The 69,602-nt window shown below is 46.2% G+C and overlaps 1 long non-coding RNA gene across 2 annotated transcripts; it reads left to right on the forward strand.

Annotated features, from left to right (window-relative positions):
- Positions 1-14,592: 14,592 nt before the first annotated feature.
- LOC117039029 lies at positions 14,593-45,526 on the forward strand. 2 transcript variants are annotated; one of them, XR_004425729.1, is made up of 3 exons: positions 14,593-14,927; positions 17,427-17,531; positions 45,215-45,526. It is a non-coding gene; the product is annotated as an uncharacterized LOC117039029 (long non-coding RNA). The 2 variants fall into 2 exon arrangements; XR_004425730.1 differs by having other exon boundaries at positions 17,430-17,531.
- Positions 45,527-69,602: the final 24,076 nt, after the last annotated feature.

The following is a 69,602-nucleotide window of genomic DNA, read 5'->3' on the forward strand; positions in this document are numbered from 1 at the left end:
CCTGTCTTAGGTAGGATTAAAGCAAAGCATCTACGCACCACAGCAAATTTGTGCAGTACAGAGTCTGAAGAACTGGAGCAATGGAAAAGGTATTAGCGGGTGTGCAATAATAATGTATAGAATGTATACCAGCTAATATGTAACTAGCTGGCAATCCAACCAAAGTCCAGCACTTGGGGATTCTGTTTATTTCACTGAAAGAGATTTGCATCACAAACCTTTCTTAAGGTTCAGAGGGGCTCAAGATGGGAACTCCCCATACATGGCTGTTCTTCACTGTCTCCACACAACATTGTTGTCATCACAATGCCAGCCGGCATTCCCGCCCCACATTTAATCCAAATTTACGGTGTCCATTCAGTCTACTGGGCCCACGTCTGTGCGACGTCCTCCTGACCGAGACTAGAGAACCTCCTTTCCAAATTTCAAGTGCTTGACTAAAACTTCCTTGTTTCAGCAGGCATTCTAAGGTAGTGTTTGATGATAATTTTTGTACTGTCCTATTTTCTATGGGTTGTTTTTTTCACACACAGCTTAGAAATGCAAATAATTAGTCAGTGTAAGAATGCCATGTAAATAAAATAATAAAACAGCTATCCTTTCCATGGAAAATACAGTGTTTTAAAAATACCTCTTGCCAAAGAACTATTTGCAATATTAAGTCTCTATCGGGGAAGCACCATTGCTCACTCGTAAATGTGCATAGCATTGTAGCCATTGAAACTAGGTGCCTATGCATGATCTTGCCCAACAATGTAATGTAACATAAATACTTATATATTTTTATATTTTCAATGTCAACCTGTGTGTGTGTGTGTGTGTGTGTGTGTGTGTGTGTGTACACACGCACACTGCTTGATTATAACACCCCACAAAGCAGTTAACAAAGAATATATGTATATGCACATATCTTTGCTGATAATGTTTGGAGCTTATTACATCAACACAAGTTGAGCTGGTTCCTATCGCTGTCTGTCTTCGTGCAAACCCCATCAGCCTTAATGCAAGCTGAGTTGCACTTAAGTTGCACTTCCGATACATACCCACACACACACACACAACCACCACACTATATGATAATGCATTTACATATGAACCACAATATACTCTATACTGCAAATCACCCACATGCCAAGGCAACCGAGAGAGGTCTCTTCACCCCTGCCCCTATTTGGACATCCTTAGAAACAGCATGCACAGAAACACACAACCTCCACCTCATCTGAATGTGGTGCCTTATGGCTGTAACCCTAAACTCACTTTCTCCATTGCACCCAGCGAGTTGCATCGAGTGTCCTATGTCTTTAAAACCGATGGGCTTCTGTTTAGTTGTGGCAAACAGGACCTGAGTGCAGCATCTCACTCCAACTCATGACCTGCAGCAGGGATGCCTCCTCCAGTGAGGTCACAGAGCCAGGATGAGCAGGAGCCATGGACAGCCTTATTTACGAATTTGTCTGATCGGTTTTGAAGTCGCTCACTTTGGCTGCCATTGCGAATGCCCAGGTCCACCCATGTGCAGTGTGAACAAATCCTTCCCTTTGTCTGCCCCGAATCTTCCACCCTGCAGCTTCACACCCATCCACCAGGGCTGAACAAAGGAAGCTGCCTTATACTGAGTCAGACCATAGGCGCATCTTGCTCAGAACTGTCAACACTGACTGGCAGAGGCTCTCCGGCCGGGTTCTCTCTCAGCTCTAGCTGGAAATGCTACTGGGACATGCGAGGCGACTGCACTACCACTGAGCCACGGCTCTTCCCCATATGCCATGACAGCGAGGGAGGAAGCTTCTCTCTGCCATTTCCCCACTCTATGGGAAGGTGAGGTGCACATCTCAGAAAGAAATTCCATGGTGTTTCAGTGGGGCTGGGGGCCAAATTTCTTGGGCCATGATTGCAGCCTTAATGCTTAATAACAGGAAAGCCCATGTTCGCAGCTCGCAGGCCACCATTGTGAAATTCAGGCATTGGGGGCAAACCAGAGGGAAATCACAGAATCATAGAATTGTAGGGTCGGGAGGAGACCCAAAAGTAATCTAGTCCAACCCCCCTGTAATGCTTCTTTGGCTTCTCAGCTGGCTGCTCTATGTTGAAACATAATGCTTCATGAAAAGCAGGCCGGGCCTGATGCATAGGTGCCAATTCTCTGGGGCCCTGGCCTGGATGCCCAAGCACCCACAAAATTCCCTATGAAGGGGCCAGGCACCCACAAATTTTGGCATCAGGGCCATGTACGGTCATGGGGCCAAGTTGGCACTCCTGGCTTATGGGAGCTGTAGTCCACAACATCTGGAGGGCACCAGATTGGAGAAGACAGGGGGCTTAAGGCATTTGATGGTAGGCTGTGGTCCACAAAAGCATCTACCAGCATAATTTTTTGTTGGTCTTTAAGCCCCCCCACCCCAATTATTTCTGTTGCAGCAAACTAGCAAGGCTGCTACCCCTCTGAAATTAGGTTCAGCTGGTTTCACTCCTCTCCGTGGAACGGCAGATTTACTGAGAAATGACTTCAGTCGATGATGAGGGGCTGGTTCCCAATTCATGTATTTTTAACATGTCTATCCAAACGTCTTGAGAATCAGGAAATGCACAGCTTCAAGCTGAAAGAGTTTTTGCTTAATGCAAGCTTTCATGGACTAGACGCAGGGGCCAGCAAACTTTTTTAGCAGGGGGCTGGTTCATTGTCCCTCAGACCTTGTGGGGGGCTGGACTATATTTTGGGGGGGAAATAATGAATGAATTCCTATGCCCCACAAATAACCCAGAGTTGCATTTTAAATAAAAGCACACATTCTACTCATGTAAAAACACCAGGCAGCCCCCCCCCCCCCGAAAATAACCCAGAGATGCATTTTAAATAAAAGCACACATTCTACTCATGTAAAAACACACTGATTCCCGGACCGGCTGGATCCGGCCCCTGGACTTTAATTTGCCTACCCATGGACTAGAGCCCACATCTTCAGTATTCTGCTCATTTGGGGAGCAGGTAGGCTAGGATACACACACACACACACACACACACACACTTGGGGGAAGGATGCAGATGTTGTGGCCAAATGGCCATGACATCCAAGATGTTCAGTCTCAGATACATCTCCTTGAAGCCTCAGGTGTATCCAAGGTGAGCCCAGCATCCATTCACAACAGCACTGAATGGATGACAATACAGTCTTCCTAGCTTAGCTATGCTAATTCAACACCTGTGTTTATAAGTAATATGAATTATATGTGTGTTGGAGGAGGGATGGTGTCGATAGGCAGGCAGATATCTATAACAGAGGAAAGGGTGCAGCAATCTGAGAAATCCTGGCGAAGGTGGACCCATTCTGTGTGGTCCCCTCCTCCTCCTCCATCACGTCCTCAGAAGGGGCTGGGCGAGAGGAGCCAGCTCGGTTGTTTTCCAGCAAAAGAAACAAGCTCGTTACAAGGAGATCTCTTCAGAGACAAAGTCATTAACACTGTACATTTTATGGACTTGTTTATATGGAGAAGGCACTAAATAAAATCCTCTAGTCAGCCTCTGCCAGCCTCCAGGAGGTGGGCCAAAGGATAGCAGGAAAAGGCTCCTATTATATTCCCTGATTTCTCTCGCACTGTTGAAGATGGATATTTCTGGGGCTTTTGCCAGCTTCATTTTTCCCCCTTTGTTTTTTGTAAAGTGTGTTGGCAAGGATGCCAAGTGGAAATGAGAAAGAAAGGCTATTTAGAATGGAGAGCTCAAACAGGAACAGAGAAATTATTCGGAGGCTACAATCCTGCATTGGGGAGGAAGCCCTATTGAATTCAGGGGGACTTACTTCCAAGTAAAAAATTATGCAATCAGGAGACACAGTGATGCAATTCAATGTTGGGTAGATTTTAGCATATAGGCAGACGTCAATGGCTGGACTAGGAGGAGAATTTTTTCAATGCACACTTGGCAATGATTGGGGGGGGCTGCAGGTAAGCAAGGGTGGGGTGTGATAAGATTTTCACTTAGCAATTCCAAAACCCCCCTTCTTGGTAGATTCAAGATTATCATTTTTTTTAAAAAAAAAGTGTCTAAAACAAAAAAGGCCACCCTGCATATTAACATTTTTTTCAGTGCCAGGTGAAGATATTCCATGTGTCCAGGCATTTTGCAGTTGAGATAATTTTTTGAAATTTTGCCCTATTTCGCTTTGCATTTACCTTTAATCTAATTTGTTTACTTGCTGTTTTTAAACTGGATTTATAGGTTGCATGAATTCACATGAGTCATACTTCTGGCATATTTTGATGAGGGGCTATTGAAGAACATTTTAAATCAATAAAATGAAATGTATGCTTTGCGATAGCTCTAGCATGTTATTATCAACACATAATTTTCACACACACCCTCTCTCTCTCTCTCACACACACACACTTTTAAAGGAATATGTGCCTTTGACTCACACTCCTCCTACAGAGGCTCCTTAAGGTTGGGTTGATGTAGCCTGTCATGGTAAGCGAGCCAACATTGGATGTGGAGAGCCATCAAATGAGGAACCACCTATAGGCGAACAGTCCCCAGGTCCAGGCCTGTTGAAGCGGGGATTTGGCCAGCCAAGTTCAGCCCCACAACGACATCTTCCTGCATTGCAGGGGGTTGGACTAGATGACCCTCACGGTCCCTTCCAGGTCTACTATTCTATCTTGAAGCAACTCTTTCTGTTTTTCAGTCCAAGGCAGGCAGGAAAATACAAGGTCTGTATCCCCACCCTCCCACCTTACAGACTGCAGCCAGGACTGGTGTAGCATGTACAGCAGGCTGTGCAAACTGGTCAGCTTTGATGATGCCCTCTCTCTGCTATTATTTAGAGAAAACTACTAGGTGGTTACGGCAGGATGGGTAAACTTTTATTTAGACTCCCGGTTGCCACCTTCTTAGCTCTGAAAGGTGCTCCAGTTCTCCAGTTCCATGGGGGTGTAGATTTAGTAGGGTTGCCATATTTCCTAAAGTAAAAACCAGGACACCCAAAAGTTTTTTGTTTGTTTTTTAAGGAAGACACCAAAATGTGATTTTTTTTCCTATTACACACTCTCTATATCACAAACTACTTCATGATTGTGAGATGCAACCCTAGAATCATGGAATCTTAAGAGTTGGAAGGGACTCCAAGGGTCATCTAGTCCAACCCTCTGCAATGCAGGAATCTCAGCTGAAACATCCATGACAGATGGCCATCCAACATCCCTAAATAGTTAGTGTGTGCATCTAACCAGATGGGGAGTTCTTTGCATCCTGGCTTTGTTAAACACCCACAAGCACGCACCCACTCTGAGTCCACCAGAAGCCTACAAATAATGCAAGCCCATCAAGATACCATTCTGAGCAGTAACATGTGGAAAAGGCATACCTGTGTGTAGAGGGTGGATGAAGGGTGGTATACAAATGTAATTATTATTAATAAGATAGTTAGGTGTTTCCATGTGGTGGGAGCAGAGTTGTGGAAGGCTCTTCGCAGCCAGGAGTTTCATTCAGCGCTTGATGGCTTTTGCTGGCACCTGAACCCTTGAATTGCCTTCCCTGGAAAACAGCGTATGAGGTCATACGAAGGTGCTGGTGTGTGTTTGTGTGTGATCTGTGAACATCACCCTCACTGCTGCCATCTGGTGCTGCTGCCACAGCCATTAAATGGTGAGCATGCATTTCCGCTAAAAGGATGCATGCAGCTCGAGTGTCAGGGCTGATTGGCGCATGCCTTGCACATGGGGACGTTGTATTGTTGGATACGTAATTCAGGCTGAACATGTGAACTGTCTTCTTTAGAAGGTCGCTCTTGAGGGTGTAGGAAATATGTGGGGAGAATCATGCAAAGCACCTTAAGAGCTCCTTGGAGAAAAAAACTGGGAAATAATAATATAAATAATAATACCAGCTGCTGGTGTCAGGTTGAGGACTCCAGCTCCTGTATGCCTAGCAAACAAAGAACGAGCTAACAGAGGAAGAAAGTTACTAGTCTAGAATTTTCCTCCTAGATGTGCTAGTTTTTATTATTATTTTCCTTTCTTTTAACATGGGGAAGCTTAAAAAAGTGGTATTCCCCCCCCCCAACTGTGGTCCATCACCTCAACACCATCATATGTGCAGAACCAGTCTATGTTGCAGTAGAGGCTGAACATGCATTATAGGGCCATTATAGTCATTCAAGCTGAATTGGTCCTTCCAGCAATCCAAATTATGGTTGGTGTTTGAGGGATGGGAAAAGGGGAGGAGAGAAACACTTGTAAGTCCAATTGAAATAAACAGGGCTTAAAAGTGTTTCACGTCTGTCTGGAATGTGCTCGAGATGTTTTAACGTGTTGCTAAGTTAAGATGACTGCCTTAAATTCACCAATCTAGACCTTAAAAAAAAAAAAAACGTTTCCAAATATTAGTACCAGTGATCCGCTTGCTTTTAATACATTGCATTGGGGTTGTGGAGGGGAAACAACAGCTTTGAATATTTCAGCAAAAGTGTCCCCCTTTAATAAACAAAAACAACCTAACGCCCACAAGTGAAGACTGTTGATTTGAAAGTGGAGTATGCAGGCAGTATCCAGTTCGGATCCCTATGAGTTTCAATAGAAGGCATAGGCACTTGCTAAAATCTCTCCCACTGAAATAAACGGGACTCCCAGTATTCCATGCTGGCAGGATTGTACCGCCGTGGGTCTTACTGTTATTTTTTTAAAAAAACTTTATTTGAGAATACATATAGAGAGAGATTTGGCATTTTTTATATTTTGCAAATAATAGTGAAGAATAACCATTAATAAATGTAATCATTAATTTTAAAAAAGCACAAGTAAACGGGGAGTAAGTTCGAGTAAACATAAGGTGGTGTAAGAAATGTAAGCTTCATCTCTCTACATTCCAAATTGTGAGAGATAAATGCTTTTGGAGAAGGAATCAAAATTCGGATTGTGCAGAATTCATTTTTGGCTCTGAAATAGACACGGGAGTGCTGCTCAGCTCGAAATACGTCCCGAGTGAATTGAAGGAACGCGCCACAATTCCGGCCCTCGGAATTGTAACTCCTTCGGGCAGAGATATCTGGCACCGTCAGATTAAATCCGAGCACGTTATGCTTACTAGAACCGCGGATCGGGTCCATTGAAAAAAGCCCAATTCCATTTGTATCATCGCATGTGGCGGGAGAAGTGATCACAAACCTTCCCCAATTTACTGAAAGCAAGGAGGTCTTGCGTTTTAAGCTCCTAGCGGTTTATTTTTTTTAATACACTGTTCTTCTTTAGACCTCAGATGTGAATAAAAGCGAGGGGGAAATGCAGACTTCACGGTATTACATTGCAAGGGGCTTTTGTCCCCCGCAATGAATCCATCGCGTTGCGTTTCTTGATTCATCGGAAACGCGTTTTGAAAATAAATTTGTTAGTTTTTTAAGGTGGGCTCCGGGGCTCTCTGTTGATGCAACAGACAGACTAGCGCGGCTGGGAATCTTGAGATCTGTTTTCATCCGGTCCCACGCAGGATGTGTGGCTGTTCGCGTTGCTTGCGGAGCAATTCTCTGTTCACAAGCGAATTAAACAGAGAGCACTTGGGCTGTAGCCGGTATAAACCGGTTCAAACCGCAAAGCAGACAGTCCGGATTAAAAGAGAATTGGATTGCAACTTCAGCAGAGTTTCATTTTTATTATTAAAATCTATGGAAGGAAGAGGTCTCTTGGATTAAAATTCCGGCCCGGCCCGAATGCGGGTCGGAGTTGCAGTCAAATACCTGCTCGCTCGAAAGGCTGACCACAGTGGGATTTGCTTCCGAGTAAACAGCCATAGAATCGGTCTGCGAGGCTGCAGTTCTATACGCCTCCGAATAGGCTGAACCTTTGCATGTTTGCAGGGAAGTGAACCACACATACGTCAGTAGGGCTTACTCGCAGGTAAAAAAATGTCCTGTACTTGGCAAAAAAGATTGCAATCCAATACTATACATACTTACCTAAGGGTAAATCCCATTGAACTTACTGGGACTGACTTCTGCGTAACAGAACTACGCTGTTAAATCCCTTTGGACCCAGTGGATCTTTTCTCCTGGGTCACAACTGCAGAGGATTAGTTGTAAATTGGAAATGAATTCGTCCTGATTTGAATTAAATTTCCCTTCATAATTCATCAGTTCATAATTCATTAGGTTTGGGATGTAAGGGCTAGTGGGGAAACCAGAAGCAGATCTAAAGTTGTTTGTGTGTTTTAAAACAGGACTTTGAAATATTCATATATATATATATATATATATATATATATATATATATATATATATATATATATATATATATATATATATATGCGCATGCATGTGTGATGGTGTTATAAATATTAGCATAAAATGGCAGATATTCAGGATCCGTTTCCCCTTCGTTTTCAGCTCCCTTGCTCCTTTGGCCTGGGCAGGGAAGCGGCGATCCTCGGATGCAAACGCCCCGGCCGCCGGTTGCGCGGAACTGTAGGAGACACCTGAGGATGCGGGATAGAATTCCGCAAGGGAGGGCTGGAACTGGGCGCGCCAAGGTGCTCGCCAGCAAAGCCCTTCTCAGTTCAGAGGGAAACGACCCTCAAGTTGTGCAATTTTTAAAAGTGGATAGGATTGCGGGGAGGGCCAAATCCTCTTCCCTCGTGGGCGTCTTTTGAGAGAGAAGTTCTCCCGGGCTGGGGGCTGAAGGTAGATCTCTAAGCAGGTTATGCACAGCTGTTAGGATCACAGATTTACACGGGGTGGGTGGGGTCAAGAGAGTTTAGGTGGAAGCAAATTTAAGACGGGTTTGAAAGGAGGGATTTTGCAAATCCTGCTCCAGAGAAATGATCGGGAGGCGGGGATATTCTTCCCAACACAAACCGTGAGATTTGTTCTGCGTGGGTATGTAGACCGGGAATGAAAGGCCACCGTGAAGCGGAACTTCCTTCCAAGTAGCACATCTATCTATCTATCTCTATCGGAGGTTGGAAGAAGCCTCTCGGTGTGTGGGTAAAGAGGCCTTGCATCTTAAACCCAGGCCAAACATTTAGGGACCCAATCCACCGGCGAGAGAGGCTTCTGCTGACACCGGTGGATGAGCCCCTACCCCCGGCGGATCGTGCCCTTGGAGAGGTGTACAAGATCTCCCTCCCTTTTCCTTAGACGCAGCCTCCCCGCACCCACTTCCTTATCACATAAACTGCAACTTTCAAAAGCCAGGCTGGGAAGCGCGCGAGGGGCGAGGACTCCGGTGAGACCCAGAAAGCAGCGCGAGTCCTGGGCAACGCATCCCCTTTGGGATGGAGGTGTGCATGTTAGCTATGGGGCCAGGAGGCCATGGCTTTTAAGAAGCGAGTCTCTCCACCGCCCACCCCTCCTCCCAGTTTTTGCGCGGTTCCTTACACTAATGACGCACGAGGGCTGCGGCCTGTGTCCGCCGGACTCCATTAGGCTCCTCGCTGTTGCCTCGCCGGAGCAGACTCAAGGCATTTACTCAAGAGTATTTACTGGAATTAAAAGGGAAGGGGGTGGCTTGTGTTCGCGCCTGCGCAGCTTTGCATGCTTTCCTGGCTGAATTCAGTGAGTTTTCTCCCAGGTAAAGCTCTCCTCCTCCTTTCTCTTCGCTGTGATTTTCGACAGGGAACAACAGGAAGCAGAGACTGCCCTGCACCAGGGGGTGATGATGTACCCACCCCCGTTTTCTGTATCCTTGTTAAGGAAGTAGGAAGGGCAGCAGCTCGGTGGCCCAACCTGCGATTTGCCTGCAAAAGTCCCAGGTTCAATTCCCGCATTTATGGTGGAGCAGCTGAGTCGGTAGGAGTATGAAACTTTTAATCTCAGAGTCGTGGGTTCGAGCCCCACGTTGGGCAAAAAGATTCCTGCATTGCATGGGATTGAACTAGATGACCCTCGTGGTCCCGTCCAACTGTACAGTTCTGTGATTTGCTTACGTATATATTTGTTAAATTTATATGCCACCTTAGGCAGAGCAGAGCTTTTATTTATTACTTACATTTATACCCCACCTTTTGTCCCAAGGAGTGGAGTACATGGTTCCCCCGCTCTCTTTAATTAATCCCCACAGCACCCCTGTGAGGTAGGCTAGGCTAAGAGACAGGGGCTAGCCAAAGGTCAAACCTAGGGAGCTTCATGGCCGTGTGGGGATTTGAACCCTGGTCTGCTAGGTCCTAGCAACCCGGCATTACACCACGCTGGCTCTCATCACGAGGAATGTCGTCAGGTGGTCCAAAAGTCTGACGCAGAATAGGGCAGATTCCTATTTAAATTTGCCTTTTGGTCAGAAACATGTGGACTGGGTCGCCTGTTTTGCCCGGAAAAATTCCCAGGTCCGACATCCAATTCAAAGTAATTCATTGAATTTGTACCCCGCCTTTTTTCCGCAAGGAGCCCAGGGCGGCAGAAAGCAACAAAAATATATTCCAAACAATGTCCAGTGCTGGTTGAGAAAGCTCTAGATTTAAACGGCTTGTTGAAAGAGGAAGGTTTTCAGGAGGCGCTGGAAATACAACGGAGATGGCGCCTGTCTAATATAGTTTCAAAGGTCCTTCCAGCAGCACCTTAGAGACCAACTAAGTTTGTTCTTGGTATGAGCTTTAGTGTGCATGCACACTTCTTCAGATACACTGAAACAGAAGTCACCAGACCCTTATATATAGTGACCCTCCTCACTCTCTATTTGTGACTTCTATTTGTGTATCTGAAGAAGCGTGCATGTACACGAAAGCTCATACCAAAACCAAACTTAGTTGGTCTCTAAGGTGCTACTGGAAGGATTTTTATTATTTTTTATTTTGTTTTGACTATGACAGACCAACACCGCTACCTACCTGTACATAGTTTCAAAGGGTTAGGAAGCCACCATCACCAAGGCCCGGTTCCTACCTCATACAGAGAGCAGACCTCCAGGTGAGATTGATTCTGCAAGAGCCTCGAGGCCCTCACCGGCGGAGAGCAGTGATAAGGAGAGTATATATAAGGGGTGAGGCGATCTCTCGGGCATCCTGGGGTCCCAAACCGTATATGGTGTTATGCGCTCAAACTAGCACATTGAACCTAGCCAATCGGCAGCCAGTGATGGCAAAGGGTTTTTTCTGAATGCTGCTTGTGGCATAGTGTTTAGGATTAGTGTTAGTACCTGGGAGACTAGGGTTCTTCCAACCCTCGCTCCTTAGGCCAATCACTCCCTCTCAGCCTAACCTACCTCTCTCAAGGTTGTTGTGGGGATTAAATGAGGAGGTGGGGCAGAATCATGTGTGCTACCTTGAGCTCGTTGGAGAAAACGGCGAGATACAGAAATGCAATGAGCAAACGAAAGCCTTGCTGTGCTGTCTAGTACACACATTCCCGAGCCGAGGTGTCGCCGTGGTCTGACGCAATATATAAGAATGGACTCCTATTTTCCTAGACGCTCGACAATGCGCTTCCTTTCGGATGCTGCGCTCTACTCTAATATTTACGGCCCCCGCTCGCTCCATTGAGGAACTGGCGGGGCAGCTGCGGAGGGAGAGAGAGCGAGAGATTGCGGAGCGGGCGGGCGGGGGGGGGGGAGAGGCGAGAGAATCAGGACGGGTGACGTCAGCCGCAGGGAGCCAATCGGCAGCGGGCGAGTGGGGCGCGAGTGTGAAAGAATGAATGGGTCGTTCGCTCCTCCGCCTCCTGCTTTTTTCTCTCAACGGAGGAACTGCGGGCAGCAGGGAAAGTGCTTGCCAGAGGCCAGAGCTGCGCGGGTCCCTCCGCATGGCGCGCAGAATTCGCGCTCTCGCTCGGCCGCAGCCTTGCTCTTCGAGGGATCGTGCCTTTCTGGGCGGAGGAGGAGAAAGGAAAAGGAGGGCGGAGGTCTGGGTGGGGGTCGTGGTGCCTGGGACCCCCAGGCGCAGCGGGATCCGACGCCCATCTTTATCGGAGCGAAGGCTGTGCGCGGCTTTCCCTCCGTCCGCGTAAGTTCAAGAAGCGGAGTTTCTTGCTGGGACCTGGGCGGCGGCGGAGGGTTTCGTTTCATTTCATTTCATTTCATTTCATTGAGGTGGCGGATCTGCGAATTTTGTAGCTAATCCTGCCTCCGTTTGGGCCGCGAAAGTGATCCTATATAGCCCCGTCGAATTTGATACGATTTCCTTCGGGAGCAGGCATGGCTAGGATCGCGCTGCAGCGCCAGGAAGAGGGAGCTTCCCTCCTGCCCAGATCTTCACACCCTGCTGCAACGTTTTGATAGTTCAGTCTGTTAGAGGCTCTATTAATTGTTTGGAAATATATTTTTGCACGATTTTAAAAAACAAAACAATTTCTTTTTGCTATGGTTCATGCCTCCCCCTCCCCACCGCCCTGGGTTCCGTAAAGGATGGAGAGCGGCTTGAGAATATATGGAACAAATATAAATATAAATTAGATTGCACTCTCACTGGCGAAAAGAGGGCCGCCCTTCGCTCTCGGGAAAAGGCTTCTCCTGCCTTCATCCCGCTCCTCCCAAGAGTAGCCTGAATCCTGCGCAAGGTTCACGATTTAACCGATGGGTTCCTCTGGTCCCGGTTCTGGTGGTCCTTGGTTCAAAAGAGCTGGCAGAGCTTTTCCGTACCTGGATAGGCAGCGCTGAGAAAGGAGCCTTTTGCGAGGATCAAGGCTGCTCGGTCTGCGATTTTAGCTTCTAGAAACCTCAGGAAGTAGGTAACGACTAGCTGGTTGAAGACATGCACCCTGAGATAGGGACCCCAGGAGACGGGGACTGTCTCCTACAGAGGGATAGCGAAGCTTAAGAAAGATAGGAAGCTGCAGCCTCATACCGTTGACCCAGCCATTTCAGCGCTCTCTTCAGTGACTGGCAGCGGCTCTCAGGGGTTTCAGGCGGGGGGGGGGGGTGGTGGTCTTTCCCCAGACCTACTACCTGGAGATGCGGGGGGGGGGGGCTGGGGGCTGGGCTGAACCTCACACCATCTGCATGCAAGCAGATGCTCTTCGCCTGAGCTTCGGCCCTTCCGTGTGGAACAAGCAAGTATACAACAATGTTATTTAAGTTCCCCCCATCATCCTTCCTTCTAAAAGTAAACGCAAGTGGTTCGTGCCTCTGAGAAACCCGGGAAGTAGCAGCACGGCTTAGCAGAAGTGTTTTTAAATTTTTAAGAGAGGGGAATCTCCCACTTTAAAAAAAAGCACCCCGATAAAGACTGAGCTTGTTCGGTAGCTGCAGGGTGTAAAATGACGGGGGGGGGGGGGGAGAAATAAAATGGAATATTGGCAAGGAGACAACCTTCCTCTTGGGCGCGACCCTTTTCTGTGGGGCTTCATAGATGGAGGTTTCTATCTGAGAGGGGGGATTTGTGGCTGAAGCCCTGGCAACATTTTGAAAAGATGAGATTTGGGTGGTATATACATCTGTAGGGAGGAGTAGTTCTAGGTTTGTTTGTTTTTTAACCTAACCGTTTTCCTGAGTGGTGTGACCAGCCACAGAATTGTTTTGCAAAAGCAGCTAGCGAATTGAACAAAAAACAACCCTCGACCTTTTTATTTTATTTTATTTTATTTTATTTTTTTGCTGGGCTCTTTCCCCCCTCTGTGCAGTGGCAGAGTCAAAGATGGGGCGTGATCTTTGGGTTCGTAAATGTAGCCGTAGGGATGTGTTGATGGATCTTGCAAAGCTCAAACAGTTAGACTAGATAACCTCTGGATTCTGTCGGCGTGTTTGATGCTGCACGTTTGCAGCTACGCGCTTCACAAGCAGAATCGACAAGCCTCCGATTCTCATTTTGGCTAAATAGGCTGCAATCCTATGCACACTGACCTAGGTGCAAATCCCATTTGGCCTCCTTGGGACTTCATTTATGTAGAATATTTGGTACTCTTTGCCATAACGTTCTAGGGTACATTGCAGCATACAGATGTAAAAACAGGCAAAACCATTAGTTTTAAAGTAAATACTGTATACTCATGAGTAGACATGTGTAGGATGATGCCTTCAGACTGCAGTCCTGTCACCACTTATCTAGGAGCACATTCAATAGGATTTCCCTCTGCATTGACATGGTTAGGTTTGCGCTGTTAATTTTATTTCCTTTGGCACTTCTTTCCTTATGTGTTCTTATGTGTGATGCACATTTTAATGGGGGAAAGGAGGCCAAACCATGATGTTTATAATACAACCTGCATGAAAAAATATAAAAGTTTAAATGAGATCCTAAATTTAAATTTTCCTGGAAGAGGGGTGCGCATTAATGTGCTGAAGTTTTTATTTTATTTAAACTGTGTATATATATATATATATATATAACATTTCATTTCCCCCTACTTCACTTTTTATATGCCCTCTCCCAACTATGTAGGTATATGCTTGCATATAACCCATGAGAATCCCTTCTTGTGTCTAACAGTGGACAGTATTTTGCAAAGGCTTTGCCGTAATAAATGTGTTCATCTTTACGGGGCCACAGGAATTTAGCTAAAAAAGAAAGGAAGAAAAGAAACCCTCAGCCTTGTAGACAAAATCCAGCACACACCATCACAATAGTTTATAATTTCTGGGGCGCTGTCCTTTGGGGTTGAGAATAATGAAATGGTGGCAAATGGATGGGTTTATGAGTTAATACATTTATTCCCTTCCTTTTTTTCCCCCAACCAAGAGACCCGAAAAAGAAAGACCTGGAGGAGAAAGAGAGGTCTGTTCCTCCTCCTGGCGATGCTGCCCTTGCTGGCGAAGTAGATAGCCGGGGTTGGTTGTTATCTTTGGTTATCTAGCTGTATGAGTGGGGTCAAGTCTTCATAAAGCTAGATAACCGAAAGTAAAAATAACCCCATTACACGCCTGAGGAGGAGAAGAGAGAAGACTTTTAGAAAAGGAAAAGGAAAGATCTCTAAGAAAACAGAGACAGAAACAAAAGCCCTCTTGATGCTCATGCAGTGAATAGAAGATGTGGAAACGGAGAGAGAGAAAAAAATCTCATTTCTGGATGCTAGAAGCTGAAGGTAAGCATTTTGAATTCCCAAACCCATTTCATTTTCATCCTTGGAGTAGCTGTGCTTAGATGCAGCTGTGGAGTAACGGCCACAAGAGGCCTGATGTTTGATGATGTTGTGTGGATAGATCTTGCTTTGCCGTTGTTATTCAGACTGCTGTGGCCAGTGGGGAGGGAGGGAGGGAGGGAGGGAGGGAGCTCCCTGGCCCTGGCTTCCTCCCCCACTGACAGGCCCCCTTTGCTGACTTTTCATGTTCCATGGAAGCAATATTGCAAAGGTGTAAAGGGTGGCACATCTGTAGGGAGCACAGGATAGCAATTACTCAGATACCACGTATTGTGGAGAATTCCAAAGGGGTTCATGGAATAAAATCCACAAAATGCTAATAAAACACCGTAACACGTTGATTTGAATGAGCAATGAGAGAGGCATCATGGAAAGCCTGTGTGAACCAAGTCTTAAGTAAGTGCCAAAAACTTTGCAGTGCACATGCTTGTCTAATACCATTATAGACATGTGTGAGATTCTTTAGATGTGATTTCTGCATTGCAGGGGGTTAGACTAGACTCTACAATTCTATGAGGTTGCACTGTAAGTAAATGCTAAAACATAAAATATGATGGGTTTAAGTATATATTTGCTTCTGGGGCTCTTCTCCTTGGCTACCACAACAACGAGTACATTTCTGGTAACAGGCCTGTTAGTGATCATTGCCACAGTGGCACAATTCTCTCCCGTAGGTTTCGGAGTTGAGAAATGAGCTGGCTTGATTTGCCTCCATTAGTCGGCTTTGACCAGAGACCCCACTGGGGAAAGTGCTTCTGCCATAGGCAGCTTTGCCCCGTATACCTGAAGGAGCATCTCCACCCCATTGTTCAGCCCAGACACTGAGGTCCAGCTCCGAAGGCCTCCTGGTGGTTCCCTCCCTGCGAGAAGTGTAGTTACAGGTAACCAGGGCCTTCTCAGTAGTGGCGCCTGCCCTGTGGAATGCCCTCCTGTCAGATGTCAAGGAGATAGATAATTGTACAACTTTTAGAAGACATCCGAAGGCAGCCCTGTATTGGGAAGTTTTTAAAAAATAAATAAATGATTTAAAAAATAAATAAATACATAAAATACAATAAGAAACTATTCTACAGAACAAGAATATAAAAAAAAACTGAGGAAAAAAGTAAGGGGAGAAAAGGGGGGAAATACAGTACCTATAAGTCACTTTACCATACAATCGTACCTTGGATCCTGAACACCTTGCGAGTCAAATGTTTTGGCTCCCAAATGACGCAAACCCGAAAGTGAGTGTTCCGGTTTGTGAACGTTCTTTGGAACCTGACCATTCGGTGAGGCTTCCGTGGCTTCTGATTGGCTGAAGGAGCTTCCTGCAGCCAATGGAAAGCCACGCCTTGGTTTTCAAATGTTTTGGAAGTCGAACGGACTTCTGGAATGGATTCTGTTCGGCATCCAAGGTACCATTGTATTTATATCATATATATCCTGTCATTTATCCACATGCAGAGAGGAAGAGCCTCCCATCTGCCAGCTTTTAGAAGACATCGGAAGGCAGCCCTGTCTAGGAAAGTTTTTAATGTTTGATGCTTTATTGTGCTTTAATATTTTGCTGGAAGCCTCCCAGTGGCTGGCGCAACCCAGTCAGATGGGTGGTTAATATTGGTGGTGGTAATGGTGGTGATGCTTTTTAGATAAATGGTCCATTGCTCCATTTAGCTTGGTTTATGATCCCAGCCTAATACCCAGTGGCATAGGGAGGGGGGGCGAAGGGGGCAGGGAGCCCCAGGTACCCCCCTGGAGAGGGTGACACTCTGGGCACCCCTCCCTGGCTCGCCTCTGCCCAGCACGTAGGCGCAGTGTGCGTCCGACGCATGCGTCATATGCACGCTGCGCATGCGTGCTGGGAGCGAAACCACGCCCCCGGGTACTTCCAGGTTTGCAGCCCTGGGTAGCTGGGCGGCTTCCTCTGCCCCTGCTAATACCTGCTTGGAGGTGGCATCTGGAACCATCACCGCGGGAAGAAGTTACCCTCAGCCTTCCTTTCTGCCAGCTTTTCATCAGCCTGAAGGAAGGAGCCTCTGCTTTTCAGGGACCGTTGAAGTATGTCAGGAAGAGAAGACAAGGAGATCCTGGAGGAATCAGTTAGCAAGGGGAAGGCATGCCATCAGAGCTGGCATCAGATGAAGTCAATGTTGGGCACCTGCCAACAGAGTGGGTGCCCACTCTGGCAGGGGCACAACTGCTGACCCCCAAACATCCTTGGGCTCTCTTGATTTTCTGCCTTGCTTGCTGTCACTGCCTCAGAGGAAGGGCCATAGCTCAGTGTTTTGTATGCAAAAGGCAGGTGCTGAGATTGTATGCAAAAGGCAGGTGCTGAGATCTAGCAGGTGCTAGATGGTCAGACCTATGTATAAGGCAGTTTCTTATGTCCCTAAAATTTTTATGAGGTTCTTCTAATTCTCACTTGGTTTTTTCTTTCTCGCCGACCTGGATTATCCCAAGAAGCTGCTCCTGTGGGGAACCTCGTATCGCCTCTGCATTCTTCTGACTCTCTTCTAGAAGGAAATTTTGGACTTCCAGCTGTCATCTGAATTCCCTGGCATTACGGTCAGTGTGGTTTCCCCAGTCATTTGGAAAGATATTGTAGAGCTTTGGTGTAGCAGAATTGGGAAAGAATAATAAGTATTACTGGTGCACTTTTACAGTGAATCTTGCCAGCCTTATACAACAGAGGAGTGAGTTTTCTTAATTTTAAAAGAAGTATTAAATTGAGTAGCAGTTAATACAAAATAGGCAGAAGAGGGAATAATTCTCCATCGTGTACAAGTGTGTGTGTGTGTGTGTGTGTGTGTGTGTGTGTGTGTGTGTAAAAATACGTATGTGGAATTAATTATTTAATCTTAGAATTACTGTTCGTTCTTCCTTACAGTAATGAACACATTAAAAACTAAGAAATCCTAGAATATTTTGTAGTGCAAGGATTTGAAAGCTGTCCCTCCTGTCCCTTAATTTAGATTCCAAATTCCGAAATCCCTCCCCATTATATGCCCATTCAACTGCTTCAGTCTGCAGAACTGGCAGCATTACAGATGATACATAATACCAAATTGTCCACATTTGTACAAACAGTTTTGTTTACACAAGCCCATCCAGATAATATAGTATGTTTTGATCTGTTTTTAGTTTATCACTGTTTTTAATTTTTTAGACATTTTAAATAGTTGCCTTTAACTGTTTTTACCGTTAATTTTATTGTCTTATTCTTTTTGTAAACTGCTTTGAGGTGCCACCAAAATCTGTTTGGATCAGCTTTCCCCCCCTCCAGAGATTTTGGACCACAACTCCCATCAACCCCCAGCCCACGTGTTTGTGCTGTCTGAAACCATGGGGAAACATGGCTGCGCTGCAAGAGGCTGATGGGAGTTGCAGTCCAAAACATCTGGAGGGCACAGGGTATGGGGAGGAGGCTGAGCTAGTGGATGTAGGCACATAGAAGTGAAATTTTAGATGGTAAACATCCTCAGGACTTGGGGGGGGGGCGCAATCATGCCTGGATCAGAGGCTGCAACAAGCGGTCTTTCCTCTCCCGCCTCCTGCGAAAAGGCCTTGTGTTTCTTTCTAAAGCTGTTGTCCCAAGCATGTTTTAGGGAGGGGGAAAACACTACTGAAAACAGTGGGGTGCTTGCAGTGGACATTTGGCTAGGATTGAAGTGGGTAGCGGTGGTGGGTGTAATAATTCCAACGCAGGAGCTGTTCTGGGGTTGCACATCAGAGGCTGTTGCATGATTCGTAGTGGAGAGGGTGGCTGTATGCAAGTTTTTGGGTGTTACTATCGAGCAGGGTATGACCTGGAGCGCTAATACCATTGCTCTGGTAAAGAAGGCCCAGCAGAGACTTTATTCCCTCAGACTTTTAAAGAAGAACAATATGAGTGAGAGACTGCTGGTGTCCTTCTATCGAGGCAGCATAGAGAGCATTCTTATATGCTGTATCTGTGCTTGGTTTGCCAGTTGCACAGTCACCGACAGGAAAATACTCCAGAAGGTCATAACCACAGCCGGTATGCCGGTGGGCTCAATCCTTCCGGTGCCCCCGTGCCAGTGCTGTCAAGTATCCCGTTTTCCCCGGGAATCTCCCTTATTTCAAGCAGTTTCCTGCTGCTATCCCTTATTTTTTATATCCCTTTAATTTCCCGTTTTTTTCAAAGGAAGCAGCTCCTCTCCCTTCCCCTGCTGGCCAGGGACTGGGAAGACCTCACCTCCTTGCAGCCTCAAAGCAAGCGGGAGCCATTTCCTGCGCTTACAGGCATCGTAGCCCACAGGCAGCGTTTCCAAAATACAGTAAGCCTACTGAGCGCATTCACACCAGTGCTGCCCACTTTTGCTTCTGGCTCCGCCCACCACTGCCATGTGACTGTCCCCGGGATAGGTGAGGCTGCTGATCCCTTATTTTCAAATCCAAAACTTGACAGCTATGCCCCGTGCGTCTGGGGCGTCCGGGGGAGAGCACTTTCTTCTCCCTAGAGCCAGAGATTCCTCATACTTTGGGGATCTGAACAGGAGAGCAACTTCAACTGTGCAGGGAATAGGAGGGGGAAGGGCAGCAGCTGGGGAAAACCTTCAAAGAGGAAACACAAAATCTCCCCTGAAAAGGTGATGTGAATAATTTCTCCCTTGGGCGGCAGAATACTTCGAGTCCTCCCTGTCATTGCTCCTCCTGTTCTAGACCTGTGCTGCTCCTGGATTCAGCAAGCAGTGACAAGATGACTAGGTGCCCAACTTGGGCTGCACTGGGCTGGCATATGCCCCAACTGTCCCTGGTAACCTGAGGCAGTTCCCCTTCCATGGTCCCTGCCCCTGGTAAATCAGTGCCCAAACCATGTCTCAGTTTGGCCCTTTGGGGAGATTTGAGACTGGAAAGTGCCTTTCATTAGGAGTTGCTGTTCTTGAGGTTCAGCCCATCACCCCTTCTCTCTAAAAGGGGGGCGGGGACACACCTATCTAGATAGTAAATGTTGCTGCGTATTTTCAACTTGCAGCTGCTCTCGAATGACCGCCTTCAAGATGCATTGCAAGAGCGGTTCCAGAAAAGCAGCCATCTTAATCTCTTGAGACAATGCAAAAGAAAAGTGACCAGTCGTACTCGGAAGCTGATGCTGTAGTAAATTTGTCAGCCTCCAAGGTACCACAAGACCCTCTGTTGCTGTGGCAAGACAAACCATTTCTAAAGCTTCCTTTTAAGAGTGCAATGACAGTTAAGCTTACTAGCACAAGGTTCAAGGCAGGGAAGTGAAATAGGGGATGGGTAGCATTCCTTGCGCAAGGACAGTGTTTCCAGTTTCATCTGTGAAGTGCTGGCGGTGGGGAGTGAGTTTTAGCAGTGGAGGGACTCCGAAATAACAGGGAACAAAGGCAAAAGAACAAGGACCTCTGGTGTTAGCTCTCTGTGCTTGGTGCTGAATCTATTTCCTTAAAGCAATATGCCACTGAATGCTGGTTGGTGGGAAGAGCACCATAGCTCTCAGGTCCTCCTTGCAGGCTTCCCATTGGGGCAGCTGGTTGGTGACTGTAGAAACAGGATGCTGCGCTAGATTGACCCTCTTTGGCCTGATCCAGCAGGGCTTTTAAAGCAGTGGTTGGGTGACCATCTGTCATGCATGCTGTAGTTGAGATTCCTGCCTTGCAGAGGGTTGGATAAGATGACCCATGGGGTCCCTTCCAACTCTACACTTCTATGATTTTTTTTTATTCTTGCCAGTAACAGTGGGAGAGGGCCCTTGCTTCCATGCCCTGCCTATGGTCTTCCTGGAGAAATCTGATTGGCCACTGTGAGAATAGGATGCTGGGCTAGATCGGTTTCTTGTCTGCTGCAGCAGCCAGGCTCTTATGTCCTGATAAGCTATCAGAAGAGTGCATTTGTTTTGTAAACACTGAAAATGCCTCTCCCCCAAATTCTGAATAAGGAACCACAAGACTGGTGAATGAGAGGAATGGAGCAAGGCAAGCAAAATCACACAGAGTTTATTCTGCTTCCCAGATCCAGGTTTTCAAATGATTTGGGGGGAAATAACAAGCATGGGAATTCGGAAGAGAGGCAGGCAACTCCCCCAACAAGCTTCAGCTGCAAAGTAGGTCAGTTTGGTGATGAAAAATTGGCTCAGATGCCCACTCTGCAAGGCGGGGGGAAAGTATAGAGACAGTCCCAGACAAAGCATGAGATGTTTTGTCTCCAAGAGACTTTTGTAGCTTTAGAAAGAGGGATCCTTTCTCTGCACTAGGTATTGATAATGTAGTTTTCACTTCTTGTCTTATGTCACAGGAGTATCTGATGATCCATATGCCGCCGCCCCTCATAAAGAATCTATGGGAGTTAACATATATTTAGATTTTCCAGTTCTGGGCTTTGACTTGGGACACCATGCTCAGGTCTTCAAGAGGGAAACTTGAGAGTTGCCTCCAAGTTTCAAGAGAGCGAATGTGCCACACGTGGAAATAATTGATGTTTTGATCAGGACTGCGTTGGCATTGGGAGCTGGTTTGATCATTCCAATGGCCAGAGCTCCTCACTACCCACTTTGGAGTTATTCATCATGACTCTAGCAGGCAGTGTTCAAAATGTACAGGCCTTGTGGAGTTAGTTTGGGGTACCCGAACACTAATCTTTCATCTGTTGCTGGGCAAGCTGCTTCTTCGGAAAGCTCAAGTGATCCGATTTTTCTCACTAGAAAAATGCAGTGCCCCCCACTGTGGGAATGTTCAGGGATGCAGGAGAGGATACATTGTTTATTCTATCCTATTCCAACTTGTGTTAACAAGTTCAATAATACCAGGAGAGTTTACATTCCCCTTTTAAACACACACACAGCGGATGCTTGCTCAGGTTCGCTAAAACCTCTACAATAATACTGTCCTGGTATTTTCCCCTTTATGCCTCCTAAAAGATAAGACACGACACAGTGTTCTTATAAAAGTATAAGAAGAGTTTACTCACACATCTGTTCACAACAGGATCCCTGAAGGCAGACTTTAGCTTAGTAAAAGTTACATGCTTGCCGGAGACTATTCCATAGGGGAGATAGCTCATTTTGTCCTCTCTTGGCTGGAGGACAAGAGAGCATCTTTAGCTAAGAAGATGTTGCTTCCTTGAGAGCGAAGTCAAAAGAAGAGAGAGATGGCATCTGGCCTCTTTGCTTTTGTTTAACCTGCACAGGTGAGGCCACACCCTCCTCCAGTCACATGCAGAGCAAGTCTGTCCCAGCCCAGGAGAAACAGGAAGTTCCGACTGGCCAGATCAGACATCCGCTTTCTATATCCACTCTAGGGATGTTGTACTTGACTGCTCCCGTGTTTCACATCCCACACCCACAATGAAATACAAATAGCAATTGCATGTTCTGAAGGCACTGACTGGACTTGAGGTTAAGCCCTCCAATTGTTTCTGGACTCTAAGTATCTTAAAGACATCCTTGGACAAACAAGCTTGTGTGTGTGTGTGTGTGTGTGTGTGTGTGTGTGTGTGTGTGTTTGCACATGTGCCAGTATGAGGCACGGACACAGCTTGGAAGAGGGGAGCTTGCAGCCAATGCAGGGATTTCAGGATTGCTGGCACACGATCCCCTTTCATTGCTCTCATCAGCAGCTGGGCAGTTGCATTCTGCACTCACTGCAACTTCTGGGCCATTTTCAAGCAGAGGCACATTGCAGTAGTCCAGCTGTGAGGGTTACCAGCCAGGGCATGGATCACTGAGGCTAGGCAACCCCCACCCCCTGTGTTGCATAGTAAGCTCTGCTCTAGTTATATTTGATCTGCCTGTGCAGAGAAGGGGTGGGGGGAGAACAATGTGACCCCAGTTTCAGAGCTGAGGGGAATTAAGGCACTGAACCATCTGGTGCAATGGTGGCTTAGTGGTCTAAGCACTGGCTTTGGGCATTCCTGCATTCCTTAGACCCGTCAACTCAAATTCTTCTGGATCTGCTGCCTCTCTTTAAATTTTAAGCCCACGAGATCAGCCCCAGCACACAGGGGCAACAGAGCAGCTTTGCCTGTTACGTGAGAGACCACCAGTTGGATGTGTGAGCAACTCCCAGCAACTGGTATTTCAAGGTGTCCTGTTTCCAACAGGGGAGGTAGGACATAGTCATTGTGACTTTCTAAGTTGGCCAGAGGTTGCGGTGATGTGCTTCAAGATGATGTGCCAAGTGGAGAAGAGGCCCTTGGTCAGCTCTGTGGATTTAGGGTTAGCTTTTGATGAACACGGAGCTGAGAAATGTAATCAACTATAGTTTTAGTTGATTATTTGAGATTATACATTATTTGAGTCACATTTTTCAGAAACTAGGTCAGCATTAGTAGCTTGCATTGGGGCAAGCTCCAAGGACAGGACATTCTGGGATCTGCATGCCATTGAATGGAAATGCTTTTCTCAACATTTGAGAGGTGGGGGATGTTTTGTGTGAGCGGTGTGAGTTAAGAGCAGGTGTGTTTATTTACCTGAAACTAGTTTCCCCCTCTTCTTTTTCTGGCTCTAGTAATGTGGGAGGGGGAAATAAAAATCTGGGCAGCTGGCTGTCCCTCTGCAAATCATCAGCAAAGATGATTCATTGTGGATTAAATCAGTTAAATCACACATCTACACTTAAGAAGAGGTGAAGCAGTCTTCCACAACCTTTGTCCTTCCAGATGTTTTGAACTACTACTCCCATCAGCCCCAGGGGCTGTGCTCTCAACAACCCTGGCATCTTGGTGGCTTGGTCTGATGGGAATTGTGGTGCAAAATATCTGGGAGGAACCAGACTAGGGAAGGCTGGTGTATCGGCATGGCTGCGAGTGGAGTCTACTACAGTTCAGTTTTTTTTTCACACATTCAAGGCCCCAGACATGTGTGAGATCCATTCCCAGAAGAGGTAGAGAAGGCCACCAATTTAGATGGCTTTGCAAGCAGGTTAGACAAATTCATGGAGGGATGCTATGATGGCTATATGCTCCCTCAACTGCTGGTATTCAGAGGATTAACACCCCCAACTTCAGGGAGGAAGCACATGTGGGGAGCAGGCTCTTAAGCTCAGGTCCTGCTTGTGGGCTCCCCATTGGGGCAGCTGGCTGGCCACTGTGAGAGCAGGATACTGGGTCCCCTTTGTCCTGATCCAGTAGCCAGGCTCTTCTGATGTTCATATACTCAAATTCGACCTTGTGACCTGCCTGAGGCATCATCCTGATTCATTATGGCCGTCTCAGCCTGAAGTGGCAAGTATTGTGGCTTTGGGCGATCTTAGAGATACAGTTCTGCTGCCAGACATGTCGCCCTGATTACGCCCTGGCTGTTATTAGATGTGATGTTGGCAGAGCACCTGACATTGGCCTGGGGGGGGGGTGTTTTCTGGGGGCCTTAAGCCTGCCTGGATCCTCCTGGTGATGGAAATTCAAGTTGTAGCGGGTCCGGAAACCATGACTCAGCAGGATCCCCAGATCACCCACAAAACTGCATTTGTTCAGCTTGCAAAGCAAGCAGTTGCAAACAGTATTTGTTTGCAGAGGGGTAGGAAATAAGGTGGCTTGTGTAAGCAACTATTCCATTGGAATTCAGAGTGGGGTGGGAAGGAACATTAAATCAGTTGCTGGCCTCTGAATCCAGAGATTTCTGTGAATCTCAAGCTTACCGGTAATTTTTCTCTGTCATACAAAAGCACATTTGAAATTGCATGTAGAATGATGCATAATGTAGCCTTATCTATAATCTGAAGTACTTCTGGAGTGATACAGAATATGATATATTGGATTTTATGTTAAGTTTAGTGAGATCCTGAGGGCAGCAGGATAAGATAGGTCAGATATTTGTATAATTTATTATTATTACTTTTATAGGCCAACCTTCACCAAATGGTTCCAGGGTGGGTTTCAAACAGTTCCGCCCCCCCCCTTCAAGCTTATTTTATTGATTTTTCACAAAAAAGCATTAAATTGTTGTCTAGTATCATAACTTGCATTACCTAAACAATACAAGAGTGCCCTTATTTGGACAAATCAGTTACTTAAATAACCTTTCCAAATATTTTTCTGAGCAGTGGGCAATGGGAACTCGCTTTCATATTCAATGACATAAGAAATAAATGGATGCTACACCATGTCAAACTTGTCTCATTTGGAAGTTCCTTTTAGAACCCTTCTGCGGCAGGTGAAGCTTTCTGATACTGTAATGCCACATCCCACACAACATTAACCCAATAGATCCATAGGTATTTCTGATTGATTTTTCCACTGCTGGGCTAACACCAGGCATGCTGCAGTCAGAAGGAAACATTTTAGTTCTTTATGTCCCTTAACACTACTTGAGCTTAGGTCCAGGACGGGGAATGCTAGTGCTAGGTTAGGCGGCAAGGGTTGCTTAGGGACAATAGAAATAACCGTGAAAACACGGATCCAGAATTTTGGTTCAATAATACATTCCTGTCATACATGCAGGCTTCCCATGGACAGGGAAGGATGGAGGAGCTAAGAGAGCCTGCTCATGCCTTTCCTTGCACAACTGTCTTGCCAGATATACCAGTTGGGTCCCCAAATATCTGGGGATGCTGCCGCCACACACCCTATTAACCCTTACAGCCCCCAGGCTGGGTGAATTCTAGGAGATGGTCTTCTGCCCCCCCCCCCCAGCCAGTGTGGTGCAGTGGTTAGTGTGTCAGATTAGGACCTGGGAGATAGAATCATAGAGTTGGAAGAGACCACAAGGGCCATCCAGTCCAACCCCCTGCCAAGCAGCAAACACCATCAAAGCGTTCCTGACAGATGGCTGTCAAGCCTCTGCTTAAAGACCTCCAAAGAAGGAGACTCCACCACACTCCTTGGTAGCAAATTCCACTGCTGAACAGCTCTCACTGTTAGGAAGTTCTTCCTAATGTTTAGGTGGAATCTTCTTTCTTGTAGTTTGAATCCATTGCCCCGTGTCCGCTTCTCTGGAGCAGCAGAAAACAACCTTTCACCCTCCTCTATATGACATCCTTTTATATATTTGAACATGGCTATCATATCACCCCTTAACCTTCTCTTCTCCAGGCTAAACATACCCAGCTCCATGAAGCTCACAGGGTGACCTTGGGCCTGTCACAGCCTCTCAGCCTGATGTACCCTCATGGGGTCATTGTGAGGATAAAATGGAGCTGGGGAGAGAACTTTGTACATCAGGCATAGGCAAACTCGGCCCTCCAGATGTTTTGAGACAACAGTTCCCATCATCCCTGACCACTGGTCCTGTTAGCTAGGGATGGTGGGAGTTGTAGTCCTAAAACATCTGGAGGCCTGAGTTTGCCTATGCCTGTTGTACATCATCTCAGGCTCCTCAGAGGAAAAGTGGAGCATAAGAGTTATTGTTACTGGTTTTATCTCCAATAATGCCCACATTGAAAGGTCTTCCTGCTTGTGGTGATATTAGCGAGGGGCTGGCATAAAGGCCCCCTTCTTCCCCTTGTCTTCTCCAGCTAGCCGCTGGTCTCTCTCGGAAGTGTGTGGGTGTGCTTGGCTCATTGAGCTGAAGCACTTGCATCTGGAAAACCTTGAAAGACGCTTTTGTTGAGACTGCAGGGTTTGGAGAAAGACGTGTGGATTGCGCTTTGCTAAGGAGCGTGGGTCTTGGGTAAACGCAGCGACTCTCCTCCATCTCAGCATTCCGCCTTCGGAAATGTTATTGTCTTCCCGCTCCCCCTCCCTTGCTTTCCAAGAGGGCAATTTAAACATTCCGTTTCTTTTCCTTTTCTCCTCTTTCTTGGTGTGACTCTGCAGACTGATTTCTGCAGAAGTTAAAATTTGAAACGGCAGCGACAACAACAACAACCAGGCTACTGTATTAACTGAGAAGTGGACTCTTCTTTTCCACGAGTCTCGGATATTTCAAAGCTCCGGGGAAACACCTTTTCTTTGTTGTAAAATGCCCTGTGTTTATTGAAAAGTGTGCATAATATGAAGTGCAAACTTTAGTAACAGCAAAGGGGCGAAAGCAGCAGCCATGCAGCAGAACAATGAAAACCATAACATGCATGGAATGAAAATATTAAAAGTCCTTGCCACCAAAATGACAACAGGCAAGCAGCGCTGGAGAGTCACAGACTTGGACTAGTACCTTGAAGGACAACTAGTCCAAACTCTGCTTTCTCAATGTGGGGAATCCTCAGGAGACACCCCTCCCACTCAGCCTCAGCTTAGAGGCCTCTAGCTGGCGAGAGCCTGGCCAGCCACCCCCTCGGGCTGGGGGGCGGCATGGGGGTCAGGGCTCCAGTGCTCTTCTGTCTTCCAAAACCATGAGGCACTGTTGCTTGCTTACCAAGAGGCAGGGATGCCAACTTGAATAAAATATTGTGGGAGGGGGCAGGTAAGACCGACGCTGCATAATTGATCACATGGTGTGGAGCACGCACACAATTTGAATGACAATGCTCATCAACTTTTTTGGGGGGTGGGCCCCATCAAATATTTTATGGGGGGCAAAGATCTCTCAGTCCCTAGGAGTTGGCTTCTATGCCAAGAGGGGAGAGCTGAAGGGGTGCCTAAACAGGAATGTTTTTAGCAGGTGCTGAAAACAGTACAGTGAAGGGTGCCAGCTTAATCTCAAAAGGCAGGGAGTTCCAAATTTAGGCGTTGCCACACTAAACGACTGAGTTCTCATTGATTTATTTGATTTATTTTATTTCTATGCCGCCCTATACCCGAAGGTCTTACCAATACGGAATGAGTATTATGTGGCCCCTGTAGCGGTGCCAGTTTCACAGATCAAAGTGGTCGAGTGGAAACATGTAGTAGGGGAATGTACAGAATGGAGTCTTATTGGCTGGTTTCGATTCCTTATGCACGAAGGCAGAAGTCGTTGCCAAAAACGGGGAGGGGGGGGGAGAGAAACATTTCGAAGAGGGACTGCAATTTATTGAGGATACTTTTAGCTTGAGCTCCATCCTAAGATTCCAGGGTGGGGGTGCAACAGTTTTAAAGCCAACAACTGCAATTAAAGGAGCAAGTTAAAAAAAGCTGTAAATAGTTAAAATTGAAATAAACAAAAATAAAAATAAAAAGCCTTTCAAGCAACCACCTCTGCAGGAGTAGCATGCCGGCACCTCACAAAACCTCTTGCAAATAGTTAGGTCTTTACTGTTACTTTTTGGCAACGGTTGGCCGTGCTGTGCAACCCCAGCTGGACTACAATTTTGGTATTGTTGAGCTGGGAAAGGTTCAGGAAAGGGCAACCAAAATGATCAAGGGGGTGGGGGCGACTCCTATGAGGAAAGGTGACAACAATTGCAGCTTATTCTATTGGGGGGAAGAAAGGTGAATAACGTAACAGTGCTGTGTAAAATGTTCCCCACCATCTCTCATAGTGTGCATGGGGTGTGTGTGTGTGTGAATCTGCCATATTGGGTTTCCCCTCTGTTTTCTAATCAGAATTTCAGCTCTTCACATTTCCGCATCAGTTTGTGATTTTTTTTTTAAAAAAAGTCATATTGAAAATTCATGAGCATTTTTGTGTGAATTTCTTCTAAGAGACACAAGTTTGTGTGAAGTTTTGCCCAATGTACACAATGTTTTGTAAAGACATTTCCCTCAATATAATGCATGTTATGCAGGTAATGTGTGTTATTTACACCAACATATGCATTTTTATGCACTCCTTACCCCAGTAAGTGTGTTTCTGTACTGCAGAACTGCACTACAAAATTCAGAGAAGTGCAAATTTCGAAGGACAGCTGTTTTCTGGTTCTCTTTATTGTTTAGGAGAGCATGAATTACATAGGTTTGCCTTTAAATGTGAACCAAATTAACTTTCTCTCTCATCCCTCCTCATAATATCATAACCCAGCAGGGTCATCCAATGAAGCTGAATATTGAGAGATTCGGGGTAGACAAAATGAAGAGCTTTTTTTGCACCAATTTGGGTTAGTTTAGAAGGGGTTCAGACAAATTCATAGAGGATAAAGGCTATCAATGACTATTAGCTGCAGTGGCTGTGCTTACTACCCCAAGAATAAGAGGGTGACATGTTTGTTTGTATTTTGTAATGATGTTTTTAAATGTAGGAATCCCAACTTGGGAGAAAGGTGGGATATAAATACATTAAATGAACATACATACATGCATAGTAATAAAATGAAACTAGTTGGGGGGGGCAGTTAAAAAACCAAAACACATTTAGAACAAGCAATTAAAATACAGTTTGCCCTGGCAGCAGCCCAGTGAACAGCATCTTTTGCCCCTTGGTTTCCAAAGGCCATCATGAATAAAAAGGTATTGGTCTGCCAACAGAAGATTAACAAAGAGGGAACCCCACAATATGGGAGCAGCCACAGCCCTGGTCTCTCTCTCTCTCTCTCTCTCTCTCTCTCTCTCTCTCTCATGTGTATCGCTACCAACGGTTGCCCTTAGGAAGCTGGACTAGATGGGCCTTTGGTCTTACGGATTTTGGAGCAGCTTTTAAGCAATTTGGTCTGCCCACTGACAAAGGCTTGTGCAAGAAAAGATGCTAGTTGACCATTCCCACTTGGTGGTGTTTGCCTTTGCCAATCTCCTGCTGACCATCTCTTTGTCATGGTGGGACTCGCATTCGAATCATCAATAGCTAGGTGCAAAATGGACGTTGGAAGAACCAGCCGTAATTTCAAGCACTTCAGGTAAACCTGCAGCAAAGGGCTATTGTTAAACTCAAAAACTCGCCCCACAGGAGGCAGTGATGGTCACCTTCCTGATATATGGATCTCTTGCAGATTTCATCTCAGTGGCCCTAAAGGGACTGGAGAAATGATGTAAAGAGCAGAAGTGGGGGGGGGGGGAGAGAGAGCAAGGGAGCTTGGGATCTGCAAGAATGAGGGTACTCATTCGTCATTTGTTAATTCTCAAGGCCTTGGGAAAGGCATACAAATTCATGGAGGAGTGCGCTATCAACAGCTACTCCCCATGATGGCTATGCTCTGCCTTGGCCCCTGTGAGAACAGGATGCTGGACTAGATGGGCCATTTCCCCGATCCAGCAAGCTCTTCCTATGTTCTTATTATCCTGGAGTGGGAACAATATATTCTTGCCTTTCCTTATGGGCAGAAATGTTTGTGGCTACATTTGCCACCCTACCCTCTGTTCAAGGGGATTCTTTATTTGACGTAAAGAACTGTGGCTGGGTTATTAGTTATTTTTGTCCTCCTGGTGAGGATGATGAGAGACTATGCCCCCCCTACCCCCGCAATTGGAAGAGGCTCGAAATCCCCTCCAGGTGGCAATGCGACGCAGCCGCCAATTCCCCAGCAAGAGCACATCACTCATTCACTTGCGCGGTCTTTAAATCCACCCAGTGCACCATTAATCCAGGCAGTGCTGCTCAGGCCATTTCTGGAATCCTTAATACAGCAGGTGACTGGCGGGGATAACAGATTAGCGATGGCGCTCCATCCAAGGCTTCATCCTGCCGGGCTCTTGAGCCCTCCATGGGTCCTGGGCAGCTGCCTGTCTCTACCAAATGTGGATGCCAGCCATGAGATGAAGAGCGGTGGCTAAAGCCAAGAAGAAATCGCACAAGATGTGCAGGGTATAAACAGGGTGCTTTATATGAACATGAGAAGAAGCTGCTGGATCAAGCCAAGGGGGGCCCATCTAATCCAGCCTCCTGTTGCCACAGTGGCCAACCAGGTGCCCCCAAGGGAAAACCAGTGGTGGGAACACACTGGATGTGGAATAAGCTGTCATGTGAACATACCCTTAATCATCTAATCTGCTTTAAAAGATTTTGATCAAATGAAATGGTGGCAGCAGTGAACTGGGCAGCAGATTTTAGAATAGTTTTTTAATGCAGCTATTTATATTCTCGAGTGCCATCTTGAGAATCATTCCTTTTGTGTTTGAGAGGATGGGCAATGCCTCTCATCTACAGCAACTGCCAGTTCATGCCAGGCTGGATCCTGGCGCTGATGTTGAGTTACAGTCCAAAACACCTGGAAGGATGCAGGTTGGCTAATGCAAGAACATCTCAAGAGATGGCTAGGATCCTGGTCTACCTTATCCCTGATGCCTTGGGAATTGTGCTTAGCCTAGAGGCTGTCATGCCAGACCGTTCATCATTCCAAAGAAAAATCATATTGCTTCCGAAAAGATTGTCAGGCTCAGATCCCGAAGAGGAGGGAAAAAATGTAGGAGAAGGACAGTAACGAAATAGTGTTGCTCTATGTAGAATCATAGAATTGTAGAGTTGGAAAGGGACCCCATGGATCAACAAGTCCAACCCCACCCTGCACAGCTAAAGAATCACAGCTAAGAAATCCCTGACAGGTGGCCATCCAACCTCTGCTGGAAAAGTACAGTGAAGGAGAGCCCCCCCCCCCACTTTCTGAGGTCATCCACTCCACTGTCAAACAGCACTTGCCCTCAGAAAGTTCTTCCTAATATATAGTCAGAGCCTCTTTTTTGTCACTGGAATCCATCGGTTTCAGGTTCTGTCCTCTGGAGCAGCAGAAAACAAGTTTTCTCCATCTTCCATGTGACAGTCGTTTGGCTGCTTTTTTGAGGATCATTGGCATCTTGGGTTTTAAATCAATGGTGGGCAAGCAACTGCAGAACTCATGAAAGCAGGCAGGGAGGCACAGAAAGAACTGGGGGTGTCAAGGATGGAGGAATCTGGTCTGAACACTGGAGTGTTCCAAACAGATCCTGATTTCCATCTGCAGAGATGTTGGAGGTCCTGAAACTCTAGCCTGGTTTAGACAGGACCAATTAGGCCTCCCATCACGATTGTTTGGTTCATGTGCAGATTTGAACGGTTAAACTGACACGGTCAATGTTTGACCGCCAAGCCATTCTGTCTTCTTTTGGTTGTGGCTACCATCTGAATTCGAGGCTTAATTTTGCTTTGTCTCTCTTTCTTTCTCTCTCCTCCGCAGACGCATTTTAATTACAGAACTAGCCAATCCCAAGCCATCATTTTGTTTTCTTTGCCGCTGCCCGGGTCCGTTATCATGTTCCACCTATGCGCTTGCGCATGAGTCTCCCTTGGCAAAGCAGACTGCGATGGGGAGGGGGGTTAGAGAAAGAGGCGCTACCGCCTGCCTGGTGCGCTTTCCTAATGACCAGTCTGTTCAAGATTGGGAGTGGCAGGAGGAAGGGAGGGTACCTTGTGAGAGGCAAGCGGTGGTGGGAATGGTTTGCTCAGGATTTGGGGGGGATTAGATAATTCATTACAAGAGCGGCAGCAGCAGAACTCACGCCAAAGGCAGACACAAGCTCCTTTCACCATGATCATGGTGGAGAGCAAAGGCATTAACTCCCCCCCCTCATTAGGCATTCCAAGCCCATCTCTTCTCCTTTTCTTTTAATAGTTAAACCTGATTTGCATGCATTTGCATAATGAACATCATTTGCATTCCCGGTTTGTTGGCTACCTCTGTGGGAAAAGTCAAAGCGGGCGATCTGGGGAGAGGGATTTCAGCAAAGACAAAAGGGAAGATTTCAGTTACCCCCCTTCGCTTGCCTCCCCCCCCCACAGCGAAGAATTTAACACACAACCAGTTCCCCCCTGCTTCTTTGTGGAAGACAGAGAGGCCTGTCAGGATCAGTGTGTATCCTAGCATTTGTTACTGTCTCCCCCAACCACTTCCTGCAATCCTTCATCTCCTCCTGAGTTCTTTCCCCCTTCCTTTTGGTTCCTTCTGAGGGTGTGAGGTGAGAGAAAACAAACTGTGTGAGAGAGAAAGAAAGAGAAAGAAAGAGAGAAAGAGAGAGAAAGAACGAACCACCATTTTAGGTAGCTGGCATCTATAAAATGGCGGATCCCTCACACAGGTCTTGAGCAACGTGGCTGGTGATGTGTCTCAGTTTTTGACGGATTTGCACAGTTCAGAACTTACCTCATGAATTGTCCAGTGTGGGCCCACATACGATCAATGCTACATGCACCAACTCGATCTGCTTTTAAAAAGAATATTATTTTGGTGTGGGTTGTCGTGGCTGGACAGTTTCACAAAACCACACAGGCACACCCAATTGTGTGATTACCAAGCAGAATGACACAAGCTGCTATCCTGAGCATTCTCGTCTATTTGCTTTAAATATATATATACATTTTCTTTTTTATGTTAGTCTGTACGTTGCACCTTTTACAAAAGCAGAGTAGTTCTAGGGGAAGTAGTGCTCAGTTGTTGCTCACCAGAGGAGCATTTGAAGCTGCCTCATACCAGGTCAGACCTTTGGTCCATCTCCCTCAGTACAACTTGACACTGACTGGCAGTGGCTCTCTCTGGACCTGCCTGGAGGTGCTAGGGATTGAATCTGGGACCTTCTGCAGGCAGAGTAGATGTTCTACCAATGAGCCCTGGCTTTCCCCCCGGTGTTTCTGAAAACAATGTTTTGTTATGGGGAATAATGGAGTCTCCCTACAAAGAACAATAATTAGTTTCCGAGTAGAAGAGGGCATGTGCTCTCTCCTTCACCCCAAACTCACACAGGGGGAATGCTTGAAAAGTAGTGCCTATGAAATTTCTAGTGATGGGTGTGGTAACATTTCTTCTCCCTTGAAAAAGTTTTGGGTCTTCTAAGTCCCACTCAGAACAGACCAACTAAAATGGATGGACTTAAGGTAGTTATGGTCCTTGATTTCAGTGCATCTGTCCTGAGTTATTTAAATGCATTATTATTATTATTATTATTATTATTATTATTATTATTATTATTAGCACAGCTTGTCATCATTGTCATAGTGCTCCAAGAATGAGATGTCATGCCTCCTAAAATTCATTTTCCTACATAATTCTTAAGGGAATTGTGTCTTCATCCTTCTCAGCATGTTGTTCCTAGTTTTAATGACACAGTAGCACCTTGTATTATGTAGTTGTGGGAGTGTTCAGGGATGCAGGAGAGGATATATTGTTTAATTATATCCTATTCCAACTTGTGTTAACAAGTTTCACAGTTTAGCAGAGTTACATTCCCCTTTTAAACTTACACAGCGGATGCGTTGCTCAGGCTCGCTAAAGCCTCTATAATAGCTGTCCTGGTATTTTCCCCTTTATTCCCTCCTAAAAGATAAGAAACGACACAGTCTTCTATAAAAGTATAAAAAGAGTTTACTTACACATCTGTTCACAATAGGATCCCAGAAGGCAGACTTAGCTTAGAAAAGTTACATACTCTTGGAGACTATTCCATAAGGGAGATAGTTCCTTTGTCCTCTCTTGACTGGAAGCCAAGAGAGCATCTTTGGCTAAGCATATGATGCTTCCTCGTCGAAGTGTAGTCAAAAGAAGAGAAGAGATGGTGGCCAGTCCTATGCCTTTTGTTACCTGTACAGGTGAAGCCACACCCACCTCTAATCACATGTACAGGAAGTCTGTCCCAGCCCGGGAGAAACAGGAAGTTCCGACTGCCTGGTCCAGGCATTCCCTTCTATGTCCACTCTAGGGATGTTGTACTTGACTGCTCCCGTGTTTCACATCCCACAGTTGATGTGAAAGACTTTTGTGTGATGGGGTTGACTATCTCCAGAGCTCTTCAATTCTGTGTGTCCCCCCCCCAACCTATATAATCTGACAATGACAAGTCAATGGACCACCATAAAGCCAAACAACAGCTAAATTCTGAAAAGTTTAGGACTTCAGGGAAGCTCTCACTCCTTGATTCCTTCAAATGAAGAAACTAGCCAGCCTAGGATATCCATAAGTTTGTCGCTCTATGGTATAACCTTCAAGTAAAAAATGTCTAAAGCTTCCAAATTCAGCGATTCACCTGAGAACTGGCCTGTTGTATCAGGTCAGTGATGCATCTCTGCTGCCATTCTGGTTCTGGCAGTGGCCAACCAGATCCATCTGGGAAGCCCACAAACAAGTCATGAACATGACTTCCTCTTCTTTCTTCCCAGCAGCTGTAAACTGATGGTTCCATCAACTCTTGTGACTAGTACAGGCAAGAACCAACCACTTACAAAGCTACCCTAGAAGAGTTGCCTCACTCTTAACTTCAGTCATTACCTAAATGTCTTTCGTTAACTAAAACTTCTGTCATTAGTTGAATTTTTTCACACACTATTGTGAGTCTGGCTGATGGACCACGGGAGCACGCAGGGTCTCTGAGGGAGACAGAATTCACAGCTTGACTCATGAGCGAAAGAGAAAATGGAAGAAGCATTGTTGCATCAGGTTTTATAGGATTAGACACATTAGTGAAGGTCAGATCTCTCAATTATTCGCATGCTATTTTATTTAATGCATTTTATATCTCACCATTTTCTCCAAGATCAAGGTGACATATGGTGCTCCCCCTCCTAAATTAACCCCCACCACAACCCTGTGAGGTAGGTTAGGCTAAGAGGTGGTGACTGGCCTGAGGTCACTCAGTGAGCTCCATGGCTGAGTGGGGATTTGAACCCTGGTCTCCCAGGCCTAGTCTGACACACTAACCACTATACCACACCAGCGCTCAGTGTGTCTGTTGTTAGAAGGCCTTCCTCCATTAGTAGAGGTGAACAGGAAATGCTGCAGCTGAGACCTTAATCTAAATGCTATCCAGGCTGGAAGCCATTTACTGCTTCAGCTGTGGTGGTGTGATCCCCTTTCCTCAGAAGACTGTGTTGGCCATGGTGGCATCTTCTGGAGCAGGGCTAGGCAACCCTTTTTCTGTTGAGGGGTTCATTCTCTCCGGGATTATCTACCTGAGGGCCACGAGCCAGGAACAGAATAATTCTGGATTAACTAATCTGGAATAAAGACCACCTGCTTTACTTTTCATTATATCTTACTCAGACTTGAATTCCCAGTCCTATGCAAATCTATTCAAAATAAGCCCCCAGCTGGCCAGGAGGGAGGCACACAGAAAACAGGCCAATAGAGCTACTAATCTAGAAAGCAAGTGAATGTAACTCCTTTCTAACTTTAGTGTGGTATGTGTGTGCGCAAACACACACACACACACATTAGGAAAGGAGGAGAAATTTGTATCAGTTGACATTAAATGGAGAGCCTACTTCATCTGCATTTTCCAAAATAATGCATGAACCGAAACCCAACCATCCTTCAAATGTGCATTTTGCTGAATTTTACAGTGCAATTTTTCAGCTAAGTTACAAAAACGCAGTTACTAGGGTAAAGTATGCGTATATATATAAGCATATGCTGTTGAAAATAATATAAAATTACTATGAGGAAATTGCTTTGCAAAAATGTGTATATTACAAGAAATTTGCACTAAAATGCTGATGAATTTTTGCAGGGATATATATATATATATATATATATATATATATATATATATATATGATGGAACTGAGGAGAACTGAATTAAAGAATGACAAAACGGGGAACTGAAATCCATTTCTTTTTTTATCAAATAAAATAACTATTCCCTTCCAAATGTTCTGAAACTACAGGGTGGTGGGGAGGCTTAGTTCAGTGGCAGAGCATCTGACTTGAATGCAGAATGCCCCAAATTCAATCCCTGGCATCTCCAGGTAGGGCTGTGAGAGATTCCTGCCTGAAAGCATGGAGAGCTGCTGCCTGTCAGTGCAGTCGTAAAAGGAGTTGGAGTTCTTATTGCCAAATACACTGTAATGAATCCAAATACAGAAAAACACAGCAAAACTTCTTCTAAGACACTATATCCTTTTAGGAACCAAAGAAACAGACACCATATATATTTTTCATATACTTCTATCATAAAAAACAAGCTGAAGAAGGCATCCATGCCGAAACGGGGCCCTGTCCTGGTCTCCCTGGTTTACATTTGACACGTATTTGAGAAGCCTGTCAGTGCAGGGCATGAGCAGGAAAGAAGGACCTCTGATGGGACCTTCTGGAGTGACTTCAGGAGACATCTGGGTCCACTTGTGTCCTAAGCATCCTCACACAGGAGAGATATTTATTTTGGTCAGAGCATTTGCAGCTCACGCTTCAGCCAAAAAGGCCCCCACAGCTGCTTACATACGAACAAAACAAGACCATCCCTACAATTAAAAGAAAAACAACCCTACATGACACACAAAGGAAAAGGGACAAGGAAGATCGAAATCACAACTTGGGCATCAATTTCTAAACAGCTGTTCCAGAAATGACCAGCTGGTCCAGGATGGAGCTGGGTCTTCAGAAAGCTGATGGAAGTATCCCTCTGCTTCCCATCTCTCCCACAGAGGCAACCCTGATGCGGTTGGCCTACCATAGCATGGAGTGAGTCCTGCTTTCTGTATTATTCACACCCTAAGCATGTCCCCTGTGTGTGCTCACGCTCAGACCCCTTTCCCAACAAGAGGTATTTCCCCCCCTCTGTGGTGCTGGTAGGCTTGTCAAAGGCTGACCTGAGCAAAAGGTTAGTTAGCTGAGTAGGGGCCAAAGGGTTGCTGGGTGAAGGGAATTGTGGGGCTGGGGTGGGGGGAGGAATCGTGAAAGGACCGGGCTGCAGCGTAGACGGCACATTGATTAACGAAGCCACACCAAAGCAGTTCCATTGCCAGCGACCTGCTTAATTCACAAAACTCTTAATTGTTCCAGAGTTGGTTCAGTATTCCTTCTCCTCCCAACTCCTCATACAAAGATGCCATTGTGTGTCGTGGTGATGACAGCGTTGTTTTTTGGGCCAGAGAGAGAGAGAGAGAGAGAGAGCGAAGAAAGAAAACTCTTGCGGTGGGGGGGGGGACGTCTCCCAACAGGGTGAAGAGGTTTAAATCAGCTTAGCCCAAATGCCAATTAATAAGGAAGAGGATTAGCCTCTGAGATCTATGGAATAGAGCATCATTGTATTCCTGGGAGGCTGTGGAATTTTATTTCCCTTTCCTACAACTTGGCTGTGCTTGCGTTTTCCTCCCCAACAACAGCCAACCGCTTTTCTTGACCTCATGTAGCTTATGGAGTTGGAGCCACGATGTGCCTCTGTGGGTTCTGCCATGGTCCAGTCTAACCATTTATATGGATCTGCAGTCGTTTACCTGGGGCTGATGGGAGCTGTAGTCCAGCACACCTGGAGGGCATCAGGAAAGTGAATGCAGATTCATTTGGATAAAGATAAAACTTCTTCACACGGGACTTAGTTGAACTATGGAACTCGCAGCCACTTGAGGGAGTGATGATGGCCAGCGAATTGGATAGCTTTAAAAGAAGGCTATGCTCTGACTTCACAGTTAGAGGAAGCAGTGCTTCCGAATCCCATTTGCTAGAGACTGCAGGAGGGCAGAGGGCACCCACAGGCATCTGGGCAGCCACTGTGAGAACAGGATGCTGAACTAGATGGGCCATTGGCCTGATCCAGCAAACTCTTCTTATGTCCTTAACCCTATTTTAAAAATAACTTTATGCTAGAGATCTGTGAATATATGTGTGCAATTTGTCCTCAAAGAAGGATCCAAATATTGCATGATGGAGAGCCAAACTGTGTGCAGAATGCCATTATGAGAGTGAATTATATTTTCTGTTATTTTGCATAGATTTATTTGGCTTCTGGGAGACCGCAGAGAGGCTTTGCAAGCTGGACAGTTCCAAGCATGTCTCTTAATATTTGTTGCTACAGCACAATGACCCTAAGGCTCGTATTCCATCCCTCTCTTTACACTGGATGACTGATGAAGCTCCTAAACTCCACTGGCTAGTCTACCATTGCCTCCCCTTGCTGATAGCAGGCCTGGCTGAACTCTTAAAAAGAGTCACCATCCAAGATCCACTGGGGATTGAACCTTGGAAAGCCTTCCGCATGTGCTCTGTGAACTGATCTATGAAGCCGACACATTCTGAGTCAGGCAGTTGGCTGCTGCTTTGAGGCAGAGAGAGAGAGAGAGAGAGAGAGAGAGAGAGAGAGAGAGAGAGAGAGAGAGAGAACTCTTACCCAGTCACGTTAACTGGAAACAGGGCTGGACTGCTCGTGAGACAGTGGCCTCAAAACAGCAGGCTCCACACAGTTCGGAGAGCAGCAGATCTGTCTCTTGCTCTTGTTGGCCTATTCTTCTTCTATGGAGGTGCCCCACCCCCAGCATTTTTTGCTTTGCCTCTAGCAGGAAAATTTCCTGGGCTTACCCCGACAGGAGACTTCAGAGATACAGCCTGGGACTTCCGACTGAACTATGGGTTCTGACATACGATGCTGCCTTTGACCTGGTCTACACATACTGAAGTATGAGAGAGCATAGTTTTCAATGTTCCCGTAAGAGGAAAACCAGCTCAGCAGGAAGCAGGCTAGGTTCCCTCTCCCTGGTGTGCTAGTACTCTACTTGCAGGGATTTTGTATGGGGGAAATGGCACCTCAGCTTGCACTGGTGCCAGCCTAGTCTACCACTTCAAATTTTTACCGCCTTTCCCCACGGCTACTTGTGTGTACAGGGCCTCGTACTGAGTCAAGCACTGCTAGCTAAAGAGATGCTAGGAATTGTAAGAGAAGCATACACTGGGTCACTAAGTTATGGCCCCCTTCCCTTCAGAACAAGTCCCGCTGCATGTGGCATAAAAGTAACGCAGAAGATTTTGGCTCCATTCTGTTAGAGCAGATCCAGCTTGGTGGTGTTATGGGAAGGTTGTGTGTGCACTGAAACAGCACATCTAAGGGCTCATCCACACTTCTGCTTGTGTGTTGCCTAGAAAGCCTGGGTCCAAACAGTTTTCCTCTTGCCCCCTTCCTTCCCAAGGGAAAACCTGTTCTTTAGCAATAGATCAGAACAAATGACAATTGGGGGGGGGAGGCGAATTGCTGTTTGCTCCAACTGTGTGTTAAAGAGCCGTTTTCCCGGGGGGGGGGGGGAAGCAGCAGGAGAAGAGGAAGTGTGGATAAACCCTAAGATTTGGAATGCTGCATCCGCATTACATATTTGGGATGATTTCAAAGTGGTGTAAGTGTCATGGCTTCCGCTGCCCACCAAATCGATGTGGCATCATTCTGTGAGTCTGTGTGGGGCTGGGAAATAAGAACATAGGAAGACCTGGCTACTAGCACAAAGGCTCATCTAGTCCAGCATGCAGCTTCCCACACTGGCCAACCAGATGTCCATGGGAAGCCCACAAGCAGGACCTGAGTGCAATAGCAGCGCCCTCTCCACTTGTGATCCTCAACAACTTGTCTAAGGAGGTAACCATGGAGGTAGTGCACAGCCATCATGGCTAGTAGCCATGGATAGCCTTATAGAAAACCTCAGAATTGTAGAGTTTGAAGGGATCCAGTGGGTCATCTAGCCCAACCCCCTGCAATGCAGGAATCACAGCTAAAGAACCCTTGGCATAATTACCCTCCACCCATTGTCTAATCCCCTTGTAAAGCTGTCTGAGTTGCTTTACAACTACATCTTGTGTCACTGAATCCCACAGATTAACTGTAGAAGCTGTTCCTGGTTTTTTTGGATGTTCCAGCTTTATTTGGATGTCCCCGTTGGGTTTTAGCATGACGAGAGAAGGAGAGAGAAAGAGAAGAGGAGAGAGAAAGAGAAGGGGAAGGAGAGAGAAAGAGAAGAGGAAAGAGTGTTGAGGCTCTCCTGAAAAAAGCACCCATGCCACTAGTGCATGAATGGCCAGAACATCTTTGCCCAAGATGTTGGAGGAGATGGCTCGGCTGTTGTAGCCGCCGTGTAATTTATGACAGAGGTTTGCGCCATTGTCTGGGTCCCTCCTGTATTTTTGTGAAGGCTCTGCCTCTCTTCCCAGACCCCTGCTGCGCCCTGGCTACTGTACGGTTGCTAAGGGACATGTCATGTTGTCTATCACTATGCGGGGAGGTGGGGACGGCCTTCAGTGGGCCCATCTGGAGCCTGAGGCCTACATCCCCACAGGCGGGACTGATCGTGGCCCCAAGAAGTACAGAGGGCCTGGGAATGGGACGTTTAGATTCCCCTCAAGTTCATGGCCACCAGAGGCCTTTGGTTCTCAAGGGTGGGTGAGGAGGGGTGAAGAGTGGATTGTTGGCTGTTCTGCTCAGGGTTTTCTGGGCTTCCCCCCTCCCCCCAATTCCGTCCGTATCCTCGCCTGCATACTGATCCCCCTGGCCTATTCTCCTCCCGACATGTGCCCACATAAATAAATTACCCCCACTGCTTGCATTTTGCGGAACAATTGGCCCCCTAAACTCTATTCATCTCCAGACAGCGCCTATTATTCCCCCGATTAAAGCCGACAGAATGGTTTGCAAGGGATACTGTTAACTCTGTCAAACTGTAAATAAGATGCTAATATAAAAATAAATAAGGGAAAGTGAGAGAGAGAGGGAGTTGGTTAGCACGGAGGGCTTGCGAGGTGGGGAGAAAACAGGGAAAGGACAAAGAGAGGGAGACTTCTGCGCCTGCCGCCTTGGGAAAGCAAATGAATCTGTAATGACCACTGTGTACAAACTGCAGGAGATAATATAATGGCAGCCCTTGCAAGCACTTGGGCCTGTTTTCACCAAGGCCTGTTTATTATGAAAGCCTCATTGAGACCTTGGTTGTATAAATGGCAATGTTGCCAGTGGGGACCTTCTCCCCATCCAGTCCTCCTCAGCCTGATTTGCCACCTCTCCAGATAACGCCTGGCAATGTCTGGGGTTTTAAAGGATTGGGGAACTGTTTCCTTTTTTTCATTTTGAGTCCATGCACCTGATTTCTAGCATTTAGTACCACACGATACACTGGAATGAAGAATTATAGGCATTTGATCGATCAGTTGAACACCATGGATTACTTTTCTTCCGCAACCAGAAGGGCGAGATTTCAGCTGGGGCTCCTCCTGCCTCCTTCCACCTTTTCGGGCCTCCCTCTTCTGCTCAGGGGTGGGAGGAGAAACCCAGTTCAGTGTACATTCAAAGGCAATCCTACAAAAACTGCGCTTTCTGAACGAATGCATAAAAACCAAAAATGCAGCCACCCCCCCCCAAAATTCACACTTCTATGAATTTTGCAACGAAGCCCTCCATCCCAAGTAATTTGTTGTTTTGTTTATTAATTAAACTTATTTGTTTATGGTCACCCAAGGGCCTCCAAGTGATTTACAGTGCATAAATCTAAAACAATAAACAGGGAAGTATCGTATTGCATGCAACATATTCGGAAAACAGAAACAAAATACCAGTGCCCTCCCAAAAAAGTAATAAAAAATATTAGCAACAATAAACACAGCAATGCTCCCACCCACTTACCAGCAGAGAAATGTAACATCTAAGGATTAACACGCTGCTCCCTAGCCCCCAGACCATTCACATTGACCCATCTCCCCCCTTCTCATCTCCCCACCCAACCCAGAAGTCCAGTGTCAAGGCCAGCTGCTGTAAATCAGTGGTGGGTGGGTCTTCCAGGGATTGTCTGGCATCTCTCTTTTCAGTGGAATTGGAGGTTTTTAAACAGAGGTTGGGTGGCCTTTTATCAGGGATTTGTTAGTTGTGGTGCCTGCATTTGCAGGGGCTTGGACTAGAGGACCCTTGAAGTCCCTTCCAACTCCAAATCAGGGAGGAGGAGAAGAAGAGGAGGAGTTTGGATTTGATATCCCGCTTTATCACTACCCGAAGGAGTGTCAAAGCTGCTAACATTCTCCTTTCCCTTCCTCCCCCACAACAAACACTATGTGAGGTGAGTGGGGCTGAGAGACTTCAAAGAGGTGTGACTAGCCCAAGGTCACCCAGCAGCTGCATGTGGAGGAGCGGAGACGCGAACCCGGTTCCCCAGATTACGAGTCTACCACTCTTAACCACTGCACCACACTGGGAGAGTAGCAGCAAAAGCCAACCAGGAAGATGGTCAGGGGTTTACCTGCTCTTCAGTTGCTCCAGTTTTAATGTACAAAGACGCATTATATTTGGGGGAATTGCTTTGCACTTGTGTGTGTATATTAGGAGGAATCTCCACTGCTGATTAATTTTGGTGGTGACTTTTTAAGAAAGCAAACACTTGCAGACCAATATGAAAATGTTGGCAAAATAGACTGCAAAAATGAGAAACTGGATGGATTTGCCACCCCTACTTCTCTTCTTAAGTCCAGATTAATCTAAAGCACCTTTCCCCAAAGAGCTCAAGGTGGCATATACAGTTCTTCCCCTTCTCCATTTTATCCTCACAACAATCCTGTGAGGTAGGTTAGGTCGAGAGGGCTAGAAGCCACTGACACCCTTCTCCTGCATGAATTTGTCTAATCCTCTTTTAAAGCCAGCCAAGTTGATGGTCACCACTGCTTCCAGTGGGAGCAAGTTCCATAGTTTAAATTATACGCTGCGTGAAGAAGGATTTCCATTCATATGTCCTGTTCTGATGAAGGTAGAGTTTTGCCCAGTGGTCGATGGCTCCCCATTCAGTAGTGAGGGACCAAGACTGCAATCTGGGAGAACTGGCAGTGGGCAAAACCTGCTCTTTGTCCCGGAAACCAAAGGCAGGTTTAGAAACTTTGAGGAACACTGCTGTACTCTTACAGTATCAGTAGCATCCCCTTAACTCCTGGGAAGTAAAGCGTTGCCACATAGAGGGGGGCGAATATGACCTCAACCAACAGAAACATGCCTCTGTGGCCACTTCCTTTCCTGCTGTGCCTTTGCAAACCTGCAGAGGTGGAGAATCTATGGTCCCCCAGCTGCTCTTGAACTCCTTACCCCCTTCAGCCCCAACCAGCTTTGCCTGTGGCCAGGAACAGAGGCAGTTTTAGCCCAACAATATCTCAGTGGCCACCCCAATTTACAGGCACTTCCCTCCCCGTAAAGACAGGCACATCACCAGCTGATAGAGAAACAAGACATCACAATTATATTCAGGTTGTCCATGAAAGGGAATTATTAAGCGTTGCTCATTCCAATGACTGCAGCCAGAAAGAGTCTGAGAAATAAGCCCCTTCATTATAATTATTCGGATTTACCCTCCATCAAAGGCTGGGTGCGGGGATTGATCCTTTTAATCTGACCACATGCTTCTGCTTTGGGGATCTCTACTGGTTTGTACCACCTGCTTCCAACCCCGTGTGGCTTTTGGTAAAAACCTTGGCAATATTATACGAGGTGTGTGTGTGTGTTCCCCTGTTTGTTTTTTAAATAAGAAAATAATGTCATTTAATTTGAAAAAAGTAATAAATAAGGCTAGGATGTGGCTAGTTAGGTGCAAATGCATTTGCTCCAGAGAGGACACAGTTCTGTCACTGCCAACCATACCCTTTGCCACCTTAGCACCCTCCAGATGTTTTGGAATTCAGCGGCCATAGGACCCTGCATCCTAAAGCTGTGCTGGCTGGGCTGATGGGAGTTGTAGTTCAAAATGGCTGTGTTGGCTTGGGCTGATGGGAGTTGTTGTCCAAAACCATCTGGAGGACACCAGGATTGCAAAGACATAGGTCAGTCTTTGCCATTCTGCTTTCCTCCAGATAGAAATATCAATAGTAGATCTTTACAGCTGGGCTGGGATTTTAGTGTGGGATACAGGTGTGCAATTGTGGAAATTCTAGATGGGATCAAAGTACCATCTGGATCATTTGTGGCCTGCCAGATACTTATGATTCAAGCCTGGAGGCCTTCATATGAGAACTGAGATGGTTTCACCCATTCATCTAACTTCGTTGTTCCAATATGTATGTTCTCATCTGCATTCTACCGCTCTGGGATTCCATATTAACTTGGAGAACTTCTAAAATTGATTCTTGCCATGGATTCTTGAATACCAGTTGCTGGGGAGCAACAGGAGGGGAGAGGGCTCTTGTGCTCAAATCCTGCTTCTGGATTCCCACAGGCATCTGGTTGGCCATTGTGAGAACAGGAAGCTGGAACTAGATGGGCCATTGGCCTGATCCAGCAGGCTCTCCCCAAGTTCTCACGGAAATCTTACCTTGGTAGGGTAGTTTCTAAACTCGCTTACATATCCCTCTCTGTCCTCCCACCCAGACTAGCAAGTTGCATTATCAGAGTTCGCAGGCAAAAACTTTGAAGGGAGACGAATGAACAGGGGGAAACTTTGAGAGTTTGAAGCAAGACTAGTGAACAAGGCCTGGAGAAAGGGTTGTGGGCTTGGACACGCCACAAGTGCCAAACTAAGAGTCCTGGAGGCATAGCTGTCAACCTTCCTTTTTCTTGCACTGGGAAATGGCACTGGAATAAGGGATTTTCCCACAAAAAAGGGAAAGTTGACAGCTATGCCTGGAGGGCTGCATTTGGCCCCTGTGCCTGAGGTTCCCAACCCCATTTGATAAAAGGTACACTGGCTGCATCCAGCAAAATACACACACAAGCAGTGTAAGGGCTTAACCTCCCTCAGTGCTGTTACTTGAAACAAAAGTGGTATGGCCTAGAGATGGCTTTGAATTTGGTGGCAGGGGCGCCAAACGGAAATGAACAGTCCGTTACATAAATTTGTTTTTAAATCTCTTTCTCTTGCCTCCCCACTTCCTCCTTGTCTTCCTCAGGAGGATGCAGTACAGAAGGACAAAAGCGATTCTGCAGCAGATTCTTGCAGCGCAGCTGCTGAAAACGATTCCTGTGATGTCCTTGCGTGTGCTTCGTGATGGCCAAGCCTGTTTCTTTCTTCTCCCTTTTAATGGGACCAGGACTATGACGACTTCAAAAATGCAGCGCCGTTGAAGCGAAGAGACTTATGAGTTTCATTATTTTTGTAGACTTTGCCTTCGGTGTCGGCGGGGTGTGTGGTTTAAAAAGGGGGGGGGAATGTACCGAATTATTTTTATATGAATAATAAATGCAACTCAAATGACTGGAAATGTTTGTCGTGACTTTACTGAAAGAACAAGGCAAAGCTGGCAAATTGACGGGGTCAACTCACAGGAGGGTTCTTCGGGCAAATCTGGAAGGCTCAGGTGTTTCCTGAGGAAATACAGAACCAAAACAATGTGTTTGTGTGAGGGCGTCCTGGTCTCAGCCAAGCACTCCATCCTCTCTGTCCAGATTAAGGCCTGAAAGACCAAGGAGGTGGGGCTCAGTGTGGGCACATGGAGCGCAAGTTGCACGAAAGCCCAATATGTGACATTGCACCACATCCATAACTAATCATGGGGCACCTCTGTAGTTGAAGCATCAGCCTTAGCTTCTAATTTTACTAGCTTTGCAGAGATAGCCTTTCTTTTAATTACTGGATTTCCCTTGGTTTTTGAAAAGGAAATGTACCAAAATTCAACTTTATTTATCAATTCATTTGCATTTATAGTCCACCTATCCTCTAGGAGCTCAAGGCAGCACACATGGTTTTTCAACCTCCATCAGGCAGCACAAGTCTTTATAAACAACTCTGCATATATAAGCACAGTTTAAAACGATTCCAGCAGGGATGCGGAATAGACTAAAGATGCTTAAAGGGATTGTTGAAAGAGGAAGAACTGTAGCTCAGTGGCAGAGCTTCTGCTTCACCTGCAGAAGGTCCCTAGTTCAATCCCCAAAGGCATCTCCAGGTAGGACTGGGAAATACTCCTGCGGTGAAGACAATACGGAGCAAGATAGCCCAATGGTCTGACTCAGTATGAGACAGCTTCCTGTCTTCCTAACATTGAAAAGGCATACAGAGCCGCTGCCTGTCTAAATGTCTAGCGGGAGGGAGTTCCAAAAGGTAGGTGCCACCACACTAAAGGCCCAGTTCCTATACAGTGGTACCTCGGGTTACATACGCTTCAGGTTAAGAAGTCTGCTAACCCAGAAATAACACTTCAGGTTAAGAAATTTGCTGCAGGATAAGAACAGAAATCATGCTCTGGTGGCGCAGCGGCAGCGGGAGGTCCTGTTAGCTAAAGTGGTGCTTCAGGTTAAGAACATTTTCAGGTTAAGAACGGACCTCCGGAACGAATTAAGTACCTAACCAGAGGTACCACTGTATCACACTGTGCTCCTGCAAAGCACAGTGACCCCTACGTTACATAAGGGGTGCGACTTTCTTTTCTGCCTCGAGTCCTCCTCCATTATTTGTGCATTTCCATTCACCCTCCAAACTTTGCACTGCACTGCAACCTTTCGTGAAGATTACGCACAGCAGACTGGAACCGAATTTGCTGTGCTTTAGCATGAACCTTTAACACGGAGTTTGGTCTAGAGGTCCTAACGATAATTTTTCATTTATCTCATTCTTTGAAAGTGAAAAATGGTAATCAAGAAAACCATTTCTGTTGCACAAAAGTTTTTGTTTTAAATAAAGACAGTGTAACTTACTTTCCTTTTGTTTTGTCCCCCAGGAAAACCTGCTGTTTAACACTGATTCACATAACTGGCAACATCCAGTTGTGCAATTGTAGCTGATTTTGAGAGGTCTTAAGCAACAAGCTGTTTTCCCCAAAAGATCAGACTTTTGTGATAAGGAAAGTGACAGCAAATTGTGGAGTGTTGTGTATTTATTGTATTTATCTCCCACCTTTTCTCCAGGGAGCTCAAGGTGGTGTGCATAGCTCTCCCCCCTCCTCATTTAATCCCCACAATAACCCTGTGAAGTAGGCTGGGCTGAGAGTTTGTGAGCTTCATGGCCAAGTGAGGATTTGAACCGTTGTCTCCCAAGTCCTCGTCTGCCCCATTATCTAGTCTGACATTCCAACCAAGCCTTTTTCAACCTTGAGTCCCCAGATGTTGTTGGACTCCCATCATTCCTAGATAGCAGGGGCATTCTGGGGACCCAGGATTGAGACTGGCTGCTCTAACCACTGCACCACCACTTGCTCTCTAGCACTTGTTTTGACATTATGTCATCCAATCCACCTGCAAACAAATTGGGGTGAATGCTCAAGAAACCGATCATCTGGAAGTGCCTTAAGTGGTCTGACATGCACCAGTGCATAGCCAGGCAGAAGTTCAACAGGCAGGGGTCCATTCCCTCCCACCTAGAAACACAGCAAGAGTGGAAATGGGCCCCAGATTAAAAACAACAAGACACCACTTCCAGGTTTGCACAGTTTTCTACATGGCTAGTAGATGCTCAGGGTTCTTACAAGTATTGGCTCTGGCACAGTACTGAGACCATCACCTTGCAATAGTTACAGTTTATGGAGAAAAAACAAAGGGACAAGTCATTAGCTGGGTAAAGGTAAAGGTAAAGGTACCCCTGACCATTAGGTCCAGTCACGGATGACTCTGGGGTTGCGGCGCTCATCTCGCTTTACTGGCCAAGGGAGCCGGTGTTTGTATGCAGACCGCTTCCAGGTCATGTGGCCAGCATGACTAAGCCGCTTCTGGCGAACCAGAGCACTGCACGGAAACACTGTTTACCTTCCCGCTGGAGCGGTACCTATTTAGCTACTTGCACTTTGACATGCTTTCGAACTGCTAGGTTGGCAGGAGCTGGGACCGAGCAATGGGAGCTCACACAGTAGCAGGAATTTGAACTGCCGACCTTCTGATCGGCAAGCCCAAGGCTCAGTGTTTTAGACCACAGCGCCACCCGCATCTCCCATTAGCTGGGTAGATGTGCGCAAATGAATAGATACATCCCTCCGTGTTCAGAAAGGGATACTTCTGAGTAAGTCTGCAAAGGACTGGAGCAGATCTCTTTTCCTTTTGTTCCTCTCTATCCTTTCTCCATCAGCGGCCTCTCTGTCAGACAGAGGGACTCATTCAGCTCCCAACATTGCCTCCCTTTTGCCTCAGTTTCCCGCAACTCCACACCCTGTCAAAACATTGACAGAGAATTGACTTGCCACATAACACCTTTGCGCTCTGTTTCTCTTAAAAGTCCACTGAGCTGGTCTCAATGAAATTTAGCCTATTTACTGGAAATCTGCAAAACCCCATTTATCCAACCATTCCCACCTCTCTAACTTCTGTCTTCTAACTCTGAAACCTCAGCAAAAAGGTCTAGATTTGAATATAAGTAAGACTCCTATGCCAGCATAAATTGCCATAAGGGTTTATCTAAACAACTGAAGAAGAAAGTGAGTAATTCAACAGGTGCATTTTGAAGGAGGAAGCTAGCAACTCAGCAGGTGCAATTTGCTGCCTCTCCAGCCATGTACAGATGTTCTAATTTTACCTGCTCCCTGAGGGAACTCTACAACCAATAAATATAAACAAGTACCTATAAGCTAGATGCAATAACAGATGTACCACCCACCCACACATTCAACTCCTTCTAATTATTTTATTAAATCTGGTTGGGAGATTCAGGGCAGACAAAAAGGAAGTAGCTAAATCACCTGCAGTTAGATTATGGCCACCAATACAGAAGATTTTAAAAGGATGTTGGACAAATTCATGGCAAATAAGGCTGTCAGTGGTTACCAGTCATGACGGCTGCATCCTGCTGCCAGTGGCATAGCATGGGGGGGGAAGGTCGCCCCAGGTACAAAATGTGAGAGGGGCACAACAAGGCGCAATGCTCCTGGGCTGGCTGAGCCGGGAGGTGGTGGAGTGGTCAAGCCAAAAAAGTGCATGGTCACTGCCACCAGCAGCAGTAGCGCTGGCAGCCACGTGCCTTGCGGGCTTCACACACACTCCCTGACATGAGCCTCCGCCCCACCCTGGGCACTGGCAACCCATGCTACGCCACTGCCTGCCAATGAAAACAGAGGCACCATACCTCTAAATGCCAACCACTAGGAACAACAGTGTGGCCACATTCGCACCATATGATTAAAGCACGATGTGGTATCATAATGCCTTAGATGTATGGTGTGAGATAGGTCTAGGCTATTATTCTCACACTTGATCTTAGCCAAAAGGCCAAGAAGCGATTCTCATATTGAGTTGCTTGTAGGCTTTCCAGAGGCAAGAACTGGACCAGAAGGAGCAACTGCGATGGTGTGGATGAGCCCAGAGTTACACCAACACCAATGCCTGCAGGGCCCAGAGAAGGGCTGTAGCGCTACATGGAGCTGCCCTTGAAGATTACTTGGGAACTTCAACTGGCCCCAAATGCAGTGGGTAGAGTATTGGCTGGGTTTCCCTTTAGAAATCATAGAACCCCCGTTCTAAAACAGCCACACTGACGGCCAGTTTGTTTCCAGGCTCCATTCATCAAGGTGCTCATGTGAGTGTCTGAGGCCCTAAACGGCTCAGACAGACCTCAGATATTCAAAAGGCCACCTCCTTCCCTCCAGGCCATCCTGGGTGTTGAGATCGGCAGAGGGGTACCTCTTGTTAAAATCACCTCCAGCAGAAGCAGAGGCACCATCTTTCCAAGTTGATTGAAGGGTCCCAGATGTGATGTCTTAACATTGTATGACATCACAAGGAGCCTAGGAGTGGAGCTGAACATTGGTGGGCGGGGCTGGTGGTGAAATTGCCTTGGCCCCTAGGAGTTAGTGTGTATGCTCAGAAGTATGGTAGCAGCTGGAGAAAGAGCCTTCTCTGTGGAAGCCCCTGAGTTGTGGAACTCCTCCCCCTCAGAGGTGCGCCTGGCACCTTCACTATACAGCTTCCAACGAATGCTGAAGACACACTTCTTTACACCGACCTTTGACACTCGAGAAGTGTATTTTCAGGGCCCACCCTATTCCTGTAAAGGTTTTAACTGCTTTTAATTCTGGGGTTTAGATTGTTGAAAGCTGTCCTGGGAACAGCGAGAAATCAATTTAATAGTAATACTAATAATTAATAAAGCAGCAGCCTTACATGCAGAAAGCTCTTGGTTCAATCCCTGGCATCGCCCCGGAGACTGAAACCTTGGAGAGCTACGGCCAGCCATTGTCAACAAGACTGAGTTATATTGTTAACAATCTAGAATGAGTGTGGGTGTAGTTGGTTAGATTGTCAGCAGAGGCGGAGCTAGGTGCTCCGGCACCTGGAGCAGCGTGCACCCAGGGGCGGGGCTAGCGATCCGCAGGGGCGGAGCTAACATCCCAGCGATGTCACCCCCCTCAGGATGGCACCCGGGGCAGACCACCCCCACTGCACCCCCTTGCTCCGCCTCTGATTGTCAGACCCTGGGAGACCAGGGTTCAAATCCCTACAAATCCATGAAGCTCTCTGGGTGACCTTGGGCCAGTCGCTGCCTCTCAACCTAACCTACCTTGCAGAGCTGTTGTGGGAAAGAAATGAGGATAGTGAGAACTACCTTGAGGAAAAGGGGGGGGGGTTGAAGCAATACATAAATAAACAGACCTCATTGGAAGAAGTGTGGCCTAGAAATGAACCAAATAAACAAAGAAATACCAAAGAGCTCTCTTTCAAGTAGGCTGGGACAGGGGAGAAATTAAGTCCAGTTCCCCATCTACCACGAACCTGCCCAATTCCTGCTTCCTGGAACAGCAGCAAATGGACTTACACCCATCCTTCCAGTTTGGTATTTTTCTGAATTTTGCAATGCAGCTTTCACCATCAAGAAATGTGTTAAAAATAAAATAAAGTGTGTATTGTATTAACAATAACAATGCACAAAAAAATGCACAATGCAAAAAAAAAAAAATCACTACGTGAGGAGAAATTGCTTGCAAAAATATGTATATTAGCGAACAGCATACAAAAATGGGAAAAATGCAAACTAAAAGGCTGACAAATATTTGAGAGGGTTCACCCCCCTTTCCTTTTCTCATACTGCAAACTGATGTGGAAATGGGCAAGCTGAGTTTAAGGTTGCAGAATGATAAATCCAAATGGACAGATCTGCCCATCCCTCGGTCGGAATGGGGCAGCTTCAGTTGGCACCAGATTGGCGGTGCCCAGCCAGTGGAGATAACTGGGGGGCAAAGGGGTCTTTGTTCTCAAGTTTACTGCATTAATCTTTTCCCACGGTGGGCAAGGGAAGGGGGGTTGTCATGGGCTGTCGTTGGGCTCTGTTTGTTTTTTTGTTTTGATGTAAAGGTCTCTCAGACGTCTGGGTTATTGCTACTGCACCATCTGCCATCGTGAAGCCAGCGCCTGGGGAGGTGGACGCAGCTGATGGAGGCGGCCACCATCCCTGCAAGCGCTTGGGATCGGGTCAGCCACAATCGGGAAGAGGCATCTTGATGACCCACATAAAACCCTATGAACCTGCTTTCTCTTTGAATGTATAGGGCAGTGGTTCCTCTGGCCCAGAACAGGGCCTCAGGACAAGAGGGTCTCCCCCACAGACCCGGGACAGGCTAATGTGTCCTTTGCAGTATCTCATTTTTTCCACTCCTAGGAATACAGGGAGTGGCCTTACATCAGTATTACCCAGCCTAACTGGCCACAGCTCTCCAAAGTTTCAAGCAGGGGCTGTTCTGACCTGGAGATACCAAGGATTGAACCTGAACCTGAGACCTTCTGCATGCAAAGCAGTTCCCTCTGAAAAATCTGCTTTTCTACAACAGTTTGCAAATTTTGTTATGGTCCTCCTGCAAATGGTAGCATATATTTCTCCTAATCTATGCATTTCTGTACACAGTTTTGCCAACCGTACACATTTTTGCAAGGAAACCCCCTTCCAATATTATGTTGTTTTAAACTGTTTTTAATATTGTGTTTTAATATTTATGTTGTGTTTTCATTGTTGTAATCCACCTGTTACCCCTGAAGGATGGATAATAATAATAATAATGCATGTTAGTATGCTATTTTCACAAATATATGCATATCTATGCACATTTCCCCCTAATGCACATAGATTTGCTCACATTTTCTTGGTTGGAGAACTGCATTTGCAAGATTCAGAAACACCACAGCACTATTCAGACCTGTTTCCTAAAAAGCACCGGTCAGTTCCCAAAGGTCTGTTGGAATAAAACAGTCTTCACCTGCTGGTGGAAGAACAACAAGGAGGGGAAAGCATAGAAAATACATTTGTTTGCAGGGGGAAATGTGTGAAAAATGGCTTCGGTTTAAGTGCAACAGTTTGATAAATTCTTTTTTAATCCAGAACAAAAGAGGATGAGATGAGGGAGCGCATGTGAACATGACACAAAGTGGAAACAGGCTGTTCCATTCACCTGTAGCACACACTAAGGACTTATCAACATGTAACTTTTGTTTGCGCTTTCCAGGCACAACCCACACTTTAAAGCTCAGTGCCTGAGCACTCCCCCCCCCCCCTTGCTGGAGCATGGAAAACTCGAATTGCCGATTCAGCTTTAGAGACCAAGTTTTTGCATAGAAAGCTCCAGGGTGTGAAAAAAGAGTTATCAGACACAGAGCTTCAAAGCGCAAACCTGTGCTTGGAAAGTGTGGGGTAGAGGTTTAAGTGTGAATAAGTCCAGACATCACCAGAAATTGGGGCTGCCCAATGAAATTGAGTGGTGATGTATTCAGGACAGGTGAGAAGATGTGCCTCCTTCACATAATTGACTTGTGGGACTCAGTGTCACAAGATATCAAAGAACTGTAGAACTGTAGAGTCGAAAGGGACCCCGAGGTCATCTAGTCCAACCCGCTAAAATGCACAAGTCACAGCTAAAGAATCCCTGACAGATGGCCATCCAAACTCTGTTAAAAAACCTCTAACGAAGAAGAGTCTATCACCTTCCAAGAGAGTCTATTCCGCCATCAAACAGCTCCTACTGACAGAAAGCTGTCCCTAATGCTTGGTTGGAATCTCCTTTCTTGTCATTTGAATCCATTGGTTCAGGTCCTCCCCTCTGGAGCAGCAGAAAACAAGCTTGCTCCATCTCCTGTGTGACAGCCTTTCCGATATGTGAAGATGGCTATGGCGATGTCTCTGAGCTCAGACAAGCCAAAAGTTTATCAGTTGGTGCCAAAGTGCTTAGCTATATCTGGAACGAACCCTGCTTGATCAAAAATAGAGAAAGTTCCCATGGATCAGCCTTTCCCAAAACGGTGCCCTCCAGATGTTTCAGACAGCAATTCCCACTGGCCAGCACAGCTATTTGGGATGATGACTCCCATCACACAGCTATGGTGGTTGGAACTGTTGAGAGGTGTAACCCAAAATATCTGGAAAGTAGCAGGTTGGGATAGGCAATTGTTTTGAATTCCGCTAATTTTCAAAAGCAGCTTGTAGGGGAATATGCCACTGTGTAAAAAAACAACAACAGCCTGATTCTTAGCAATTTGATAAAGCATTCCCGTTTTGGATCAGGTGGCCAAAGATCTAGCCACAGCCAGAAATAATTATTCTTGTCTTAGGAGCATAGGAAGCTACATACACTGAGTCAGACCCCCGGTCCATTTAGCTCAGAATTGCAAACACTGGCTGACAGTGACTTTCCAGGGATTCAGTCAAGAATCTTTCCCAGCCCTACTGGGAGATGCTGAGAATCAAACCTAGGACATTCTGCACCCAAAGCAAAATTCTGCTACTTTGCTAGGGTCCTTCTTCCTCACATTGCTTACTTTGAAGAAGATCACATATTCCTAAACTATGCAGAATTCCAGAAGTGCAGCTCTCTTGCTCATTTGCTCTTCTTAAAAGTCCGGCAGAAATTCAATGAAAGAAAGAGGCATTAGAACAGAATTTGCATTGCGATAATGCCCATTAAAAAAAATTAATACACTATCTGCCATCCCACGTTCGCTGTTCAATCTCTCCATTGCTTAGCTTGTTCGTTTTCTCAGGAAACTCACCAAAGGTTCCTGGGGTGTGTAGATATTTGGGGAGGGGGTCAAAAAGAGGGGGGCCTCTCTCTTTCTTTCTTTAATTAATCAAGGTACTTGACTCGGGTGCATGCTTTTCCACATGAGCAGGCATGAGAAATCAGGGGAAGGGGGTGTTGAAGCTCCCCCCCCCCCGGTCTCATTCCATTACAGCTTCAAATGGTTAATTAAGACAATAGAGCAACTGAGACCAGCTCCATGAATGGACGTCTAGACTCTATAGTCCGGCCTGCACGTTCCCCATCAGAATGTTAAGGTGGCTTGTCGGCCTCCACAAACACCCCCCCCCCATAGCTCACCACCAACCACTCCGCCCCACCATCCACTTCCCTAAGCCCCCTGCCCGCTCCCCTTTGTTTTTGTCCTCAAACAATCATGCCTTTGAGAATCCTGGCCAGATTGGCAGTTCCGTCTGGTGTGAGGCCGGGTGTCTACCTCAAAGCGAGCCTTCCCAGAGCCTAATATGATGAGGAGGACCATTAAAGACTGTCAAAGGGGGGGGTCGGGACTTTGCATTGTCTAGTCCTTTGCTGTTGTTGTTGTTGATGACTGAGGTAGAAACAATCTTGGCGGGGCTGATTAGCATGAATCGCCTGCCTAACTCCTGTGAAGGAACCACTGCATCAGCAAAGGCGCCTTAGAAATGGAAAGCTGAGTTTTTGAAGTGGAATTTTGAGGAAACATGCCCCAGATTTCTGACTAGGGAGCCAGTGGTGGTGCAGTGGTTAGAGTCGGACTAGGACCTGGGAGACCAGGGTTCAAATCCCCACTCAGTCACAAAGCTCACTGGGTGACCTTGGACCTGCCACAGTTTTTCAGCCTCACCTACCTCACAGGGTTGTTGTGAGGATTAAATGGACGAGAAGAGACATGTGAGCCACCTTGAGCTCCTTGGGGAAAAGAGAGAGGATAAAATGTAACAATAATGTGATAACAACAACAAAGGAGTAAGAGTTAGATACACGTGTCTGCTAGTTAGCATGTTTATCATAAAAGCACTTCCTTTGGAAGATACAGAGGAACCGAATCTTAACCACAGTGTGTTACAACAGGCATCCACTATCTGCACTTTCCGCAATCCCATTTTTGTTCTGTCAGGCTTTCCCAGCTGGTTAAATGGGTCTTTACCATGAGTGTCCACCTTGTGACAATCTTAGTCTTGCTTTAAATGCTTTTGTTGTTTTTGTGTTTTTAATTATAAGTAAATGGCCTTCAGTCAGTGGTTTAGAAGGTGATTGATACATCAATAACAATAACTTAGCATTTCTGTTAAACCATCAGTGCAGATGATGCAGTACTGGAAACAGAACATACAATGGCTGGTGGCCATTGATAGCCATAACCTTTATAAATTTGTGCCATCCTCTTTTAAAGCTGTCCTAGGTGAAGTCCATCACTGTTTCTTGATGGAAACTAATCCTGTGGTTTAACTACCGGTATGATCTGTCCTGAATCTTCCAACATTGTGCTTCATGGTGTGTTCACAAATTCTACGATTCTATGATTCTATGAAGAGGGGGACTTTTCTCTATCCACTTTCTCTACCGCTCCTGGATCCAGCCCTGCTTCCGGATGGTTAGGTGGCAGCAGTGGCAAAGAATGTATTCTCCCAGATTGCTCTTATGTGCCAGTACAGCAGTGCCCCTTCTTGGAGAAGTATCAGTCAATCACATCCAGGTTAGAATACTGTAATGCTCTTCATGTGGGGCTGCCCTTGAAGACAGGCCAGCTCTGGTCAGTTCAAATTAGGATGCCAGAGATCAGATGAGCCAGTTGATCAGAACATATAACACTGATCTCGTAACAGAGTCATTGGTTGCCAGTAGGGATGTGCAATTTGTGGGAATGTTGAGGGATGTGGGAGAGGATATATTGTTTTAGATATCCTATCCCAACTTGCGTTTACAAGCTCGATAATATCAGCAGAGCTAACATTCCCTTTTTACTTCATATGTGCAACAGATAGTTTGCATAGACTCGCTAGAGTCATTAAAAATATTGTCCTGGTGTCTTCCCCTTTTTATCCCTCTTTCAATAAGACACTTCACAGTGTTTGGTAAAGTGTATAACGTTTACTTACAAGTAATCATCTAGTCACACAAGGATCCTAGAGGCAGGCTTAAAAGTTACTAAATAATATACATATGGTGACTTTCTCCTTTTGAGAGAAAGTCCCTCTTTTTACTTTTGGCGTAGTGCCAACGGTGCATTTTAATAATGCTGCTTTTAAACTGTCTTAGAGATCAACACGACAACTGACCAGCGACATGGAGACTCGGCATATACTACAGTTGGCAGCTCCCAACTGTAGAGTTCACTCCCAACTGTAGAGTTCCATATAAGGAAGTTGGGTTTGACTGCCCCTGTCCTTTTACATCCCACACAATTTCCATGTCACTTTCTAAAATGTTTAAATATAAAAACTGATTTATCATGAGTGTGCACAGATGAGCACTGGTAACATAGAAGAGGGTGTAAGACACATATTAATCAAACATTGCATATACACAGATCTCTACATTATTTCAGAAAAGAAAAATGGGCCATGGAGGATTTGTAGAGTATCAGAAACAGGATTCAGAACTCCAGAATCCAGAAAGAAATTCAGAAGAGCATAATTGTAGAAACTTCTAACTCTGCCTGTTTTCTTTGTTTGGGGGAAAAAGTTTTTCACATTTTATTTATTGTCATATTGATACTGCTTTAATGCTTCATGTACAGTTTTCAATGTAACAGATTTCTTTTGTACCTTCTTCTCTTGCCGCCTTCCCTCCTTTCTTCCCCCCTTTCTGATTGTAAACATCTTGCGGCAGAGACCTGTCCTCAATGGGCATGAAAATGCCATGCATGTTGATGGCACTTCAGAGCAGGGGCAAGGAAAGTTTTCCAGCCAAAGGGCCACACTCCCTCATGGACAACCTCTCAAGGTTAAGCAGCTCCTATTCTATGATCATGGCAGAGTGGGCTATCGATGGCTACTAGCCATAATGACTATAGGCTACTCTGCCTCCACGGTCAGAGGCAATAATGCCTCTGGAAGCCGCAGGAGGGGAGAATGCTCTTGTACTCGAATTCTGCTTCTGGATTTCACATAATGGGCATCTGGTTGGCCATTGTGAGCACAGAAAGCTGGACTCAATGTGCCTCTTTTGGCCTGATCCAGCAGGTTCTCCGTACGTTCTTAACCTTTGCCGCACGGCCGCCAGGTAAAGCATTCCAGAGATCTCCTGGACACTCATTGACATGGTTCTCCATCCTTTATTGCTCGCCGATTTGGATTTCATGGGGAAGTACACCTGCCAAGGTATGTGCACCAGGACACTGTTGCAAAGAGGCACCTCCAATTTATCCCCAATCAGCTCCCCAAATCACAGCACCTCCGTCTTAGCATGAAGAACTTCAAGCTCGCTCGGCTTGCTCCTTCCCAAAACTGCCCCCAGATCCTGTAACCCCTCTGGGGTTTAGAGGTATATTTAACATCTCCGGAGGTGGCCACCACAGATTACTAGAAATGTGGCTTTGGCCTAAATTTTAGCTCCATTACTATTTACCACTGGCTCTATTCCTCTGCGAGATTTTGGCTATCAAAGCTGTCACGCTGCCATGACCTCCTCCCCCCACAACTCCAGTTGACTTCCCTCTGCAATGATGTGCCCATTTCACTTTTTGCAAGTTTTTTAGAGCTCTCATGAGCCTCGCCATGGGAGTGAAAGAGTCAAAGGAATGCCGCTCCACTCCACACATGTTGGAACTTGGGCCTAAATTATTCCAACTGCATACTTGCAAATGAGCTCGCCTATAGATGGTAGAGACAAAAGGTCATTAACTTCCCATGCACAGGCCCCAGCCTAGCTGCTAATTTGTCACCATGCTAATCTGACCCCCACTCCTCCAAATTTTCACCCCGCCTCCTGGCATTTTTCTATTTCAATAATAGGGAGGATACACCCCCCCCACCTCACCCTTACTACTTTTTAAACAGGTATTTGATAGATCAAAATGTGGGAAAGAAATAAAGATTCTGCAGTATGTTTAAAGTCAGGAAGAAGTATATGAGAGGAAAGCAGTGAAATAATGTGATACCTAGAAAGAAACTAGGCTACTTTGTTTGCATGTGTCCCCCACCCCAAATTAGTTTTATAGCCTTTTTATATATAACAACAAATATATAACATCACACACAGCATCACAGACAATTGTTCCCAGGGAAAAATACACTTCAAGTCATCTTGTTCAGGATAGCAAAAATGCTTTGGAGGGTTTATCATTTAAGACCACTTTTGTTTGTATGTTGAATACAAACAAAATACAAATTGCATACAATTTTTTCGGTCTTTTTATTTCCTTTATTGCTTTTCAGTTATGAGTAATTTTCTCAGTTGCAGCCAATCACAAGGCATTTTCAGTCCAGGGATAGTCCTTGTAAGGACTCCCAGGTTTGAGCTATGGATAGCCGAGTGATCACTAAAAGAATAGTAAGTCCTTATTCTTTATAATATGGGTAGGCAAACTAAAGCCCAGGGGCCGGATCCAGCCCAATCGCCTTCTAAATCCGGCCCACAGGCGGTCGGGCAATCAGCATGTTTTTACATGAGTAGAATGTATCCTTTTATTTGAAATGCATCTCTGGGTTATTTGTGGGGCCTGCCTGGTGTTTTTACATGAGTAGAATGTGTGCTTTTATTTAAAATGCATCTCTGGGTTATTTGTGGGGCATAAGAATTCGTTCATTCCGCCCCCCCCCCAAAAAAAATATAGTCCGGCCCCCCACAAGGTTTGAGGGACAGTGGACCGGCCCCCTGCTGAAAAAGTTTGCTGACCCCTGTTTTATAACAGCATTTAGGTATATGAAGAGAGACAATAAACAGAATGTGGGCGAGTGGTCCATGGGCTTTTGAATGATCAACTACCTTATGAGAAAAAGTTATAGCATTTGGGAATCTTTATTTTAGAGAGAAGGAGAGCTCTGTTCATAAAAGTCAAATAAACAGATTATTTTAAAAAAAGAAAAAGGAAAGGAACATAACATAGAAGTTTATAAAAATATGCATGGCATGGAGAAAGTAGATAGATAAAGGTTTTCCTCCCTCTCCCACAACACTAGAACTTGTGGGCAATCCAATGAAGCTGAATGCTGAAAGATTCAGGACAGATAAAAGAAAGTACTTCTTCATGCTGCACATAGTTAAACTATGGAACTCGCTCCCACGAGAGACAGCGGTGGCCAACAACTTGGATGGCTATAAAAGAGGACTGGATAAATTAATGGTTATCAACAGCTATTAGGCATGACAGCTTGCTCTGCCCCCACAGTCGGAGAATGCAGTGCTTCTGAAACCCAGTTGCTGGAAGACACAGGAGGGGAGAGATGCTCTTGTGCTCAGATGCAGTTTGCAGGTTTCCCACAGGCATCTGGTTGGCCACTGTGAGAACAGGATGCTGGACTAGATGGGCAATTGGTCTGATCCAGCAGGCCCTTCTTAAATTCTTATGTCCAGTTAGGTAAAGGTAAAGGGACCCCCTCACCATCAGGTCCAGTCGTGTCCGACTCTGGGGTTGCGGCGTTCATCTCGCTCTATAGGCCGAGGGAGCCGGCGTTTGTCCGCAGACAACTTCCGGGTCATGTGGCCAGCATGACAAAGCCGCTTCTGGTGAACCAGAGCAGCGCATGGAAACGCCGTTTACCTTCCCGCTGGAGCGGTCCCTATTTATCTACTTGCACTTTGACATGCTTTCAAACTGCTAGGTGGACAGGAGCTGGGACCGAGCAACGGGAGCTCACCCCGTGGCAGGGATTCGAACCGCCGACCTTCTGATCAGCAAGCCCTAGACTCTGGGGACCATCAGTGAGAGAAGGCTATTGCCCTCAGGTCCTGCCTGTGGACTTCCCAGGGGCATCTGGCTGACCTTGTGGGGGAAAGGATACTGGCTGAGACAGGCCCTTGGTCTGATCCAGCAGCAGGCTCTCCTAGTGTTCTTACCTCACAAAGGAACCAGCCATTTCTGAACAGATTACAAGAAATTGAGCATCCCCTCCTGGTGTGATACCTTTTCCTTGATTATCCCTTTAATTATAGGGAAATTAAAAGCGGTTCCTCTCTTCTAATTGCTTTCCGTTACCGAGACACACACCCCTCTTGCCAACCCAGCCCAGCTCCCTTTCATATGTCCTTTTTTGATATCTCTCCTGCCTTCTGTCACCTTCTGTCATGTTTGTTGCTATGGCAACCCCAGTCAGTGTGGCTCAGATAAAGGGTTGGTATCAGAGTCGGTCTCTGTGCCAAGTCTGTGGAGGCTGGGCAGAAATTTCCCCACCCCCACCCCCCAGTCCTGGTTAAAGGGTCCGTGTGGGCATAGAGGCCGAAAGCAAATGAAATGGGGCTTGCTGCCATCTGCAGTTTTTAAGATCCTGAGAGTGGAGCGAAGGCAGAGCATTTAGCATTTTCAGTAAATCTTATTTTCTGCATCTTGTAAATCTTACCTATTGCATTTTGTGCTGTTTTATCCTGTAAGCTTTAGCACCTGCTTCAGACCAAAAACGGTTTCAGTCAAATAAATGGCTTGTTTCACTTCAGAAAAAGGATCATTTCTCAAAATAATTCTGGCAACTTCAATTGGTTGGCAGAAAGATGGTATGAATGTATCTTCTCCTTAATTCATCCCCCCCAAGCTTCTGAATGATAGATTTTGCTCAATTATTACATCCAAGTTACTTAATGAGACTTAAGATTTTGTATCGCTTTGCATACTTGTTTCAAATCATTCTTCAAAGAGTGAAATTTGAAGTGTTTCAAAAAGTCGAGTTCAGAGAGCTGCAAAACTTTACAGGGTGTGTGGGTGTGGGTGTGTTGCAGAACCTAATACAGTGGTACCTCAGGTTACATACGCTTCAGGTTACATACTCCGCTAACCCAGAAATAACGCTTCAGGTTAAGAACGTTGCTTCAGGATAAGAACAGAAATTGTGCTCTGGCGGCGCAGAGGCAGCGGGAGGTCCCATTAGCTAAAGTGGTGCTTCAGGTTAAGAACAGTTTCAGGTTAAGAACGGACCTCCGGAACGAATTAAGTTCTTAACCCGAGATACCACTGTACTGCATTCAATTCAAAATTATACCAATGTCTAAAGAGTTTGGATCCAAGTTGAATTCACAATTTATCAGCAACTATTTCACTGTTATTCTGATCAGTTTAATTATTTATTTAAATCTTTTTTTTCTATCCCACCTTTCCTCAAATGTGGGAACTTGCACAGAAATATTAAGACAACAAAATCAACATATTGGATCAATCATATTGAGTTGTATCCAGCTGAATTATACTCAGGGTGGGCTCACTGAAATGAATGAACCTGAATCGGTTGCGTCCTTTCTTTTCAACAGGTTTACTCTGAATAACGTTGGAAAGAACCCATTGTATGCCTTCTCAAGTATGTTCAGTACATTAAATAATACGAATTAATGTCAAACCAGGAGGGAAATCATTGGGACAGTTGGCAGATCTCTGCCTGTCAGAACTGAAGTGAGGCATAGAGTTAGGCCTGGGGCCTGTTGGGTTTCCAAACCCTGTCAGCCATCTTGCCCGATCTTCTCTTAGGGCTGGTTTATCTTAATTTGGCTTGACATATGTGAATTTTGAAATACAGACATGCATGACTGAGGGGGTGGGGGTGAGAATATTCACTTGCTTTCAAGCTTTTTAATAAATAAATAAATAAATATGAAACCTAACTTCAGAGAGGACGGAAGAGGAAGAATGAACAATGAGCTGGGAAGGGGTGGGGGAAAGCTTTTGACACAGAAGAGGCATGAAACTGGATTAGACGGATTTGGCTGTGTCCCGAATGGAGAGCTGGGGACGTGGGGTTGGAGACGAGTGGGTCACCATCTCCAGAGGACAAGTGTTTCTCTTCTTCCCAGTTCTTGAGATCCCGATGAAGAGGGGGGGGGCAGAATCTCCTTAGCTTTGGCTCACAACAATGAGAGGTGAAACGTATTACCGCAGGTGTTAAATAAATTAGCCCCATAATGGGTGGGATGGGGGGGAGGTAGGAAGGTGGGTGGGCAGCCTTGCCCCTCCCAGATTGAAAGTTTATTCACTGGCTAATCAAAATGACATGATGGAGGCTCACAGACTATAGCCAATTACTCTCCAAGATGGAAGAGGTCAGGAGGTTCTCCACGTTCACAAGGCCTGAAACTTTTTGTGATGTAAATTGGCTGAGAGCAAGCGCACTCCTGCAAAAGCCCAGACTGCTAGGAAACCCGAGGAGTACCTCTGCTTGCTTCTGAGATATACCACCAGCTGCCAGCCTTAAGGTCTAGAAACTTGTTTACCCAAAGAGGGATGGAATAAGTCAGGATGCAGAGTTTTTGCACTCAGTACCAGGAAACCAAATTATGGAACATGCACTCACCCTGGCTAAAGAACAAAAGCAAAATCCTGCACATGGAATAAGGCAGCAATGAAGGGAAGGCACAGTTAGAAGTTCACGGCTTTGATATCAAACTTTATTAGCAGTTTGGGGAACATAAAGTTGGTCCTGGAGCTTCGGAGCCATTTCCAAATCCTGCCTTCATGGTTTCACTTTCAAACTCAGCAAAACGGCTGACATTTGAGGGTATTTTTCCTCCCTGTGTATGTATTAATTATTGTTATTATTATTATTATTATTATTATTATTATTATTATTATTATTAAAGAAAGCTGGGATTAGGTGGCTTGCAGAGAGGAAGTTTGCTCCAGGAATGGAATGGTTGGTGCATCTTAAAAAGCCTTTGTCCCGGGAATTCAAAATATGGGGTGGGGGAGAGGTAGGGGGTGACTGAAGGAGGCTGTCGAAAGAGACCAGAAAGATGAACGGCACCTTTCTCCCGTTCTCACATTCCCTCATTCCTTCCTTTCGTAAAGAGGTCTTAGACTCCTGGTCACATTGGCCTCACATGATGCTCTCGCAAGGGGGAGATTATCCCAGGAAGGAGGAATCTACTGAATGGTTGTTAAATCAAGAGGTTGTTTGGGAGTCAGTAAACTGCTCTTTTGTTTCCTCTAGGCCCAGCTGCTGAGAAAATGGGACACCCCCTCAGCCACCCCCCACCACACACACACACCAAGTCCTCTGTCTAAAGAAAACTCAGGTTTTTCCTCCCTACCTCAAGTGGAATTAACTGAAGAAGGGTCCCCACCACCCTCCCTTTCCCACCTTTTGACTGACAGAAGAATCCACTTCTCAGAGTCCATGGAATCATAGATTGGGAATGGGCTTTGCAGACGGTCACTCAGTCCAGCCTCCATCTTTGTTCTTCTTTGGCCTTTGCCTTTGACATAGAGGTTGTACCTGAGACTTAAGTTTCTATATCCCTCATAAGAAGAGCAGTTTGTTACCAAAATTTGAAAAACACCCCCCACCCCCACACAGCACACTGCTCCGGCATTTGGGTTTAGGTGTTGACACATCTCAGATTACCAGCTATGAGGAAGATGTTCTTGCCCACCTGGAGATTTAAGCATTCCCACCTGAAGGAGGCCAGGCAACCTTGGGGACAACCATATACAGTATGATGATTGTGGACATGTTTATTAGCTGCTCTGTGTTATGAGAGCCCACAATAATGATGAACATAATGTCCCTCTGGGTGAGACACAGGTGGGAGAGTTTGCAGCATCCCAGGTGAGAGATGGGGAGGAGCCCCTGAATGTTTGAAGACTGAGTCTTGGATCCCACTTACTGAATACAGGTACATCATCTAGATCATAGTGATAGGGGAATCCTTAACAGCAATTAGGCCTACTTTGTGATGGTGCTGAAGGTAAGACAAGCGTTTTAGGTGGTGCACAGCTGGTATGAGGTGGAGGAGGAAGAGCTGGAGGAGGGTTTCCTTGGCCAGCAGGTCAAATGACAATATTCTGGGACTCAAACTTGGCATGGGGTTTCTAAGTGCTTGAAGTACTGGGATGCCTCTTCAAATATTGATTTCATAAAATCTGTGCACTGCTTGATTGTTTAATAAAACAACCTCAAAGTGGTTTACAAAGAAAATAAATGAATAGAAATATCAATAAAAACAGAACCACCCCCCCAAACATTCAAAAGATAAAATCAACAATAAACTAAAAAACAGATTAAAACATACATCAACATTCTACATGTCTGTAGAAAATGTGTAAACAAAAATGTTTTAGCAGGCACCGAAAAGCGTACAGTGAAGCTGCATGCCTGATGTCAATAGGTAAGGAGTTCCAGAGTGTAGCACCCATTTTTGAAGCTGGACTCTTAGAGCTTCGTCTGAGGTCCTCCAGGTTCCCCCTCTGAGGGAGGTTTAGAGGGTGATGACAAGGAAGAGGGCCTTTTCAGTTGTGGCTCCCTGTTTGTGGATCACTATCTTCACTGAGATCCACTTGGCACCATCCACAAAAGATGACGTTCTAGAATATTGTGGAGCTAGAAAAGGTTCAGAAAGCGGATGGAGAAATGTCCCTCCCCCCACCTCTTTATAACATTAGAACCCAGGGACATTCAAGCATGTATATATTAGGAGAAATTCGCATATACATTCAAGCATGTATATATTAGGAGAAAATTGCACTAATATGCTGATGGGCTTTCATGAGGACTTCTTTTTAAAAAAATAATGATAATCACAAACGTGTGCAAATGTGGAGAACTGACCTTAAGTTTGGAAAAATGAGAAACTGACATTGACAGACTTGTCCCTAGAATATATTGTATACAATATATTCTAGGGACAAGTCTGTCAATGTCAGCTTGGATACAACTCATTGACAATAAATAAATAGATACAAAATAATAAAATAGAAGGTATACATTTTATTATTTTGTATTCCTTTGCTTATTGTCAATGAGTTGTATCCAATTAAAGAATATAACATGAGCCTGCTGAATTAGGCCAATGGCCCATCTAGTCCCCCATCCTGTTCTCACAGTGGCGAACAATATACCCCAATGGGAAGCCTGTAAGCAGGACCGGAGCACAAGAGGCCTCTACCCTCCAGCATTGCTGCTTCTGACTGTGGCTTCTCCCCCATGAATTTATCCAATCCTCTCTTAAAGCCATTCAGGTTAACTGTCTCTTCTGGGAGGGAGTTCCATAGTTTAACCATATGCTGCACAAAAGCTTAAGAGCAACCTTTAAAACTCACCTGAGAGCATTAGATAAAACATATCCAGGTAAAATGTAAAATAAATGTGAGGTGATGATCACCCCTTGTTTTTAAGGGTATCTTTATCTTTTTAGGTTTTGTTTTTAAATAAATTTCTCTACTTTACAACGGCTGGGGCTCTTGGCTCCCTACCCTGAGGAAATTCTGATCTGGAGAATGCAAAACACCAAAGGACGTCTCCTTATTTCATGGAGCACCCTAGTCAAACCCCCTTAATTAACTTGGTTTGGGGGTCCTTTTGCCCCCAGCCTGTTGCCTGCTTGATTACTGGGGTTCTCCCATTGTCCATCTGGCACAGATGCCCCCTGATGCAAATGCCAACATGAGGTGGGCATGGAGAAGCCATCTCCCAGGATTGGCTGCTCCCTCTGCTACCATAGAAACCCTGTTTAGCAGAAGAGAGAGAAAAAACATCAAGGGTGTCTGCTGCTGGCAAGATGAATCTGTTGCATTGTATTCCCCTCCTTTGGACTGACACACGCACAACACACACACACACACACACCTTCAAAGAAGTCCCCTGCTCTCTCACTCCCTGCAACTGCTTTATGATTTGGGTTCTCTTTTTATTTGCCTCCCTTACCCCACAAAACTGCACACCCCCTTTGAGACACACATTTCTACCGGTATGTATTTTTTCCTCAGATCTACTGACACCCCCCTCACCATTCTCCTGTCCTCCCCCAACCCCTCTGCTTTGTCTTAATATTGAAAAACCAGCCATGGTCTAAGGACAATTAAAATATCTTTCGTTGGTGGTAGTGGTGGGGCTAATATTCAGAGCCTGGGGGTTGCTCTGTCCCTGAAGAATCTAGTATTTCAATTGGGGAAAGCCCTCTCTCACCCCAACCACCTTGTCAGGCATCAGTGTGTGGATGCACACAGACACAGCTCATTTCATGTGACGAGGCTCAGAGTTGGCATGGCTAACGTGTTTCACGCCTGGGAGACCCCAGTTCCAACCCCTGCTCTGCCACCATGAACCTCAAAGCAGTGGCATAGCGTGGGGGCCATGTGGGCCATGACCACAGGCGCAAACTTATGAGGGGGTGCCACCAGGTGCCTCCACGCAGGTGCTGGCTTCTGCAGAGATCCCTGCCCCAGCAAAGGTGGCAGAGGCAGAGCCACCGCCCAGATCCATCCTGGCGGGCCCTTTCCCCAGCTCCCCATCCTTCCCTGCTTGCCTGCCTGCCACCAGGGATATTTGGGCCGTGGAGCCCTGCCTGGCCTCGCCGCCATATCCCCGGCAGAGGTCAGCAACCACAAAGGCTCTGTGCAGGCTGGGAGAAGGGCACTGTCCGTCTTCCTTACGCCCCCAAGGGTGCATTCCTAAAGCCAGGCTGCCCTTTGGTCTCCAGGCTGGGCCGGACCAGGGCTGGTCCCCATTCACTCCTCGCTCGGCACTCTGCGCTCCCTGGACAGCAGTGGGAGCAGCACAGTCACACAGTGAGCAGCTGCAGACAGAGGGAGGTAGGCAAGGGGCAGCCCCCCCCAACCCCACTTGGCGTTCCTCTCTGTGGGCATCAGGGGGGTTCACGCACCAAGGGCCATGTTCGTTGGCTGGGCTCCCCCCTTCATGGGTGGGCAGGTGGCATAGCACAGTCCTGCTTGGCTCCAGTGGGGGGGGGTTTGCTCCGGTGGCGGCTTGCCTGCCCTGGGCGCCATGAACCCACGCTACGCCACTGTCTCAAAAGAACATCTGAACAGCCAGAGGCCTATCTAGTCCAGCATCCTCATTATCACAGGGGTCAGCCAGTTGCCTACTAGAAGCCATTCAGGACTGGTCCAAAGAGCCGCAGCCAGACAGTTGATCATGGCTGGTTATAGGGAGCCTATAACTCCCTTGCTACAACAGCACCCCTGGCTACCAGTGTGTTTGTGGGCACAATTCAAAGTGCTGGTTATAGCCCATAAAGCCCTATATGGCTTAGGCCCAGGGTACCTGAATGATTGTATTCCCTCATACAAACATCCTCAGGCGCTAACATCTTCAGGGGATGCGAAAGAGGGCTTTCTTGGTGGCTGCTCCATGGCTCTGATGGTTGCTGCTGTGGAATGCTCAGTTCACAGCCTGGTAGGCAGCAAGGCACTTTAAGACTGTGGAAAGGAAAAGCAAGGTGGAAGAGAAGAACAGCCAGCAAAATCTGTCAGCTTTGAGAGCCTCTGCTGGTAAACGCCTGAGAACTGCAGTCTGGATTCTCTTCAACTGATCAGGCAGAGGATAAGAGGGTGGTTTGGGAAAGGCCTGGCTACATCCTCTGATGCCATGATGGCTAAATAGAATATCCATGTACAGGTACCCAGTTGGGAGCTTCTGGGAACTTCAAGAGAGGCTCAGTGGATGTCAGCTTGCAACACTTGCAAGTCTGAGGGACACCATGCGATCTCACATGGGACCATGCCTACTCAGTTTCTCTACTGTTTAAGTGGGAAGGCTGCCAGGCCATGCAGATATCAAGACCCATCTTTTTGCTTCCCATGCAACTGATTAAGCTGATCATCAGTGGTTCAGAAGCAACCAAGTATGTGGCACTTCCAAAGCACCAACAATCAGCTAAGATTGGTATTCAGCCTGTGCTCAACCCTTTTGGCCCACCCCGGCCAACTTTTTATTTGTCAATACCTCATGTTATATATGATGTCAGGCGACTGGCGGTTGGGTGTCAATACCTCATGTTATATATGATGTCAGGCGACTGGCGGTTGGGTGTGTCTAGCCAAAATGGCTTGGCAGGCCAAATGTAGAATTAATGTTGCCTGCAGGTTAAGGTTCCTCACCCCGCTCTGTATGAACAGGAATGTACAGATCTCCACCAGGAGGGAATTTCGCAATTAGGGAGCCATTACCAACAAGGCCCTGGTTGACGATGGAACTATCAGCAGGGCCTCCCTGTTGAATTTGTTTTACTCACCCTGAGGTGCTGGATAAAGGGTGGGACATAAATATTTTGTAACAAAATATAAGTAAATAAATGTGGATCCCTCTGGGTGAGTGAAGACAAGGGACTGCTGGGCTCTTACCAGCACTGTGGTTTCCCGTGCAACCCAGCTGGAAGAAAACTTTTCGAAAAATGTTTTACAGATTGGAGCTAACGAGGAGGAAATCTGGATCTCAGCAAAGACGATCCATGGATTTATTTTTCTGTGCAATTTTGGGCGAAGCTTGGACACCATTCTCTTATTAGCCACAATAGCCAAGCAAAAACCCAGGTGGCAATAACTCTCTGGATTCCAGATGTTGGGGACAGAGGGAGACTAAAATGATCAAGGTGATGGAGTGACTCCCTTATGAGAAAAGTTTGTAGCATTTGGGACTTTTTAGTTTAGAGCAGGGGTCAGCAACCTTTTTCAGCCATGGGCTGGTCCACCATCCCTCAGACCATGTGGTGGGCTGGACTATATTTTGAAAAAATATATGAATGAATTCCTATGCCCCACAAATAACCAGAGATGCATTTTAAATAAAAGGACACATTCTACTCATGTAAAAACACACTGATTCCCGGATGGTCTGCAGGCCGGATTGAGAAGGCGATTGGGCCACATCCGGCCCCCTGGGCCTTAGGTTGCCTACCCCTGCTTTAGAGAAAAGGTGAGTAAGAGGCGACATGATAGAAGCTTATAAAATTATGCACTGTGTGGAGAAAGTGGACAGAGGAAAGTTTTTCTCCATCTCTCATAACACTAGAACTCAAGGACATCCAATGAACCTAAATATTGGAAGATACAGGACAGATAAAAGAAAGTATTTATCCCTGCAGCGCAAGCTGTGGAAATTGCTCCCACAAGAGGCATCTTTAAAAGAGGATTGGACAGATTGATGGATGATAAGGCTATCAGCGGCTACTAGGCATGATGGCTGCACTCTGCTGCCATAGTCAGGGGCAGCAATGCTTCTGAATACCATTTGCTGGAAACCACAGGAGAAGAGAGGGCTCTTGTGCTTGGTTGGCCACTGTAAGAACAGGATGCTGAACTACATGGGCCACTGGCCTGATCCAGCCTTATATTCTTATGACTGTGCAGTACCTTTAGGCTCAGCTTGTAAACACCCAGAGATAGCTGGCTGGCCACAGCTGGTTTAACATAAGAATATAAGAAGAACCAAAGGGGCCCATCTAGTACAACCAGACGCGCCAATGGGATGCCCACAAGCAGGACCTGAGCACAGCTATCTTCAATGGG

This window comes from Lacerta agilis, chromosome 17, assembly GCF_009819535.1.
Source record: "Lacerta agilis isolate rLacAgi1 chromosome 17, rLacAgi1.pri, whole genome shotgun sequence".
In the NCBI taxonomy this organism is placed as follows: domain Eukaryota; kingdom Metazoa; phylum Chordata; class Lepidosauria; order Squamata; family Lacertidae; genus Lacerta; species Lacerta agilis.